This window comes from Pollachius pollachius, assembly GCF_949987615.1.
Source record: "Pollachius pollachius genome assembly, chromosome: 13".
In the NCBI taxonomy this organism is placed as follows: domain Eukaryota; kingdom Metazoa; phylum Chordata; class Actinopteri; order Gadiformes; family Gadidae; genus Pollachius; species Pollachius pollachius.
Genome location: NC_136946.1, coordinates 17,340,562 through 17,412,149, shown reverse-complemented (window position 1 = coordinate 17,412,149; position 71,588 = coordinate 17,340,562). Strand labels below are relative to the sequence as shown.

General features: G+C 48.1%; 3 protein-coding genes across 3 annotated transcripts; all 3 read left to right on the top strand.

Moving 5' to 3' along the window:
• Nucleotides 1-5,583: 5,583 nt before the first annotated feature.
• lrrc3b (leucine rich repeat containing 3B) lies at nucleotides 5,584-6,384 on the top strand (the record flags this gene model as incomplete). The annotated part of the gene is made up of 1 exon (XM_079748950.1): nucleotides 5,584-6,384. The coding sequence occupies one exon, from the start codon at nucleotides 5,584-5,586 to the stop codon at nucleotides 6,382-6,384; it is 801 nt and encodes a 266-aa protein (XP_079605076.1).
• Nucleotides 6,385-23,900: 17,516 nt separating this feature from the next.
• On the top strand, nucleotides 23,901-47,653 carry septin7a (septin 7a). Its single transcript, XM_079749617.1, has 13 exons — nucleotides 23,901-23,997; nucleotides 28,829-28,935; nucleotides 35,271-35,371; nucleotides 35,735-35,869; nucleotides 36,790-36,907; nucleotides 38,201-38,293; nucleotides 38,679-38,775; nucleotides 41,251-41,302; nucleotides 41,553-41,678; nucleotides 43,378-43,398; nucleotides 44,024-44,159; nucleotides 44,910-45,055; nucleotides 46,935-47,653. Exons 1-13 carry the CDS (start codon nucleotides 23,988-23,990, stop codon nucleotides 46,969-46,971), a joined length of 1,179 nt encoding a protein of 392 aa, XP_079605743.1. The 5' UTR covers nucleotides 23,901-23,987; the 3' UTR covers nucleotides 46,972-47,653.
• Nucleotides 47,654-53,468: 5,815 nt separating this feature from the next.
• eepd1 (endonuclease/exonuclease/phosphatase family domain containing 1) lies at nucleotides 53,469-69,572 on the top strand. The gene is made up of 7 exons (XM_079750115.1): nucleotides 53,469-54,709; nucleotides 60,720-60,771; nucleotides 65,215-65,325; nucleotides 67,697-67,825; nucleotides 68,271-68,406; nucleotides 68,741-68,935; nucleotides 69,092-69,572. The coding sequence occupies exons 1-7, from the start codon at nucleotides 53,856-53,858 to the stop codon at nucleotides 69,286-69,288; spliced, it is 1,674 nt and encodes a 557-aa protein (XP_079606241.1). The 5' UTR covers nucleotides 53,469-53,855; the 3' UTR covers nucleotides 69,289-69,572.
• The last annotated feature ends 2,016 nt before the right edge of the window (nucleotides 69,573-71,588 follow it).

Genomic DNA, 71,588 nt, shown 5'->3' with positions numbered 1-71,588 from the left:
GAGTAGATGCGCCCTCAGATGTGACAGTCCACAAGTGACTGTCCAACATCTGAACCGGTGCCAACCTGCTCGCTGGCCCCCACATTGGATGGGGGCCCAATGTTTATGTTACGGAAACATTTTCATACTGAACGAGAAGGTAATCGCCGGTGTTGCAAAACGACATTATGGTACCAGGTTGGACCATGAGGAGAGGCATTAAGGTACCAGGTTGGACCATGAGGAGAGGCATTATGGTACCAGGTTGGACCATGAGGAGAGGCATTATGGTACCAGGTTGGACCATGAGGAGAGGCATTATGGTACCAGGTTGGACCATGAGGAGAGGCATTATGGTACCAGGTTGGACCATGAGGAGAGGCATTATGGTCCCAGGTTGGACCATGAGGAGAGGCATTATGGTACCAGGTTGGACCATGAGGAGAGGCATTATGGTCCCAGGTTGGACCATGAGGAGAGGCATTATGGTACCAGGTTGGACCATGAGAAGAGGCATTATGGTACCAGGTTGGACCATGAGGAGAGGCATTATTGTACCAGGTTGGACCATGGGGAGAGGCATTAAGGTACCAGGTTGGACCATGAGGAGAGGCATTATGGTACCAGGTTGGACCATGAGGAGAGGCATTATGGTACCAGGTTGGACCATGAGGAGAGGCATTATGGTACCAGGTTGGACCATGAGGAGAGGCATTATGGTACCAGGTTGGACCATGAGGAGAGGCATTATGGTACCAGGTTGGACCATGAGGAGAGGCATTAAGGTACCAGGTTGGACCATGAGGAGAGGCATTATGGTACCAGGTTGGACTAGGGGGAGGGGAGGCATTATGGAACCAGGTTGGACCATGAGAGGGGAGCCATTATGGTACCGGTCCGTTCAGGCTGCGACCTGATTGGTCCTGGATGTCACATCGTGAGGTCAGAGAACGCAGCTCACACTTCAGCGCTTCTGGCGTCAACGGTGAAGCTTTGAAGTATGAACTCTGGCACTAAAGTTGTAGATGCCACATGCCATATATCTTCATTAAAGAGCCATGTGAGCAGGTCTCTTGTTACCCCCTCTTGAAGAAAAGTGTATTTTGAACGGTGCCATGACCACGCTATTTATAGCTCGACCTTCCCTTGGTGACATAGTTCACCACAACACGGGACCATATTCTAAATAATAACGCTTGGTTTATTTTCTGAAAGGGAAAAATAACAGTAGGTCCATATGTAGAACTGTTGCTCTATTAACGGCGGTGGGTGTGTTCCGGTGAGACAGCGGCCATGCCTTTTAACGGTTCATTCATTTTCGCGGGTATCAGCTGCGCGCGCTGCCGTCGTCGGTGAGCAGAGCACGCGCCCGTCTGAACCCCTCCCCGGTCCTCAGAGCCGCTCTGACTGTGGTCCAGGAGGGACGTGGTCCGCCGTGTCTGGAGGGACGTGGTCCACGGTGTCTTGGGGACCTGGTCCGCCGTGTCTTGGTGGTCCACCGTGAGCCCGGCTCCCTGTCTGAGAGGCTGCCCGTCGGAGATGTAACTGCACTGTATCTGTCCGTGTCGTCGCAGGTAAGATCGCCTGTTGCTCGTCCGCCGCCGCCGCCGCCGCCGCCGCTCGGTGCCCGTGTTCACATCGCCAAGCAGAGTTCCATTACGTTATGTTATGTTATGTTCTGCTCGATGGTTTAATAACCCCAGGTTGGTTTCTCGTTGAGCCGGGTTCTCCGGTGTGTTGTGTCTTATTGTTTGTAGGTTAATGTTGGCTGCTCCCCACCTTCCTCCTCCTCAGCGTTACATGTGTCGACGGTTCGCTGAAACCTTTCCATGGAAAACCCTAATCCCCGTTGTTCTATGTTTCTACATTTATACATCTAATCAGGACCAACACTAAGGCCAGGTCCACCTGATGGATATAATTCTACATTTATACACCTAGATCAGGATCAGCATTAAGGCCAGGTCCACCTGATGGAGGAAATACCTTCTTAATTACACACTTGTGGAATTTAGGAGCATATTTTTCCAATACATGATTGTAATTTGAAATGTTTTTTCATACATCATATGTATGTATATGTATAATAATATATACAATATATATATTAATAGTATTATATAGATATAGATATAGATATAGATATAGATATAGATATTGTATCCGACGGTTGAGCCCTAGCTGAAGGACTGCTCTGGACCAAGTCCCTGTAGCCGTCGTTGTAGGTTAGGGCCCCTGAGAGGAGTCCCTCACTACATTTCTGGCCCCAACTAATTATATTTTTTTGTAAAGATGTATTTTTGCATTAATTAATCTGGCAGTGGACATGCATGATAGAGTGAGATTGATAAGAAGTTATGGGTGATAGGGCAGAGGAAATGCTCCCCAGGCAGGAACCAAACCCGGGTCGCAGAGATCAGGATTGTACCTTACTGGTACGTGCTCTACCCATTGAGCCACCAGTGCACCCATACAACTAATTATATTAAAGGGATCTAGGTGTAGAACAATCAATACAGGTATAAAATCAATTCATTTTTAGGGAAATTAATGTTCTCACAAATTAGAATAGACCCAATATTTGTTCCAAAATGATTATGCTGAACTTAAATCAGTAATAAAAAAGTCCAAACACCTCTTATATTCTGATCTCGACCCTCACATAATGATATTAAGAGACTTTCACAAAATATTTCTAGCAATTAGCTTTTGATTATATTATGGTTGTGTGTTTATTACTGACCAATCAGTAATTGAACAAGTTTTAATTAAACAACATTTTCTAAAGAGCATCTAGCCCTGATATGATGATCTTTAAACGGTCGAATCTCAAACAGTGGTCCATTATAACCTAACTGCTCTCCTTCTTGGATAAGTATCAGCCACAAGTGATTTGCTTTAAATGTTTTGTAGCTCATGACAACAGAGTGGTGTATATCCCAAGGTAAAAGACGCTATCCTCTCCTGATAAAGAAACAAGCGTTAAATGACTGGCTACGTTGCCTCTTCTCTCTATTGGCTCCGCACAATGGTCAGTAATAAACACACAACCATAATATAATCAAAAGCTAATTGCTAGAAATATTTTGTGAAAGTCTCTTAATTTCCTTTAGGCCTAAAATCCTTTCCAGAAAATTCACGTTATGATACCATACAAGCCCAAGTATTACAATAGCAGCAAAGGGGTACAGTTCATTATTGTTTTGTTATGGTAGCTATGAAGATGCCAAGGATGCTTTGTCTTTGAGCTACAGGTATTGGATTGCAGGCCTACTTTGAACAGTTTAGTCACACACTGGCATATATTTTAATAATCTTACAGTATTGGTTGTGTCTTCAGGAGAGGCTAGCCTTGGCCACTACTTTCCAGGTAAAAATAAAAGAAGCAAGCTAATGCAGCATCGCTGACTATAGGATAAATACTGAATTGTGAAAATCCGCTCAACAAACTCCAACATAGTAACGTTGCTGTTTGTGTCATCAAGGTTGATTTGATTTCTAAAGCAGTAATACAATGACAGTTTAAATGTAGGCCTTCCAAAAACCCTTTAGGAGTCAGCATACCACACACAGGGATTTACTAACCCCCAATAGCACATGCAAACTTCAGGAAGATGAACCCTGAAATCAAATATAATGAAAGATGTTAAAATGTTAAAGAATGGCTGCTATTATAGTGCAAATTGATAAGTGCATTAAGTATCAAACTAATGTTCCCAAACCTCTAAGAACAACAGCTCACCTGTTGTAAACTGTGAACAATCTGCAGGTACCTTCTTCACCCATGCTACGATACGAGCTACGCTACCTAGGGTACCCTGGCCCTCCAGCATACAAGCTAGGCTACCTAGGGTACCCTGGCCCTCTATCATACTAGCTAGGCTACCTAGGGTACCCTGGCCCTCTATCATACTAGCTAGCCTACCTAGGGTACCCTGGCCCTCTACAATCTGGTGCATGATTCATCCCAGTGAATAAACAGCTCATGAGGCCTTGAAGGAGCTTTCCACAGGCAGCCCTCTCTGATTGGGAGGTTTCCTCCAGCGATTGCCAAAGATTTTAATTGCGCAGGCGTTTCTGATTGCAGGTCATGTTTCTTCACTTACAAATCAAATGGACGCACTTCAAGGGTTGTAGCTTAGGTCAGGATTTTGGAATGGCTCAAAATAGCATCACTGTTTCTGGTATTTTAAATAGCCAGTATGTTGTTAGTATACAAATAATGCTGATAACTTAAGTATAAGACGATTATACAGATACTCCTCACATTTAATGTAGAATGAGTGAACCTACTCAAGAGGCACAACGGACAGGGAATGGATGGGAATTATCTGTAATTTCATCTGTGTAACACAAGTGTTTCTAAAGCCTTCATCTGTTGTCTGTTCAACTGGACACTTTGACTCCATTATTAAAGTGGAACTGTTATCTGTTTGCTGTCTACTTGTGGTGGTAAAGCATTTCACTTAATTTCACACTGAGGGTTCAGCACAATTATCCTTTCCACGTGAATCTACTCCACTACGCTTTCCCCCGCGTGCCTACTCATGTTCTAACATGCGTCTAAAAACAAAACAAGCAGGTAGACAATTTTAAATCGATTGTTTAGTCTATGACTCGAATCCATGATGAAGCGATTTTTGACTCAGTCTGTTGACCTAGCACAATATCATTGGCAGCACAATGATAATTAGTAATGTTAATATGGTAGCGCAGCAGCTAAATGCTTTTGGTTTGCATCAGAAAGATGGTTGACGTACCTGAAAAAATAGCCTCAAGGGAAGCACACCAATTAAAACGTGTCCTTCTCCCATTATCAATATCCCACACAAAGCCTAGGAATCAAATCAATATTGACTCAACAAGGTCATCAAAAGGAATAAATGCTCCCTTCTAAATGAAAGATGAGTCCTTGTATAAACCCCTCTCAGCACACGGTAGAGAACACCATGCATAGATCCGCCCCCGCCCCTCTTCAGACCTGTTGTGTGCTGTGGGGCCGGTCAACAGAGCCTCTTTCCAGGGACATCAGAGCAGATGAACCATCTCTCTGGGAGACGTGCTCCTTCCTTTGCAGGATAGGGAGCATCTTGTTCATCTGTAGTTGACGGCCTCATTCCTGTTACCAAGTTACGTTTTCTCTGTAAGTTAAGAATTCTACCTTTTGTCTCTGCGGTCCGTTTCTTTTTTTGTTCTGTGCTAAAGGACATTTCAGTGTTTCATATGTTTTCAGTTTGTGTTGTGCAAATGACATGGTGGTGTTCCTTTCTATTTGACCAAGGTATTTGTTTTTTTTGCTTTTGCGATGCTCACAGCCATATTATCTTCTATTTAAAAATGGAAGCAGTCATGCACTGTAAGGGTACTTAAGAGCTGGTAAGAGCTGGAAGTGACTCCCGTGCGGCCCCTTCTCTTCTCTTTGTTTGTTCTCAGAGAACTGGCTGTATCATGGCCCAACCCAGACGTGACTCCGCCGTCGTCGGGCACAGAGCGTGAGGCGGCCCTCTCCGTCCGGCACCATGGGGTGCGCGTGTGTGCGTGCGAGGGACTGAGTGGCGGCGGCGGGGGAACCCCCGGGCGGCATGCTGCAAGTGGCCGCTCGGCATGACTCTGCTGGACGTGTGGCTGTCTCGCTCGCTCCCCATGTGGCTGCTGCTCCAGAGCCTGGTGCTCATGGCTCTCTGCTTCCCCTCGGCCAGCATGTGCCCCAAGGGCTGCGTGTGCCAGCGCTTCGACCTCCACCACCTCCACCTGCACCACCAGGGCCTCAACGTCAACTGCAGCCAGTCCCGTCTGAAGGAGATCCCCGGCGACCTGCCCGTGGACACCGTGGTCCTCCGGCTGGACCGCAACCACATCGCCGCCGTGCCCGACCGCGTGTTCCGGGGCCTGGCGCTGCTGCGGGAGCTCAACCTGTCCTACAACGCCGTGGAGACGCTGGGCGAGGGCGCCTTTAGCGGCGTGGAGGCCACGCTGCAGGTGCTGGACCTGTCGCACAACCGCATCGCCAGCGTGCACAAGGACGCCTTCGCGCGGCTGAAGGCGCGCGTGGTGGTGGACGACAACCCCTGGCACTGCGACTGCGCCCTGCAGCAGGCCATCGGCGGCATGGCGCACAACCACGAGGCGGCGGCGCGCGTGCTCTGCCGCAGCTCGGAGCTGCGGGACCAGGAGGGGAGGCCCTTCCTGGCGGTGGACACGGACCTGTGCAACCTGGCCAAGCGCACCACGGACTACGCCATGCTGGTCACCATGTTTGGCTGGTTCGCCATGGTCATCTCCTACGTGGTCTACTACGTGAGGCAGAACCAGGAGGACGCCCGCCGGCACCTGGAGTACCTCAAGTCCCTGCCCAGCAAGCCCAAGAAGCCCGACGAGGCGGACGACATCAGCACAGTGGTCTGACCCCCTGGTGGTACGTGCGTGCGTACAGACGTACAGACGATGACGTCAGTACGGTGGTCTGACCCGTGGTGGTGCGTACGTACAGAGGGTGACGTCAGCGTCGTGCTCTGAGCCCCCTGGGCGTACCAACGGACTGACCAGGAAGGATGTTGATGTGATAGGACTGGTTTTTAGTGTCTGTCTTCAAGGTGATGTGGGTGAGTCTCAACCTGTCTTAGAGCCTGTTTTGTAGAGCTGTGGTCTCACGTGGTTTACAGTGTGTCTCAGTGGGGGGTTACTAGAGAACAACTCATTACTCCAACTCGGTTTTTTCGTACTTCGCCACAAACTGCCTCCACCGCTTGGAAAAATTTGAATCTCAGGTTTAAATTTTTGATAGGAAGTAATGTATTTTTTAAGAAACTAATTTGGAAAATCTGTATGGCAAAATTGTTTTGTCTGATATGAACAGACATAAGAATGACCCTATAGCTGAACGTTTCAACATTGGGAGATTGAAACTAATTCTTTCAAAAGACACAAAAAATTGTATGATAGAATGACTTTCTTGCCATTTCAAATATATTTTTATTTTTATTAAAAAATGGTCCATGACTCAACGATACATTTCTTGACAAATAGATGTCAGTTTTTACAAACAATGTTACTCGAAATGCATCGTATATTTCCATGCATGCAATTCAAAATTCATCACTCTGATGACAATGAGTCAACATATCATTAAATTCCTATTTAGCGAACTGAATAATGCAACAAAGCGCATGTCAAAAAAATGAATACTTTGGAATTTGGGTCAAACTATTTTGAACTTTATTCATCCATGGATCAACAAAGCCGACCTTGATGATTTGAGATACAATAATAATTAGTTATATTGTATTTTTGGTATCCTTAGTTCTTCTATTCAATACAAATGAAATAAATGTATGAACAAAACTGCCAGTAACTTAGGTATTAAAAGAGTAGGTAGTTATTTTATGGGTCATTAACAAATACTTGCATATTATATATAAATATTGACAAATTCATTATTGTGATCTAACTTAGTGGCAACTCATAGATGGTTAAAAAAAATGCATACATTGACTTCAAATGTAACACGCCCAAAAGGAATTATGCTGAACCTGAAGGATTCACAAGAAAACGCCATCTTTACTGTTTACAGGATGTGGACCTCCACAGAGACTTCTTCCATTAATTTATAGTGTCTCCGTGTGTATTCACCTTGTCAACTCCTAGCAAATAAGCACAATGACGTTTTCTACCTGCTGAAATGGTAGATGTTTTGTTAATATTGCCCAAGTCGCCGGAAGGGTCGATGGTTTTATCAAATATGTTCACCAAATAGACATATATATACGATATACTGCTACGTTGTTTAACTCGACTTCCTAGTAGAAAACCAACGCGGCATTAATGCTACAGAGCAGATGACAGATGATGAATAGAAACAGGGAGAAAACAGGCGATCCGGTAGTGTTTGGTGTTGCTGGTGGACAGAGGTGAAGCTCATTAAGTTAATTATAGCTCTGGATGCATGCCAGCGGTGGCCATCAGTGATGTCATGAGGAGAAGCCCCTAGTTCACTCTGCACCCCTTGAGTCAAAGACCTATGGTCTTCACGTGGTGGCAAAAGGGACTGTTTTGTCTTCTTTACCCCACGTACTACCACTTCGACTTTGCTCGATTACAATGCTTACCCATTACTAAGGGTGCAATGATTGAATGATCGATGGACTCCAATACAGTATACTATAATTAAAGCTATAAATATAATGAAACTATTTGGGTTTCAGAACCCAAAAGAATCACTGCCGGGCGTGGAGATTACTTTGATTTGCTTGTTTTAGCCCAAAATTTTAATGTGTCTGTGGATTTACGTGTGCTTGGATGTGTCTGTGTGTGTGGTTGGATGCACATGTATGTGTGTGTTTGTGCGTGCATGTCAACGAAAGCAGGACAAAGGGAGAAAGCGCTGGAGTGACAGAGTTTCCATTCTGTGGCCAGCCTCTTGTGCGTTGTAATGAAGCATTGTAATCGGCCCGGCCCCATCACAGAACCAGTGGCAGGGTGTAATCATTTCAGCTAAACCAACACGCCGCCGCCCGCGTCTGGTGCGGTGCACGCCTCCTCATCATGGCTTTAATAACACGCGGCGCTGTCATGTGTACCACACACAGGGTGGAAGCGGTCACTTGGTTCTTACCACATGGATCCCCTCTCTCCCGGGCTGCCCGAGAGCGGCGGGGCATGGATGCGCTGATAAGAAAGAGGCATGTTTATACAGGAGGCCGGGCGGGGGGGCATGGGTCGGAAAGGAAATGAGTGTTTTGATATTCCAAACAACGACATGTGTCAATACGAGCCTCTCTTCTCCTGTGCCCTGTATGAGACACAAGTGCTCTCCTCCCATGTACTGGTATTTGTGTGTTAGTGAGCACATGCTCAGAGAAACAACTTGTAACTCCAGCCCCCTACGTTTAAAATCAGCTCGAGACACAAGGCCATTTTAAGAAGAAAAATATCATTGAATGATGCTTCACATTTCATTTCAAACCCTAGCTTGTTTTCTTCTTGTGAGCAGAACGTCGTACATTTTGGTTCATAACGTTTAAAGAGGGGCGAGGACAACACAGATTGAACAGAGTAGGATTGTACTGTAAATAGGAATGTCAGTGTAGTTTGAAAATACTTGAAGTCCCTTTAAACACTTTGTGATTGAATGTGCTACTGCCCCTGAAGTCGTCCTCCTACCTGTCCTTTTAGGAATGTTTAGAGACTAGTGTTTCACTGCATGTCCGGTGTAATGAAGAACCGTGTAGCCAAGGACCCGAGAGAACTTCTAAGTGCCTGAATAATTCTCTCACTTGCTTTTCTCCATTTCTTTCCTCCAAGTCTTCACGATGTGCTGTTTCTTGCCACACAAAAACAATGTTCTCAGTTATTTTATTTTTATTTTGTTCTTTTAGATGTGTTTTTCTTTAAAGTTACTGTGTAAAAAAACTAATAAAAGTGTGTAGAGAGCTGAGAGTTGTATGTTAAAGTTGTACAATGTCAATATTTTCATGCACATAATCGGGGTGATTGTTGGAATAAATCAAACTTCCTTTTGTAGACCAGTCACCGCTGTGTGTCTGTGGGTGTGCGATTTTTTTGTGTGAGTGTGTTTGTGTGTGTGTGTGTGTGTGTGTGTGTGTGTGTGTGTCTGTGTGTGTGCTTGTCCCTGCGTGTGTGTGTGTTGCAGTGGAAACACAAAGTTCAAAAGCTGCAGCTGACTTTCATGCTTAGGCTGTAAAAGGCATGACATAAATAAAGAAAATATGCATTTTTATGTATCGTTTCTTTTCGCCTAAAATCAATGATGCAATTGTAATACATTGTATAGCAACACAAGTCATTCGGCTTATGTGTTTAAGTCTTTTACTGCTTAGACATTTGGCGCAGGGGCAACAATTGATTAACCACACAAAATAATGATTTGTATATAAGATCTAATTAAAACATGAGAACCTTGGACCTTTGCTCTGTATATGAGGGTGTATAATGGCACCGGTGATTGAGTTAATCTATTTCTCCCTTATTTCTCATGCCGGCCTTGTGGTTCCTGCAAGTATTAACTGTGTTTCAAAAATGATGCATGGCCTTCTCCATAGGATTATATCAAGTCCAGGAAACTACTGTATTTGCAAGGCACTAATCGTATTCATACCAGGGAATGATATACACCCTCATTACTTGTGGTTTGGATCCAAATACATTTGAGGGATTAAACCATCAAAGACGAGCCAAATCATCTTTTTTTTAACAGATCAAACTCAAATGATCTTCTCATCCCTCATTATTAACAGCATTAATCAGATCTGCAACGCTATCTATAACTCCTAAATGGTTTTACATATTCTGCTGAGCAAAGTCGGTGGGTAAAAAGAGATGAGAAAAAGCCCACATTATAAATAAAGAATGTGGCCGTGGGTAAGGACTCAGCCAATCAGTCTGCATTTCCATGAACAGGACTGGTCCTGAGATCAGTCTCCTCAGACCTTCCTCTGTCCCTCCTGAAGGACATCTCTCAGGGACATCATCCTGAGTCTCCTTCCTCTACCGTCCCTCCTGGAAGACATCTCTCAGGGACATCATCCTGAGTCTCCTTCCTCTACCGTCCCTCCTGTAAGACATCTCTCAGGGACATCATCCTGAGTCTCCTTCCTCTACCGTCCCTCCTGGAAGACATCTCTCAGGGACATCATCCTGAGTCTCCTTCCTCTACCGTCCCTCCTGGAAGACATCTCTCAGGGACATCATCCTGAGTCTCCTTCCTCTGTCCGTCCCTCCTGGAAGACATCTCTCAGGGACACGGTCCTGAGTCTCCTTCCTCTACCGTCCCTCCTGTAAGATATTTCTCAGGGACATCATCCTGAGTCTCCTTCCTCTGTCCGTCCCTCCTGTAAGACATCTCTCAGGGACATCATCCTGAGTCTCCTTCCTCTGTCCGTCCCTCCTGGAAGACATCTCTCAGGGACATCATCCTGAGTCTCCTTCCTCTACCGTCCCTCCTGGAAGACATCTCTCAGGGACATAGTCCTGAGTCTCCTTCCTCTGTCCGTCCCTCCTGTAAGACATCTCTCAGGGACATCATCCTGAGTCTCCTTCCTCTACCGTCCCTCCTGAAGGACATCTCTCAGGGACATCATCCTGAGTCTCCTTCCTCTGTCCGTCCCTCCTGCAAGACATCTCTCAGGGACATGGTCCTGAGTCTCCTTCCTCTGTCCGTCCCTCCTGGAAGACATCTCTCAGGGACATCATCCTGAGTCTCCTTCCTTTGTCCGTCCCTCCTGAAGGACATCTCTCAGGGACACGGTTGTAGCTCGTCCCTTGCTTTAATTAATCATGAGGGTGAGTCGGGGATTTATGATGTGTTATAGATAGTGTGCAGACTGTATTTCACCATTCGATACAGTATATAACAATTTTATTAATTTTTAATTAGGGGAGAGATTGATCATTATAGCCCACATGAAAGTCCCAATATGAAACATGTTCCTCATCTGAATGCTTATGACAGCAAAATGTCTTTGTTCAGGAAGTGATTATCAGTCAAAAAAGATCACGATGGTAGGGTTATAATAAACTAACCTTGGGTTTTTTTATTTGATTTCGCAATTTGAATGTGCTTCATGGTAAAACGCCAAAGGTAAACAAGTTATTCAAACACGGACGCGCTTCAACAAAAGACCTGCAGCTGTTTTAGTCATCACAAAGACGCTTAATATCTAAAGATTTCAGCTTTATAATATCTATATAGAAATTATAGATAAATGGCTTGTCCATTGCTATACAACCACCTCCATTTATTTTATGTCAACAGTATTTATATTTACAAAAAGTACAACGCCATCATCTGTTATTTTGCCTACTGATCACTGCAGTTATTCCCTGTGATATGCTTTGCTACGGCCCTCCTGTATCATCGAGATGGTCACAGCAGGTCTCAAAGATGTCTCAGTCGACCACTCTGCGGTACTCGCTTCAACAGATGTAGCCGGTGTGTAATGTCCCACTGTCTTTATGCTGGGGACTTGATGAAAGAGAGGGCATTATTGAATTCAGCCACAGGAACCCCAGAATTCACTAGGCTTTTGTAAATCCCAATGGCAATTTAAGACCATTTCCAATCCTAACTCTAAATACCAGCTGTAGCTTCTTAAGAACCGGGCCGTGTAGTGTGGACACTCCTAATGGTCCTCCAGTGATGTGTGTTGCGCTCCAGTGGTGCTGGTGCTTACAATAAAGTCACTCTCAACACACATTGTGCTCAACCCCAGCTTCAGAAGTCTCTCTCACGGCAAGGCAACTACTGAAAACAAAAGGTTGCTCTGCATCCATTTCATTTAAGAGGCCTGAAGAAGACGGGTAACAAACCCTAGGTCTGCCCCTGTAGGGTCCAGCCCAGGGTGACATTGGTCCCTGGAGGCCTCCTCTAACGACAGAAAAGCCCTGCCCTACGAGCTGGCGGGACTTCCGCACATGCTTGGGAAAGAAGTATATGGGTTTCTCTGTCATGGGTTTAGTGCTGGGAGGCCAGAGAGAGGGCGGGCCTTATCTATTGCCATTTCTGTTAAATGTTTCCAATATTGCTTTGTCTAATTACTTGTTAAAACTCTTTATTTAGCTCCTAACTCCTGGTCTTGCTCGTGGTTATTCTTGTCATGCTCTGATTCTTCTTGCTCTTGAGACAGTAGAGTGAACGCAGCTCATCTTATAGTATTGATGTATGGTTCTGGACCTCCCAGCAATGAGATAAGAACCATTGTCACAAGACTTTAGATTATTATCTAAAGTCTGGTTTGCTGACCAGCTCTGGGTGAAAGGGGTCATTACTTCATATTCTTTTAACCAATCCTCCAACCTATCATTTAGCTGGAGGCGGGGATCTGTTAGCACTCAATCCACAAAAAGAAACACACAAATCCTTTTCTGAAGCTTCATCCACCTGGCAAATGAGTTACCTAAGTAGAATCGATCATAGATTAGAACAAGCTTGTACCGTCATCCAGCCTTTATGATTGATTGGTGCTGGCCTGCAAGGTGGTCAATGCAACTGCCCCTGCCTACCTCCAAGGTTTAGTCAGACTGCAGTCAGTGTGCAATGTAAATGTAAAGATTGCTCTGTACATTAGTTTTAACCAGGCTGCTTCTTGTTAAAGGTTAAAGATACAAAGATTTTGTTTACTTGTATGGGAGGTTCATGGGTTTAATTTTCATTTCATACTTCCCTCAGTGTGTGAAAGAGTCTGTGTCCATTGCACATGATTCCAGCTGACATGCTTCGACCCTGTGAATCAATGGAGGAATGCCTTGACAATGGCTACAGATAGGTCATATATACTTGAAAACCCAATATATTAATCTTCTTCAAATTGCTTTATTTTTATTTATTTATTTTTATCTGTAAAGCAATGTATCTGAAATTACATAATGACTCGATTTTTTATTTTTCAATAATAATCCCTACAAATGATTGACACCTTTCCAAAAACCTAACGTCAAAGTAGACGAAGAGCCACCTGACCACGTCGGAGCCAAATGTTCATTCCCTTTCGTTTGGTGAGGATGATAGACAATGATAGCAATGAAGAAGCGATGCTGGGAGGCGGGACATCTGTTCAGAACGCTTAATTTATTTAAAAAATAAATATATTGATATTTGGCGCCATCATATCGATTCTCGTCTCGCACGAAGAAGGGCGACGATATATGTGACTGTGAACATGTGTCATGGGTTTATGTTGACTACGTTTACACCTCAACATCTTGAGCAGGACTATTTCTGTCCTATTCCACACACACTTTTTCACCTTGCTCAGCACATCCATCCAGAGGCCGTGCCCCCAGGCAGGGGGGGGGTCTCCAGGGCTTCCATCGCTGGCTGCTGTTGGAGGAGGGGCCTGCTGGGTCAGGGGGCCATATCCACTGGTAGCTGGTTTTATGTAGCAGGGCAGGGGTAGCAGACATATCGTCTCTAGTTTAGTACCCGAGCCCTGGTACGTATAAAAGCAGACCTATTACTACTGCTATGAGTGAGACTGTGTTTGTTCTACGATGACACCTCTTTGAAGGTCAGTCTGACAGGGTGAAGGGGTTTGAGCTGGACTGGGGTGCCTCCGATGGGCCTGCGTGCTTGCTAGCACCCTTGGTTTAGTGGCTGTGGTCAGAGACTGCCAATGCTTGGCCAACAGGTGATTCAATAGACAATCCTCAGGACCCCTAAAAACAAAATGAATTATTTTCAGTTTATTCCATTTCTCCATTTCTCCACCTCTTCTACCGAGCAATCTAGCATTGAGATTGCATTTCGATCAAGTTTTCAAGGATTTCCATACGATTTCTAGATAGAAGGCTTCCCCTCTCCAATATGACAATATGGACTCCAGGTTAATAAGGTGTCCAGCTCTTTCAGCACTCCTCCTTGTCCTCTGCCCTGCCTGCCCATCTGGATGTGGCTTAGAGAACGGAGCTATGATTATTACCAACATGTTGTCTCCGACAGCGCTCTACATTTCTGCCGTGATCATGAGTAGAGTGAGCATTTAAAAGCATAATTCCTTGTTTATATGGTCTGTGGTAACAACTCAGATAGCAACAAAGAGATAAAGTGTTTGACATGATTCGTCACACACTAATAATTAGCATACACTGTAGTTGCCTGACATAGCAATGTCCTCATTAAGGATTGAGACTTCCAAAGGCACCTGTTATTTAGAAAAGAATCTCGGTTGACAGGCATTATATATTATATATGTACTGAGAAAACACTGTATATCAATCAATGCGCAAAGCTGTAACTTGCACATTATGATATGAATTATACGTCTACATTTCTTTGTGAAAATACGCTGTTATTTCAGGGTTTATTGCTAATGCTGCTTCAAAGTGTCCTACATTACTAAACACAATAAAGACATTGAGCATTAAACATGAAAAGGCTGTGTTATAGTCAAGTCTGTGGTTGCACAGAGTCGTGTAGATTGCAATTACAATTACGGCATTTGGCAGACGCTTTTATCCAAAGCGACTTACATCGGTTAATACACACATTGACACACCGACTGCAGAGTCAACCATGCAAGGCGACAGCCAGCTCGTCAGGAGCAGTCAGGATTAAGTGTCTTGCTCAGGGACACATCAACACTCAGCTAGGAGGAGCTGGGGATCGAACTAGCAACCTTTCGGTTACAAGACAACTGCTCTACCTCCTGAGCTAAGCCGACCCGATTGCCCATTTGCTATGAAATTGGATATGAATGAGAAAAGTATTTTATTATATTTAAATTTTTTATCTCACATATATTTTGTAGCATTTTGGTTTGTAGGTGCAGTCCATCAATTCGTATTGTAAATGTGAATGTAAGATGAATTATCTTAAAAAAAAAGAACAAGCAACGAACATTGGTTCTAATGTCGTTGAAATATGAATCACAGAAAGTGATTGCTGTACTGAGTTCCCTTATTCCCTTGTTAAGCAGAACTTTGGGATTAGACCACCTTGACCCTGTCTTCACATAGTGTTGTCTAAGTGACCTCTGATTGGTCCAGTGTCGACAAGGACCGTTATGGGGCCTGGGGTCCCTGTGGGGCCCCAGGCCGTCCACGGAGGTCCTCTGCAGTGGTCGTCTTTGTCCACAGGCTCAGATTGTTATAACCTGTCTGTCAACACTATGGAAAGGATCCCTACAGAGAACCTTTTGTTACCATTCTCTTGATCCGGCCTCTTTGGTGTTGTGTCTGATGATGTCTTGCTAAATGGGAAGTCTCCATCTGAAATCTCATAGTTGCCTCGTTGCAGGAAATGTCCCTATTGTGATTACAATCCCAACCATTTCTCACTCAAATATTTGAGGTCATACTAAGCTGTGTTTTCATTATTTGGTTCATTAGTTCCCAATAGGAGAGGTAAAATTGAAATGAGAACAGACATCGGGTCACACACATCCTGAACATAGGGAACCCTTCTGAGGGGTTTTCACCATCCGTCCTCCTTCCTATGAAAGATGACCTTTGGCTACATTTCCTCCTTGAGAAAGCTTTGAATTGGCATCTGTATCCAATATCAGCTTATGTAAGATATTGCTTCTCTGACCTGGAGCAACTTAAAGTAATGGTGTGGTGATGGATGTACACCCACCAGCCCTGCTGTTTTTACCTCTGCTGCTCGCCGGGGTTTTTTTCTCGACAAGTTATTTTAGCACGTAAGGTTATCTGATGAGTGGTTGTTGTTGTGGTTTGGTTTCTTGGAGGGGAGCCTACTGTATGTGGGATGGCCAGCCAGGAAGGAGAGCAGACTGGGAATAGCAGGACTGAAAGCGGAGGAACGCTTTTAGTTATTTTCACACTTTTTTTCAGCGCGACTGCCGAAACACACCGCTCATTTATCTCGCTATCTTCGTTTTCTAGCACGCTCAGAATTGACTGCGAGGTGTGAAACCTCATTAAAAGAATCAAATCAGCGCTTCCATCGACTCCGCTCTGCAACAGGGTAAACATTTGGATCACAATGTGCGAGGCCTGGCCAAACGCCCCCCCCACGGAGCGCTGGCTGATTTACACATTGCATCTACAGCCATGTTTCCTGTGTCTGAGGGATATGTACATCCATGTTTACAGAAATGACCATACGCCGTTGTAATAAACAGATAAATGGCACAATTACAGAGAGACGTTTGCTCCATGAAGCTCATATTCTATTGAAGTGCATTTTAAATGAGGTCTCACAGCAGAACAAAATATTCTCAGCAAATGCAACACCTTTGTGTCAGTGTGAAAAGGTCATTTCATTTCAGTTTTCTAAAGATTTGACATTGCTTCCTTTTACCCCTTCATTTTGATCTTGAGTTTTGACAGCATGAAACCTTGACACCTGTAGGCCTCTCCACTCTGCTCACAACAAAAGCACACATTCGCCATTGGTCTCTGACAGGCAGTCGACATCGGCCCAGGGTCTGACGTGCATCACTTCACCAGCACTCTTTGCTTTCCGCTAGTTAAGCATTTGTCCCGGCACATCATCTGCTCCTCTTGAGATGTGTAGGGGACAGGGTGTCGGCCTACACAGTATAAATACACAACATCTCCACAATGTCATGGCCATCTCTCTGGCTGAGAGCTTGTGTTGTTTCTGGCCAAATGTTTTTATTCCAGTGTGCAAGACATTTGTACCATAGCCTTCAGTAGATAAAGTGAAAATCAATGTGCGTTATGCCTTGGCATGTATCCATTAAGCTTTCCATTTGTCTCGTGCTTATGCAGGTCTCCCATCAGGACCCAGAGCGTCATTAAGGAAATAACATAAGATGTGCAACTCAATTTAATTTGCAAAGCAACAATCGAACCAAATCCCATTTGCAGTTTTTCAGCCGCAGAATGAATATTTATCCTGCATGCTTGTATGATTATTATCGTAATTTATGCCTGGCATTCCCTGCTCTTTTATAGCCATGACTTGTGAACGTGTGGTGCTGTGTTTTATGGTGATCACCTTCTCCTAAGTTGTCATGGGAGATATCTGGAGAACATACCGTGCTGCAGAATGCTGCTGGTGTCCAAGTCCCCACACATTGGCTTACTCCATGACTGCCATGAAGCCAGAATCAGGCAGAGATGTTCTTTATTCCTGTGTCAGCGCTCCTCGCTTCTATGATTCTGGTCACACGTTCCGAGAGAAAATTGCATTATGTCTACACCGTGAGCAACCTCCCGGAGCTCCTTTCAGTGAAGACATGTAAATAAACAGGAGTTTGATGTGTATATGACACACACACATACACAAACACACACACACACATCTTCACGTGTGTGTGTGTGTGTGTGTGTGTTTTTGTGTGTGTGTCTGAACAGTGTCTTCCTGCGTATAATTTATCCTCACTGATCCTTTTCAGAAGAGATCCTGCGATCCTTTCTGGAGTAATCCTGACAACACACGAAAGGTTACAGGGATGTGGGCCCTCTCGCTTTCTCAGTAATTGGACATCTGTCACTGGGCTACAGCAGCTAAAGGGTTAGGACGGGGGAGATACCGTCTCTCACTGGGCTACAGCAGCCAAAGGGTTTTGACAGGGGGAGATACCGTCTCTCACTGGGCTACAGCAGCCAAAGGGTTTTGACAGGGGGAGATACCGTCTCTCACTGGGCTACAGCAGCCAAAGGGTTTTGACAGGGGAGATACCGTCTCTCACTGGGCTACAGCAGCCAAAGGGTTAGGACAGGGGGAGATACCGTCTCTCACTGGACTACAGCAGCCAAATGGTTAGGACAGGGGGAGATACCGTCTCTCACTGGGCTACAGAAGCCAAAGGATTAGGACAGGGGGAGATACAGTCTCTCACTGGGCTACAGCAGCCAAAGGGTTTTGACAGGGGGAGATACCGTCTCTCACTGGGCTACAGCAGCCAAAGGGTTAGGACGGGGGAGATACCGTCTCTCACTGGGCTACAGCAGCCAAAGGGTTAGGACAGGGGGAGATAGCGTCTCTCACTGGGCTACAGCAGCCAAAGGGTTAGGACGGGGGAGATACGGTCTCTCACTGAGCTACAGCAGCCAAAGGGTTAGGACGGGGGAGATACCGTCTCTCACTTGGCTACAGCAGCCAAAGGGTTAGGACAGTGGGAGATACAGTCTCTCACTGAGCTACAGCAGCCAAAGGGTTAGGACAGTGGGAGATACCGTCTCTCACTGGCCTACAGCAGCCAAAGGGTTAAGACAGTGGGAGATACCGTCTCTCACTGGGCTACAGCAACCAAAGGGTTAGGACGGGGGAGATACCATCTCTCACTGAGCTACAGCAGCCAATGGGTTAGGACAGTGGGAGATACAGTCTCTCACTGGGCTACAGCAGCCAAAGGGTTAGGACAGTGGGAGATACAGTCTCTCACTGGGCTACAGCAGCCAAAGGGTTAGGACGGGGGAGATACCGTCCCTCACTGAGCTACAGCAGCCAAAGGGTTAGGACAGTGGGAGATACTGTCTCTCACTGGGCTACAGCAGCCAAGGGGTTAGGACGGGGGAGATACCATCTCTCACTGAGCTACAGCAGCCAAAGCGTTTTGACAGGGGGAGATACCGTCCCTCACTGAGTTACAGCAGCCAAAGGGTTAGGACAGGGGGAGATACCATCTCTCACTGGGCTACAGCAGCCAAAGGGTTCGGACAGTGGGAGATACTGTCTCTCACTGGGCTACGAAGGGTAAAGACAGGGAGAGATACCATCCCAACACTGCATTGAGGGATATGTTCGAATCTTCTTTGACGAAGAACGAAATTGCTATTTTTTCTTATATGGCAGAGATCTCATAGCAGTGGGAAACGTATGTGTATTCCCAATAAATATATCCTGTGCTAAAGAAACACCACAGTATTATATCAATAACATGATTTTTTCTGTGTATATAGATAAAGACTTTGTTCAAAATTATAAATATTCTACTGAATCAATGAGTCACTGAATGAAGAAGGGGTTTTAGTAATCAGTGTGTGGCCAGTGATGGTGAAAGCACAGTTGCTTAGGTAAAAAGGGGTCCAAATTAGGAGGTCCTTTTACTTTTAGTCCTTGGATAATTCAATGGTTGGGGGAAAAAAAGAATTCTTGATGTATTCCTGCTGAATCTACAAATCCTTACTGCCCTCTGCTCATGAAGGGTAACACTGGGTTTCAACTTCAGGATTCATCTTACACACACAAGCATTGTCAGCAGTACATGGAGCAGTGACTGGAGGCCAGACCTGCTCCTCCGTAGACCCTCACCCTCTCATCAGCCAGCAGATCTAGTGCCATACGATTTGCATTTCGGCTATACCGAGATGTTTAACACTGTTTCATCATGAACCGGGTTTATGTGTTCAAACATGTGTTCAAACATCCTCTAGATGGCGCTATTGGTCCTATCTTCCCATGAGACCGACTGATGCATTCATGAATGCTGCTATAAGGTGGAAGATACGATGCCTGTACTCTACGTGTGTGTGTGTGTGTGTGTGTGTGTGTGTGTGTGTGTGTGTGTGTGTGTGTGTGTGCGTCCATGCGCGCGCGCGTGTGTGTGCGTGAGAAAGAGAGAGAGAGAGAGAGAGAGAGAGAGAGAGAGAGAGAGAGAGAGAGAGAGAGAGAGAGAGAGTGATGGCGTACTACACGTTTGTTCAAATAGTTAATTTTAGCTCGAATGAATATTGAGATTGAGAATGAGCTAAACTCTTCGCAGCTCTTTGTCAACTCGAGATGCTTTGTAAATGACAAACCAGACCAATAATAATCGACTTGAGCTGAACCAAGAAACAGAAAAAGAGGATCAAGTCTATCTATAAAAAGCATAAATCTCTTTATCCGTATCCCAACCTCTTTAAGCTTTCGTACATTTCTGTCATTAACCTTAAACAATAATATGAACACATACATATATTATGTATTTATGTTCGTATTAAATTATTTATTTATTTATTTAGTTTGCTAGTTGCATTTTGCTGGTATTCACCAACGACATCCTACGCAGTTTACTGTTGGAACTATCAGTACGAACGGAACGGTGTACTTCAGTCACTACGCTAAAATATCTGCGTGTGTTCCTCTCCCTCTCCTAACCGACGTTAGTAGTACCGCCGAGCGCGAGAGAGAGGATGTCGCACGCGGAGAGGCTCGAGGGCAGCAGCAAGGCGGACCGGAACAGCAGCATGATGGGTAAACGCACTAAAAAAAACCATTAGAACAGTTAACTCACTAATCTGATCACTAAATAAATTAATCTACTAGTTGACGGCGTATTTGAAGGGTGTAGAGCCCCACCGCCTCGGGTCGGTCTGCCGTTTCCTGGGACTCACAGATCAGCTTATAATGTGTTCCTGGCGTACGGGGGTTACTTCATGTCCGTACTAATATGTTTGAGTAGTACTACTACATGTAGTACAACTACAGTACTACTTGTAGTAGGGGTTGTTTGAGTTGTTCGGTTTGTTTGTGCAGCTTGGTCGATACACGCTCATCAAGTGTTTCTTTATAACTTTGTCCCATAGCAGTGAGTGACTACAGTGTACGCTATCTACGTAGCTAGGTTTAAATTACGCTATATACGTATCTAGGTTAAAGTTAGGCTAGCCTGTCAACAGGTTGTCTGTCTACGTAGCTAGGTTAACGTTTGGCTGGCCTGCTAGCCTGTCAACAGGCAGTCCGTCTACGTATCTAGGTTAAAGTTAGGCTAGCCTGCTAGCATGTCAACAGTTAGTCTGTTATGGTTATTAATGTTTGCCACACTTTGACAGATTACATCCAGGTTTGATCCCAGTTCGTTGTGTAGGATGTCCCGTGTGCGTTTATGTATGGATCATCATTACATTGTCATTGACTCCACTAGCTCCAGCTTTGTTTCTTGTAATTGTAATAAATGTCACTTGACAATCAACACAACTTATTATCATTACGCACCGGGCACCTATAGAGTAGATGAAGCAGACACTTTTAATACTAGAGTTTAGGAAATATAGAAGCTTATGGAATTACAGACCTACATATTTGCCTGTTAAGCTCTTTAAGACTGTATCTGTGATTAAGGGCCATACTAATCCATGTTACTTGAGTTAAAATTGACGGGAGGGGGTAGTAGTCTATTGAACAGCAGAGCCAGAGTGCATGTTGAACATAGTGCTGCGTGGTGTGTGTGACATTCAAATACCACAGTGAGCGGATGAAACAGCTGACAATACCCTGTTTAGTCCCAGTATGTTCATATGTTCATGCGCCTTTTTATTGATATATTTGACTAGTCAAGCTCCCAAACTTATCCAAAATGTCCATTGACTAGCAGCACTAGCTAATATATATTCTCAAAGGTATTAGGCATACTAACATTCTTTCATGAGGAAGAATGTTTGTCTGATTTATCTGGGAGCGGTCAACTTGTCATTAGTTAAAAGTGACGGCGTCTTCTCTATCCCTTTTTGTCTAGTTGTAAAAGGAAGTCTGGTAGAAGTATGCAGATAGACGTCCTTGCAGCCTCTGAATAGGGAGAAACTATCAATTGTTGTGATTCATTTGAGTTTGCAATGCCATTTCTAGAGCTCAATTCTTATATTTTGAAGTATCACTTTGATAACGTACAGCTGGATAACCCCCCCCCCCTCTCATCATGTCCCCGAGATGAAGAACAGTTCTGATATTATACTGTCAAAATGTATATATTTACATTAGATTAGTTTCGTTGTGCAGCTTCATTTCCAGATAAACAAGTGAATAAAATCTCTGCAATGCTGTGCGACCGATGGAACGGTACCATCAGTATATTTCTTAGTCAGAAAATACCATACCGATTACTGTTCTTATTAGTACTCTGGCAGTGTAAGATTTGCTCTCTCTTGGTTTAACGTGAGGTCAGAATCACTTTGCGGTGGATAAGCCAAAAAGGGGTGCTATAGTTGTTCTCAACATGGATCAATGAGTTGATCAATGAGTAACTCTGCTGTAAGCTATTATTCAAAGTAGTCTGGTGCTTGGAGAAATCATTTCATTTCCTACTGCAGGTTCACGTGGAATTGAATGAAAGAACCGATTTCATTCATTTTATGAAAGTTTAATGGTAAACCTGGTACAGCATTCAAAGTTATACAACTCTTTGGCTATTCCACCTCCTGTAGCATTTGATCAACTGTATTTAGTCTATTGGTATGCAGGCAGGCTGAATTTGGTGTTTTAGGTTTTCATTTGTTATTCTTTAGCAGCTAGTCGTTCACGGATACAATTAGAAAAATCCCACGACAAGTAGAGGGTGATTAAGTTAAGATGTTCTGAAAATAAGAATGGTTTTGTGAAACTGCGTTTCTCACAGCCTTGATAAACATCTTGTTCAGCTCTCTGCTGGTTTCACAGCCAATTCACTCACTGGCTTTGCTGAACATTCAAGTGATCTGCGATTCGTCACTTGTCTCCAACACAGGAAGTGGTGGTGAGACGGTGTGAGCTTGCTTTAACAGCAACATGGCCAAGAGGCTGTCACATTTCTTGAATTTAGCCTTGTCAAGCAGAGGATGCATACGCTCAGAGGATAATGGTTTCTCTTTCTCTTGCATCACTGTGTAGAGTGGTCTCTTCACTGAGGTTATTCTGATCGCTTGTCAAAATAGACTTGTGTTAAACAAAACTACTTGCACCAACGCAAATGAAAATTTCAGAGGATATTTTTAAACCAACTTGACTATTACCGATTCATAATTGCTTGGAATATAAAGCTAGTAAAAGCATACACTCACAAAATCTGGGAAATTGTTGCTTTAGTAAAAACAATAAACCTAAGCTGTTACTCAGTGCACAGAGGTGGAGACGATTGGTCCATGTTTGCATCTCATTCACGGTATAATCCATCCGACCAAGGTACGGGGAATTGAATGAATGACATATTTCTGCTGCTACTTGAAGCATGACCGGGGAGAACCCGGGCCGGATGGCCTCTGCCTGGTCGCACCAGGACATCCGCACCTAACGAAGTTAGGGCCTGCCTGACTGTTATTATTACAGTCTCTCTTCTGTCTCATATTTGTACTCCAGGGATTTGTTTGGTGGTTAGAATCAGGCTAGACAGCTAGACGGACACCGGATCATTCAATGTATTTTTGACTGTGATTGTAATATTTCCTATAACTTGATGTGCCTTTTGCTTTTTCCTGCTTCATTCATTCACTCGGATCCCCTTCTCTCTGCGTGACCCTTGCTCTGACAACCTTTCCCTTTGAACAGCTGTAAGTATGAATAAACTACGTTCATTACATCGGCAGTAACTCATTTATTGAGTATCAACTATACAGCAATTAACCAAAATATTGTTTCTGTCAATAGGCCTTGTTACATGCGACTAATGACTATTTTGCTGTGCTTACAATTGACAATGTAATCCAATATCCTGCTGCTGTCTGGCGCTGGGTGATGCTTATCTACTGTTCTGTCTTGTGAGTCTGTGCTGAAGCTGTTTGTCTTGGTCTTGGTACAGCAACAGAAGAACCTGGAGGGCTATGTGGGCTTCGCCAATCTGCCCAACCAAGTTTACCGGAAGTCGGTGAAGAGAGGCTTTGAGTTCACACTCATGGTTGTGGGTGAGTCACTCCCTCAAACCTCATCTTTACTCCTCCCATTCCCCCAGCCAAAGCCTTGATGTAGTATGCAGCTGTGAATAAGACTCCTCTGTTGAGTTTTGACCAAATTGCTAACAACTTGTTTGTTCACTAGTGTGTAGCGATGGGATTTTGGCCAACATATCGCTGCATCCCCTCTGACCAGTGTTCCTATCTGTCCTGGCACAAAAAAAATCATAGCCATTCCTTCTTTACGCTTCATTCATGTTCCTGGGCGTTGAGTTTCACCGATACGGTGGGCCTGAGAGCCCAGGCAGCTGGCTGCTCCACCACATTAGGGATGGCTTCAGCTAAGAAGCATCCAGTTGCATGTGCACTGAAGAACCAGGGTTATAACACACATTTACACATTCCACAGCAAATTGAAACATCAGAGGCTTCCTTAGCCTTTCAACTTCCTCCGTGTCACGCTTGAGAACGGGTCTCAATTTTTTAATGTCTGTGGTTCTGTGAATATCACGCCAAGCTTGAGTCTAGAAATCTAATCATCATGCAAACGGTTTGGCAATGTTGGAAAATGGTGCATGAGATTGTCATGGCAAATCCATCTGCAGCTTTGATCACAGAATGCAGTCTTGGATAAATTGTCCATCTGTGATCTCTTTCTACAGAATGCTGTGATGCTCAGGCTGACAGTAACATTGGCCCTTCTGATGTGGGCCGTGAGCCAGTGTGGCTTCTATCTTTAGGACATGTAGAGAGACACATTAAAGATAAAGAAATTTAGAATGCAAGACACTTTAATCAGCCAGCTGGGAATACTACGCCCTGTTAACTTTAATGTATACAATGTATATTAATTTATCTCAAATATTCTCTGCTTGAAGGGATATTGTAAGCTAATATTAATGAGAACTAATGTTGACATTATCATTCAAGCACCAAATGGCCAATGCCATGCTACAATCATGCGGTCAGTCAGTGATTGGTTAATGAAATCATTTGACTAATTGAATAAACGGGTAATATATACTGTATATATGAGATGAATATATGTATAATCCAACTATAAAATAATGTTGCATCATTTAATTGTAACATCACGTGGATGTTTTGGAAAGCTATAGTCCATGACGCACCAATGAAATGTCATCTCAAAGTGGATATGGCTTCCCTCCAAAAATAACTGAGGGTAAAGGTCATCGTAGAGGAAATGTAACACAATCTGTTATGCTTGGATCGGTTAAAGGAATGCCTAAATTCACAACTATGCTTTGGATATACATCTCTAGGAGACATATTCCTCCATTAAATCCAATAGAGGGGTAATAATAGTGGCTAAGATGGAGGTATGGAGATGAGTTTCTCAAACGAATAAGTAGCGCATACGATTGTTTTCTACTTCCCTTCGTGACTGCACTAGAAATGGATGACTACGGTAAACATGAACTGCTGTCTCTACAGGCGCTCAGGCTTAACACAGCGTCTGAGGACTGCGTGTTTACTCACAAACAGCCTCACATTCCATTCACCCAGCTGCCCTCGGCCGCCTGTCAGGCAGATAAACCCCCATCCCAGTGCGGCACAGAGGTATAGGAAGGCGTAATAACAAGCCAGGCGTGATGTCACTTCCTGTGCCCCGTCATGACTCCTGGTGCCCATGTTTCCTCCACTGCATTCCAGTCCATCCTCTCTGTCTGGGATTGCCGTCATGCATGTCCGTCTGCCTCCTCTCACTCGAGCAGTCAGGAAAGGCCGTCGCACAGGGGTTTTGTGCAAAGCATGTAATTAGAATAGCTGTGTAATTGGCAAACGTCGAGTGCATGGAGGAGGTGAGGCGTTGGGATTGTGCTACTTGCACTCACGGAGTTCAGTGGGAAAGCCTTGGTTCATATGAAAGATAGTGCCCCAGTACATGTAGTGCCATGCTACCGTCCCATGCTACCGTCCCATGTAGCATCAACCTTGTGGTGGGAGCAGCAGAAGCTCGTCTAGGGTCTCTTTTGAACTAAATGATCTGAAATGTCTGCTGCGTAATTCCCCCTTATTTCTTTAAAGAATGTCGCTGCAAAATCACTCCAGACTTCCGGGACAACTAGAATTTCTACGATGTTAACTGCTCTAAAAATATACACACGATAAGAGTTGGCATGTATTTTATAAATAAGAGTTCTGTATTCCCTTATCCTTATATTTGATTATTGTCAAATGACGCAGAGCTCCGTGGAAGTATAATCAATCCCCCGCTGCCGACCCTTTTGGATGTTTACAGTTTCCACGACAGCAGCCACACAACACTTTTACTTTGGCAGTGTTCTGTGAGGGTATGAATCAAACGACATCCAAGTACCCCGTCAGATGTCTCTCCCCCAGCCCACCCCCTCTCTCCCCCAACCCACTCCCCTCTCTCCCCGCCTCTCTCAGAGCCAAGCGTTTCCTCCTTCCCCTCCGCCAGCGCCCCTGCCTGCACTGGGGAAGTTCCTCTGGAAAAAGCCCACATGGTTTATACAGCTGCTGGAAATCTCCTTTAAAGGAAGTATGTGGACCGCCCCACCTAGCCGCAGTGGGCACGCTGGCGCCCCCCCCTCCCCCCCTTCTGGTGGGCTTTGGGCCCCAGCAAGAGCCCCGGGCCTCCAGGGCCTTCGGGAGGCTCAGCCCCGGGCCTCCAGGGCCTTCAGGGGGCTCAGCCCCGGGCCTCCAGGGCTTTCAGGAGGCTCAGCCCAGGCCTCCAGGGCCTTCAGGGGGCTCAGCCCCGGGCCTCCAGGGCCTTCAGGGGGCTCAGCCCCGGGCCTCCAGGGCCTTCAGGGGGCTCAGCCCCGGGCCTCCAGGGCCTTCAGGAGGCTCATCCCTCAGGAGGCTCAGCCCAGGCCTGCAGGGCCTTCAGGAGGCTCAGCCCCGGGCCTCCAGGGCCTTCAGGGGGCTCAGCCCCGGGCCTCCAGGGCCTTCAGGAGGCTCAGCCCGCAGGAGGATGAGCCTCGCTGAGAGGGAAGGATCCCTGTATCTTCACCAAGCCAGGCTTTGATTCTAGTTGACCTGTTCATTGTGGAGGTATGAAAACAACATGACAAACTGTTTGCAGACTCTTTCCAAAACGACAAGTTCAACACAACCCATGGTTAGAGTAGCTGTTTTCTGGCTCATAAACCTGCAGAACATTGCATCCTCCCTTTCTGCACTATTTGGCTAAATGTATACCACACAGCCAGCTCCCTGTCTCCTCTCAAACGGGCAGCTGTCTGCTCTTGGCCTTCTTAATTCAAGCTGACATCATTTTTAGCCAATGTTTGCACAAGACCAGCCTTTACCACCCCCCCCAGGTCCATCCTGTCAAATAAAGGGAAAACCTTTTGAGTTATGTAGTGTAGATTGTGGTTCCTCCTTGACAGACCGTCAACATGGTTTGATGTCAGGCCCATTTGAGTTCAATGTGTCTGTACCCTCTTGGGGAAATATTTATGATTGTGGTAGAACATTGAGATGACAGCGTGTTGAGAGAACGGTCCCTTTGTGCAGCTCTCGTCTCCTCGTTCCATTCCCTTCCCACGTACCGCGGAGCCCAGTGGCTCAGGGACGGGCGTGGAACGTAGCTGGAGAACCTCCGCCCGGGAACGGTACCCTGTGCCCTTCAGAGCCCAAACCCTTTTCATTACTTTGACACTGGCTTTATTTCACAGCAACACACAAGCAAACATTTAGTCTTGCAACATGCGGAACTTCAGCATGTGGATGTCCACCAGGAGATATTTATGATGGGATCATGAAATTAATCGAATAGTTCCCAGCTGCTGTGAAATGAGCATCTGGTACCAGGAACCTCTGCTGCAGTGCAGGGATCCAACGGAGTATAGGAAGGCTCCCCCGCTTGGGCAGCTGTGGTGTGATGTCACCGGGCAGGGCCGCTTCTCCCTCTCAAAGGTCGGGAGCAGCCCAGTGCACCGTGCCAGGCAGTCGGCCGCCTCGCCCAGCCACACACTGCTGCCTTTGTTTGGTCCCCGGGGTCCGCGCTACTGGCCCCCGGGGTCCGCGCCATTGGCCCCGCTCTCTCCACACACCGTGCCGGGCACACTGTTGCGGAGGTGTTCGATTTCAGCCCTAGGCACAGGCCACCACCTGGGAGCCATCACCCCGTCCCAGTGCATTTCCTTGAGCAGAGAGGGTGGTTTATAGGGGAGGAGGGAATGTCTGGTGACAACATGTCTTGAGGTCAACTCTACAGTTTTTTCTCGTGCATCAGCGTTCTGAATCAGTTATTCTGATTGTCTGGTCTCATTCGGTTCATTGTGTTTCATTGAGGAAGTGTCTGATTCCACCTTAAGCATATGAATGTAGCTCGATAACTGGGGGCTCATGGGGAAGCATGTTCCCCTCCCAGTGGTTGGCTTGAGTGTTCAGCACGGTGGACTCCCAACAGAAGTACTGCGCACACACAGGGCTGTATCCTTCCAGTGTCTGCTCCCACACTCCCAAAACCCCCAAAACCACAGTGCTTGAGTCACGTCTAAAGCCTTCCCAATCTAAAGCCTTCCCAATCTCCCCACTACTCCCTGATTGGATTCCTGAAAATGCAGACATGGAAAAGAATTTGGGGGAGTATAAACCTGTCTTCATCTCATGTTAAAGCTTGTCTGCCTTAAAAAGACAAGGGAAAAAACAAGCTTAAAGAGAAGGAAATGAAATCCCCTTAGTAAAATGTTTGCGTGTCAAACATGCAAAGAATGTGACATGGCGAGCCGTGTCTTTGGAATCTGCCCCAGATACACATCTGGACGTTGTGTTGTATCGTTACACCTAGGCCCGGAGCCTCCCACTCACGCCTCTCTCTCTCTCTCTCTCTCTGTCTTTGTTCCACCAGGAGAATCCGGCTTGGGGAAATCAACGCTGATCAACTCCCTTTTTCTGACAGACCTGTACTCGCCTGAGTACCCTGGCCCCTCCCACAGAATCAAGAAGACTGTCAAGGTAACGCTCCTCCTCCTTCCGCCTCTTCTATCGTTACGTATCCAGCTGCTTCTTTGACAGAAAACATCCATTCCTCTGAAAGGATAAATTCTTCATCCCATGGACATTGTGACCTGAGTTTCTCCTCTTGGTTCGTTAGGGAAATGTGGGGAGGAGGGTGTAAGTCCTTGTCATGCTAAAACACAAGCTGTTGACCTGGCATTGGGTTGAGCTCGAGGCCCTTCCCTCTGCTGGCTCCGTGCTGTGTAACTCCTCCTCAGTCCAGACCTAGTGTCAGGGCCTGGGGCTGTCGTAATACAGGTGTGCCCTCTTTCTCTAAGGCAGGTGAGCCTTCAGAATGTTGTAGATGCGTCACGACCCACTCTGACATCTTGTCTCTTGGCTAGGCTACCCCTCCTAGTTGTCAACACCCCTGTTGCAAGACAATGCAAACCAGTTGGTCCACATTTACTGAGCACGCCTCACAATTCAAGAAAGGTTCTTATTGCTGACATCCGTAATGACTGGATAGGAAACGGCAGAACGGATGTTTCAATTCAATTTCAATTCACTGTACACCAAACCCTTGTTGATGACAGTCAGGCGGGCTTCAGGGGGGTACTGTAGGTGTTCAGTATCAAGTGCAGCCTCTTACCTGCTCGGCTCCCATACTGCATAGGGAAGTAAGTGTCTTTTAGAGGAACTATGATGGTTGTATGAATAATGATCTTAATTAGAATGTGGAAAGATTCTGCTGACCACAGCATAAGGGAAGTCATACCTAAGAGGAGCATTATATTGGAGACTTTGTTGAGGAGAAAATCATAGAACTGCTGTTTGTGTGGTGGAACAATTGTTCAATTTGAAGTAAAATGTTAATAATATAATAATAATAAATGCTAATTGGCTTTCACCAATTAGCCTCAATGAGCATTATGCTGTGTAAGCTCATTTCCATATTTCATATTAGGCAGATATTTGTTTTTATTTATTAGTTTTTATGTAACAAATGGATCATTTTCTCTTTAAAGTTGCATGTGTTACCGTGCCATACCGCTTGTGTGGTCCTGTTGCTCAACGCATTAGAGATGGGTTTGATTCTAAGGTCACCAAACCAGGCCAGGGGCGGGGGTTGAGGGGGGCATCTGACATGACCTGCTGCTGTAGAGGGACCAGGAGCGGTCCTGGTCCGAGGCTTCCCTTCTGGAGAGGGCCCCGTAGGGGTCCTGGTCCGAGGCTTCCCTTCTGGAGAGGGCCCGGTTGGAGTCTTGGTCTGAGCTCCCTACAGCAGGGTGACCGGGGCTTCCCTAGGTTTTGCTGCCTGTGATCTGCAGCCTGGCACTCCCTTTGAACTTAATCCCTCTAATCCACCCTACGCCACCACCAATTAGTCCACCTGCCCATTACAGCCCCTCTGTGTGCGTTCAGAGGTGAAGTAAGCCTTGGCGTGTGCGAGCCCGCAGCACAGTAGTAGGGGTGTTGAGCCTCCAGTAGGTGGCCTGCCTCCTTCAGCTCTACCACAGTGTGCTCTCATACTGGAGAGCCTCTGTTCAGAGCACTGATGATAAACTGCTTGTTAGTTTAAGATCCCGGGCGGTTTGGGCCGAAGGAAAGCTGCTGAACAATGTTTGTTTATCCTAAAGAAGAACAAATCGCTGTGAGACAGAGCACAGAGCTTCTCCCTCCCTCCTTCCCTCCCCCCCCTCCCTCTCACCCCCACATACTGATTGCATTTTAAATAGTTGTGGTCCCCATTGGTTTTCCGAGTCATGCCATTGCAATACAATGGAGCACATTGGGATGTCCTCTGTTACACTTGCCCTTGTTTTGATTCAAAGCCTGCAATAGAAGAGGACCTTTTTGTTAATCTGGTGTAACATCACTGACAGGTAATGAATCAGATACCGGCTAGTGGTTCATCTGGGGTAACATCACTGAAGGTGATGGCTTAGATCTCTGCCCGTTGTTAATCTGGAGTAAGATCATTGAAGGTGATGGCTCAGATCTCTGCTACTGATTGTTCAGTTGGAAAAGACAGCCATGGCCCTTGCCAGAAAAGCTTTGTGTATAATCAGCAGTTTGTATATAAATTGTTCCGATGCAATTCCCTTTTCAGGAATCTATGGTTGCAGGAATAAAAAGTGGAACGGGATTCTGTTAATTTCCAGTTTATACGGCACATGCTGTGCAGGCCAGACAGCAATGCTGAAGTGGTCCGCCGATACTAATTGAATCAGTAAACTGATGGTACGCTCATTCTATAGAGCTGAAGCGGGCCATATTGTTCATCCTATTCCCATGAGCTCACTGACTTTGGCCAGCCTGTTGCTGAAACAGACGAGTCTGTGGCTTGGCTCATTCTGTGGTGGAATGCCAAGAGACACTCAAAGGATCCTCACAAAGCGTGGATAGTTGTGGAGCGTTCCATGTTAACTTGTGCCAAACAAGCATTGTTCCAAGCCAAGGCAGTGGGAGTCAGAAAGAAAAGCCTTCTGTATTTGTCTTCAAAGTGGATACCAAACTCTGTCGAAGCCAACATAACAATGCTATAAAATGTATGGAAAAATTACTTCACAGTGAAGCAAAACAGATCTTTCTTCCCACTTATTCCCACAAATACTGGCTACATCTTCCATGTCCTAAGTGGACATGTTTTCTATTAATATTTTTAAGCAGAAGTGCCGGCTGCGTTAAATAGCTTCCCAGCACTGCCTTTTAGCATCTGCCCTTATTCCTTAACTCCCGTCCGGCCTTTCGCACAGTCCTGCCCAAAGGTCCTGGATTTAACCCCTGTGTGTTTCTCATGGTGGAGGTCACTGGGGTCGGATTTGTGTCTGGAGCTCCAGACAGTGTGTGATGAATGCTAGTCTGGCTGCTCAAGGTAGATGGTGGGTAGGCTGTACCTTCTGACCCAGACCACTGTGGGTTTGGGTAGGCTGTACCTTCTGACCCAGACCACTGTGGGTTTGGGTAGGCTGTACCTTCTGACCCAGACCACTGTGGGTTTGGGTAGGCTGTACCTTCTGACCCAGACCACTGTGGGTTTGGGTAGGCTGTACCTTCTGACCCAGACCACTGTGGGTTTGGGTAGGCTGTACCTTCTGACCCAGACCACTGTGGGTTTGGGTAGGCTGTACCTTCTGACCCAGACCACTGTGGGTTTGGGTAGGCTGTACCTTCTGACCCAGACCACTGTGGGTTTGGGTAGGCTGTACCTTCTGACCCAGACCACTGTGGGTTTGGGTAGGCTGTACCTTCTGACCCAGACCACTGTGGGTTTGGGTAGGCTGTACCTTCTGACCCAGACCACTGTGGGTTTGGGTAGGCTGTACCTTCTGACCCAGACCACTGTGGGTTTGGGTAGGCTGTACCTTCTGACCCAGACCACTGTGGGTTTGGGTAGGCTGTACCTTCTGACCCAGACCACTGTGGGTTTGGGTAGGCTGTACCTTCTGACCCAGACCACTGTGGGTTTGGGTAGGCTGTACCTTCTGACCCAGACCACTGTGGGTTTGGGTAGGCTGTACCTTCTGACCCAGACCACTGTGGGTTTGGGTAGGCTGTACCTTCTGACCCAGACCACTGTGGGTTTGGGTAGGCTGTACCTTCTGACCCAGACTAGTATGTGCAGGTTTGTTTCTGAAGTAGGGGGCAGGGCTAAAGTTGGGGCAATACCATCCTTGCCAATTCAAATCTAGCAATCATTCGAGCACACTAATTGGTTCTCTGTGATCACTGTTGAAGGGTTTCTGTTTAGTCCTTTTATTATAATGATTTAAAGAGATACAGAGTGATATGTTTTAATGGGTGTGTAATGGCCAGATTCAACTGGTTTGTTTGATTCCAGATTCGTCTTTCGGCTTCCAGAAGGAGAGTTGGTTGGTTAACATTTGCTTTCCATTAGCCGGGGCTACAGTAGCCTAGCTCCTCCTCATGCGAGGGAGAACTTTGATTTACTTTTCAAACATTGCCCAGCATCCCCGGTGAGCCTCGGCGACCCCCTATCTCCTAAATCCCCCATATCATGTGTGAGTTCCCTCCAGGAAGGTAGATGACCTGCTAATGAAGTGGCCTTTTAAACGTGGAGTCCTCCATTGTGATAACCTGACGCCCACGCCTACTTAAACAGGAGTAGTGCTGCGAAAACACACTGGCAGCTGTGCTTCTAAATGCGTCATGTGTTTTCAGCTGCTGCACCAAAGCATCCATAATGTCAACCCAACACCGGAACCAAATTCCAAGCTTATTTCAATGTAGGAATGCCCTCAGCGATTATGGGCTTTTCCTGTCCTGCGACCAGTAGTGCCTTATAGCTGGCTCTCTACTCTCTCTCAAAAGCCTTCCTTTGTGGGAGCAGGCACTGCAGGTTGCTTTAACAGGAGAGACGGGTCCGGCTGTCCTGATATGAAGGATGGGTTGAAGGTAGATAAGGGCTTTAATAAGATGCTGTCTCCCTCCTGTTATTGTACCACCTCTCTCACTACAGTGGCGGTTAGCTTAGATGCATTGATATTTCTACGTCAGAAGAAATGTATAAACAATGATAGTAATTGCATCTTTCCCGTCAAAGTAAAAGCATTTGTTTAACAAACAAATGCTTTTACTTTGACTTATGTAAATATTGCCAGGTCTGATCGAGAACGCTCAAGTCACTGGTTTCCATGACAACCGAAGGGCGCTGTTTCAATTATGGTTAACGGCTCAATGTGATGAAATTCACAGTGTGTGTGTGTGTGTGTGTGTGTGTGTGTGTGTGTGTGTGTGTGTGTGTGTGTGTGTGTGCGTGTGCACAACACACTATGATAATGTGGTCATCTGGGTCTTCCTCAGTCTCCCATTATGGCTTTTGAAATGGCCTCTTAAAGTGTCTCCCGTCGGAGACACTCCAAATGTCTCACGGTGGTCCTGACCCTAAAATGTGCTGGTTAAGCTGCTGTGGGCCTGGCACTCACACAGTCCCTCTCTGTCTCTGGGAAACACACACACTGGGGCTTGGCGGTCCATGCCACACACGGGGACACCTCGGCTCAATGCTGTGGTTGTTCACACCTAACATATGCATCCCATTGCTTGTTCTTCTGAGTGAACAGCATGAATGAGTGTGCACTGCTATTGGCAAAAGAGCAGTTTTACATGGGCCGACGGCATGTTGTGATTGGCTGGGAATAATCTGTTGGATTGAGCTGTTGCATGTTTCCACGTAATGAGATCCCTGTGTGTCACAGGGTTTCGCTCTCCTCAAGGTAGAGATGGAAAACTCTCCAGCGCGGGCGGGGGTTCTGCTGCTGAAGTCAAGATGTGGATGCTTGTTCGGTCTGAGTGGGATCTACTCGGCCTGTAGGCCATCTTGTTTTTGACCCACCCAAAATGAATATCCCAGTCACAGGTTAACTCTCCAGGGGCAGAACAGCATCGAGTTGGCTCATCCTCCTCCGCATTCTGGTTCACTAGACTAGAGGAAAGACAGGGTGGGGTGGGGTTAGCTCTCACTGTGAAGAGTGACGAGGCTCTAAGTGCTGAGGTCACCTAGTCGTTACGTACGTGTGTGTGTTTGTCTAACGTGTCACTGTATATGAATGGAGGACTTCCATGTGGTGGCGGGGGGAATTCCATTACAGGAATTCTACTCAGAATTCTTGTAATTCTCCTCAGAGATCTATGTTGTCGTTTGTCTATAGACAGACTCCCTGGGAAATTTCTAAACCATGTCGATTTCTTAGCTATATCTGCTATATCTATAGGTACTTAATTGTGTAGCATCTACAGTAGCTGCTATCATTGCTTTACACAGGGAATGGGTTAGCCTAGCGATTGTAATACTTGCACTTGGTTCTATGAACATCTTTACTGTACCGACAGCGATATATTGTTTCACTTCTTATGACAAATGTACTTATTGTAACAAATGCACTTATTGTAAGTCGCTTTGGATAAAAGCGTCTGCTAAATGCCCTAAAAAAAAATATATATATATCTATAGAGCTGTCATTGGGTCTTCAACACAATAACTGAATTGAATGAAAACTTGGAGAAGTAGGTGTACCCGATAGCAGGAGTTGTAGGGACAGAGATGTCTCAAAAACATGGGCTACATCAGGCTAGAAACACAGTCCAGCATTAATACAACACGCTGAGCAAGGGAGACCCACTATGTCCTAAACGGTTCTACCCAATGGAAACCCTCGTTCTTGCCAACATTACCGGGGGATGATCCCGATACCGTAACGAGTTGGTGTCCGGGCCAAACGGACTGTGTGGAACTGATGGAACAAGGGGAAAATAAAATAAGGAGGATGATGCTGTTCCTCCACTGCTAACAGGGTCCCCCCCCCCCCCCCCTCCTCGCGTGGCTCTAGGTGGAGCAGTCCAAGGTGCTGGTGAAGGAGGGCGGGGTCCAGCTGTTGCTCACCATCGTGGACACGCCCGGCTTCGGGGACGCCGTGGACAACAGTGACTGGTAAGGCTGGCCGCCGCCGCCGCCGCTGATTGCTGTGAGACACCCTTTGGGTGCAGTGAGACAGGCAGTAGTTATTATTTGATTTGTAGTAAAGTAGAAACATGAAGAGTGCCTGCAGTGCCGCTTTGTTTTGGCCTTGCCCTGATGTGAAGAGGGCAGTGTCATGTTGGGTTCATGTTGTGGACAGTGTGATTTCATGCTGCTGATGAAGTTTGTCCCTCTTTGGATGTGGATAAATGAAGTTCTCAATCCTTCTATTAAATGGTTGAGGGCTCTACAGTTGATCACAGTGGGGTACAGCTTCCATGAAGGGACATCATTCCTGGCGGCGTCTGATCTACTCATGTCTTGTCCCCCTCTCAGCTGGCAGCCGGTCATCGACCACATTGACAACAAGTTTGAGGACTACCTGAACTCCGAGTCGCGGGTGAACAGACGCCTGATGCCCGACAACAGAGTGCACTGCTGTCTCTACTTCATCGCCCCCTCCGGACACGGGTAGGTGGCCTTCTCCGATGGATGAAAGCTTTGGTTGTCCACCATTATATGAGCTTCTAACATTAGCAGAGCCAATGCAAGGGGTGACAAAACGTTGAACCCAAACCATTACAAACTTCTTCATCACAGTAGAAGCAATGACATCCGACAAACCATTGGTTCTCATACTTACTAATGTGTAATGTGACCTTCCTTGTGTATAAAGTACAATAGGGTCTGGATATATGAAGTGTCTCCACAGAAGCCTGATCTGTAGAGGTAGACAGGCTGCTGATGGAGAGGAGAGAGCAACTCTCTCTGCTAGCTTGGCCACCTGCTGGCAGTAATAACATTGGTCTGAGCCCGCTGACCTGGAGACCCCCATTCTGACCACAAACTCACTCACACCTGGCCTCTGTGACTGTGTGGTCTCCCCTGCTCAACACGCACACAAACTGTGTAGCAGCTGCGTTGTGAGGTTTCTCACGTTGGCCCTGGTCAGCCACACACCTCAGGGTTGTGGAGCCTGCAGTGGTTCTGTGTTTGGGCCTACTCTCTGTTCGCTGTGCGCTAATGCATGGCCTGATTGGTTAACGGAAGGCATTTACGACGCAAAGCAAATTTTATAATTATTCCTAATTGAATAACAAAAATTCCTTGCTTATTTTTCTTTCCTCTGAGGGGTGGGGTGGGGGAAGGCTGCAATGAGGGTTAGTTCAGGTAAATCACAAAGTCTAAGTGGCAACACTGATCTGAATGAATGCCCTGAATGTAAACCACCATCAGCATAAATCCAGGAGAGAGAGTGACCTTGGTTTAGTCACCCAGCGGGTTATTATCCTTTTTAACCTGACATTGTTCTAATGTTACGCTTGGGTTCAAATGTTAATCAAATAAAACCGCCCTCCCCGCCCCCCCCCACACGCACTGCTTGTCCCCAGGCTGAAGCCCCTGGACATCGAGTTCATGAAGCGGTTACACGAGAAAGTCAACATCATCCCCCTCATCGCCAAGGCAGACACCATGACGCCCGAGGAAGGCCAGCAGTTCAAGAAGCAGGTGTGTTTCTATGTCTTCCAGCAACGTTGTTTCTGGATCCTCTTTTTCTTGTGTGTGTGTGTGTGTGTGTGTGTGGGCCTCCCCTTCCTGAGTGTATCGACTGGCCTCAGTTGGACTATTGACACGCGGTATTGATCGACAGCCAGTCCTCCAGTGCTCGGCTATATGTATTGGCACCTTCGGCCCTGCCCGGTCAAACCACGGCGCGTTGAGTTGCGTTTCCGTTACCGTTTTAAACCCGTTGAGTTGTGATGGTTTGGTCCTGCGAGGCGAGTCCAGTCTGCTGGACAGATTGGTAGACCGTTTCCCCTGCGAAGAGCAAGAAGAATGGCAAGACCTCGGTCTGCTGACGAAACACAAGCCTCTGTGAGGAGCGAGCAGACAGGCGCTGAGAGATGATCGTAGAAATCTGACAGTACAAGAAGACTTATGATAGTAGTAATGGTAATCATAGTAACAATATAATAATACTAACCAGTGTTTAACCATCATCAGTTAAAGACACCTTCATCAATCTGTGTTAATAGAGAATATAACCCCAGCCGCGCCAATCCAAGAGGGCATGACCCTACTCAGAGGGCCCTATCATGAGCCTACTCAGAGGGCCCCATCACAAGCCTACTCAGAGGGCCCTATCATGAGCCTACTCAGAGGGCCCTATCATGAGCCTACTCAGAGGGCCCTATCATGAGCCTACTCAGAGGGCCCAATCACAAGCCTACTCAGAGGGCCCTATCATGAGCCTACTCAGAGGGCCCTATCATGAGCCTACTCAGAGGGCCCTATCATGAGCCTACTCAGAGGGCCCCATCACAAGCCTACTCAGAGGGCCCTATCATGAGCCTACTCAGAGGGCCCTATCATGAGCCTACTCAGAGGGCCCTATCATGAGCCTACTCAGAGGGCCCCATCACAAGCCTACTCAGAGGGCCCAATCACAAGCCTACTCAGAGGGCCCTATCATGAGCCTACTCAGAGGGCCCTATCATGAGCCTACTCAGAGGGCCCAATCACAAGCCTACTCAGAGGGCATTCAACACAAATCTCACATTTTAAATTAAACTGAAATGCATGGAAAATCATCTTCTGACGGTTTTGTTGGGTTGTATGCTTTCAATATGAATCATTTTGTTGTTGGAGTAGTTATGTGATTAACAGACCCCTTAATCTATTGAGTTTACATGATGCAGTTAGGATGTGTTTACTACAGCCAGCCCAGAGTGAATAGAGGCCTGCTTCATTCAGACGTCACTGCCTGCATCTGTAGGTAAAGCCCACGCTTGTCATCTGCAGATCATGCGGGAGATCCAGGAGCACAAAATCAGGATCTACGAGTTCCCCGAGACGGACGACGAGGAGGAGATCAAGCTGGTTAAGAAGATCAAGGTTTGTTGTGCTGGCAGTCCTCCCCCCGGGGCCTCTGTGGGAACGTGTGGGTGGGCTGGCTCTGACATGGGACGGCCTCACCCACACATATCGACCCATTTGTAGCTGGGATGTAGGGCAGTGCATTCCACTGCTGCTGTGGGCCCACTGTGCCCCCACACACTCTTGCATAAGGCCATTCCACACCTGGGCCGGTCCATTTAGTCAAACTCTCATTTAGTTCACACAACCAAAAGCTTCTAATTGTGTCAACACATACACACACACATTTGCGTCATGTTTGTTTTCATGCTGGCCAGTGCTGGTCCACTCTTGTGTTGCGGTGAGTCCGTTGTGGTTCAGCTGTTTGACACCCTCCCCCCCCCTCCCTCCCTCGGCCCCGCAGGAGCGCCTGCCCCTGGCGGTGGTCGGCAGTAACAAGATAATCGAGGTCAACGGGAAGCGCGTGCGGGGACGGCAGTACCCCTGGGGCGTGGCCGAAGGTGAGAGGCCATCGATCGATTCCTAAAGTGGACCAAAGGCCCCTCTTTTTGGCCCAGTCTATATCGCTCGTTGATTTTGCTCCATTTAGCTAAATCCATAGTGCTGTCTGTTTAGCCAACTCTACACTGTTCTGTTATAGCAACTGTTCTACTTAGCTGTATTGCACCCTGTTTGCCAATCCTATGTCTCTGTTTTTCCATCTCTACAATTCTCTCTATTTTGCCCAACGTTTGTTGATCTGTCAGCCGATCTGTGTGACTGTTTAAACGCTGTTGAAGCGTCAGGTTCTGCTGGGCTGTTCCCTAGGCTTCAGGTTCCCCCCTAGTGCTGGGCTGTTCTCTAGGCTTCAGGGGGGGCAGGCTGTAGAGGGCTGACATGCCTGTCGCAAAGACGCTAACCGTTCCAGATGTGAAGGGCTATTACCATTTTTGCTGTGCTCCAGTGAGCTGAATCGGACATGTGAACGCTATTTGTTATCTGATCTGAACTCAATGCTATGCTTGGCGTAGCATGCATTCTTGTCTGAGAAGAACCGTCTGCTAAGCACTCGCTACCTCCCTTCTCTCTGCATCATGGCCATAGAACTTCTGAACTGCAAATTACCATATCTACCATATCACTCAACACAGTACGACGCAAACAACAAACCACTGCGTGAAAAATGCAAACATCACGACGCTGTGTTATGTTAAGACACTGCCTCTCAGCACACAGGATGTGAGAGTAGATGGTTGGTTTGGCCCAGGAAGCCGCATGAAGGCCCGATACACGGGTGGAGATTTAAACGACTGATATGTATTGAATTAAGGGCACCGCATCAAGGCGTGACTCAGAAGAAACGCTCTGTAGCTTATCTAGACCCACCCACCAGAGCAGAGGACGGCCTGTTTGGGATTACAGAGGGAGTGGGAGGTGGAGCTACACTACGATGAGGACATGATTGATCCATAGGGGGATTCCTAACCACAAGACGGAGTAACTAAGGGGGATGACTTTGTGGGGGCGACTGTCACCGTGTATCTTTACCTCTGGAAGGTGACGCTCATTTCCAAGTAGAACTGGATATTTGTGTGCTACAAAACCCGAGGACGAATGCGATTCAACCCTTTTGAGGATTTAAGGATTGGATCACAAGAAAGTGACTCAACACATGTACTGGTACTAGCCAGCTGTGTGGACAGGAAGTGTAGAGGATTCAGGAGATGTAGAGGAAGGAGGGTGACCTTTTGATTCTCAACCGTTTCTGCAGATACTGTGAGCTGTGAGTGGTGTGTACTAGGGACACCAGGCAGCTTGTTCCTCCTCTACTGCACGTAGCCTCCAGCCCTGCCAGGAGTGAGCGAGTAAAGCCAATGCAGGGTAGTTGAGGGGAAACGCTGGAACCCATTGAGCGCATCCTTGTCTAGCTGTCATACCTAGTGGTTTGTGACATTACTGGCTAAGCAGGACACTTTGCCCCCCAGTGGAAGATCGGTGGTATTGCAGCTGGCTGTGGAACTCTCACCACCAGCATTTTTTCCCGCCCTTGTGGGGAGTGACTATTTCAACACCAAAAACATTGTTTGGCCCCATGACAACACAAGAGTGGCGCAGGCGTGGGAGAGAGGCCAAGGCGCTCTGAAAGCTATGCAAGCCACAACAGTCTGTGTTTGTGGGGCTTTCTGTGAGGGAGTTCTGTGAATGTGTTGTGTGAAAGGATGTGACGGAGGCCCTCTACTGACGGTCTTCTGCACTGCAGCCTTCCGACTGACTCCTGTTGCCTTAATGAGCAACAATTGCCTCGTGTTGGCAGTTTGACTGAACCGAGGTCTACTTGTTGTAACGCACGACAACAGACCGGTTGTTAGACGAAGAAATTGGTTTGGCAGAAATGAACAGTGTGAGAATGATATGGGGTCTCTTTGTAACCCTATCCTAGTAGTACCCCCAAATGCAATTGTTAACCCTAAAAAAATGCATAAAATGGGATATTTAAAACGGTGAGGGCATAAGGTAGGGTGGAATCCAACTGAGGGTCTTCCCGGACCGGGGAAGGGTTTCCTGTGAAGGCTTCAGGGGTGAACGGGAAAGAGGGTGGAGACAGGGCAGGCAGCACACACCAGGTCGCTCTCCTATAGGGTCCCTCTTCTTTGTCATGGTTAACGCTGGGGCTCCTCGTCTGTGCCACTGGTTCTTCAGCGTACTCTTAGGCTGACAGTCCTTCCTCCAGGGGAGAGCGTCTGTGGCTGGGGGGCGTGGCCTCAGGGCCAGCATGCACCTGCTGCCAGTCATGCAGCCGGTGCACTGGGTAGTAGTGATGGTCATTAAGCTCTCCCCGTGTGTCTTTGAGGTCAGGGCTGTTGGTTCTGGTCCCCTTCTCCTCTCGCGGAGGGCCTCGGGCGTCCAGGCCCTCCCGATGCCTGCTCCCCCGGGGCCCCTCACTGCTCCCTGTGTGAGACCTCCTCTAACCCTCCACCTCTCTGCCCCGGCCTCAGTGGAGAACGGGGAGCACTGTGACTTCACCATCCTCCGGAACATGCTCATCAGGTACGCCCGCACCTAACAGGCACAGCATACACTGGCTTCTGCCAAGGCCTTCCCTCGCTGACTGGGGACTATGGTGTTCACATTGGTTCCCGTTAAAGGGGATCCACCGACGAGCACTTAACACAATTCATCAAATGATCTTGATAGGCCGAAATCGGCGGCAAGCCCAATGACGAATGAACCAATTGCATAATCAGGGATTCAGCACTGCGTTGAAGTTGTCAGATTCTCACCAGCCGCCTGTTTCCAGAACCCACATGCAGGACCTGAAGGACGTGACCAACAACGTCCACTACGAGAACTACCGCAGCCGCAAGCTGGCGGCCGTCACCTACAACGGCGTGGACAACAACAAGAACAAGGGCCAGCTCACCAAGTAGGTCCTGATCGCACCAGAGGTCGTCACCGCACACCTCTCCAGAGGAGCGCTGCTCTGGGTCTGGGCCACACAGGGTCAGGGGGTCAGGGCCACACAGGGTCTGGGGGTCAGGGCCACACAGGGTCAGGGCCACACAGGGTCTGGGGGTCAGGGTCTGAGGGTCAGGGCCACACGGGGTCAGGGCCACACAGGGTCTGGGGGTCAGGGTCTGAGGGTCAGGGCCACACGGGGTCAGGGCCACACAGGGTCTGGGGGTCAGGGTCTGAGGGTCAGGGCCACACGGGGTCAGGGCCACACAGGGTCTGGGGGTCAGGGTCTGAGGGTCAGGGCCACACGGGGTCAGGGCCACACAGGGTCTGGGGGTCAGGGTCTGGGGGTCAGGGCCACACGGGGTCAGGGCCACACAGGGTCTGGGGGTCAGGGTCTGGGGGTCAGGGCCACACGGGGTCTGGGGGTCATTCTGGGGGTCAGGGCCACACAGGGTCTGAGGGTCAGGGCCACACAGGGTCAGGGGGTCAGGGCCACACAGGGTCTGAGGGTCAGGGCCACACAGGGTCAGGGCCACACAGGGTCTGAGGGTCAGGGCCACACAGGGTCAGAGGGTCAGGGTCTGGGGGTCAGGGCCACACAGGGTCAGAGGGTCAGGGTCTGGGGGTCAGGGCCACACAGGGTCAGAGGGTCAGGGTCTGGGGGTCAGGGCCACACGGGGTCTGAAGATCAGGGCCACACGGGGTCTGGGGGTCAGGGTCTGGGGGTCAGGGCCACACAGAGACCTCAATCCATACCAAAGCTTTTTGCTCATCACCCAGATCTCACATCCCTTAAGTGATCCTAAAAACATAACAAACATTAATAAATGAACAACCAATGTTTGTCGCTCAGGTTAAAAAAAAACAAAGTAGGGTCTGAAAGTGTTTCACATCCGTGTTGTTGATTTGCACCTTGGCACAGCTCTATTTATTAACATATGTGAGCCAGAGGGTCTCAGTCCAGAGGGTCTCAGTCCAGAGGGTCCAGAGGGTCTCAGTCCAGAGGGTCCAGAGGGTCTCAGTCCAGGGGGTCCAGAGGGTCTCAGTCCAGGGGGTCCAGAGGGTCTCAGTCCAGAGGGTCTCAGTCCAGAGGGTCTGAGACCTCATCCTCTCTGCGTTTCTCCACCACTGATGATTGCATGTTGCATTCAGGCACCTGTGATTGCCACGCAAGATGGAATTCCCAAACCAATTTGGGAGGAGATGATTGGTCAGGGAGTAGCCAGGGGCCGGTTTCCTACAGAGGCAGGCACAGGAAACTCAAATAAATACATTTTACAGATGTCCAATTCTCATAGCTGAGAGATGGCTGAGACCTTTCTGTCAATCTACACTGAAATGAGTTATTTGGAGACGGATTGCCCATAAGACAATGTTTCTATCATTTGAAAGAAAATAGCTGTTTGTTTTCAACCATTTGATGCTTAAATCAAAGCCCACCATAGCCTCAGTGACCAAGGCTCTCCACTGTCATGAGAGGTACTTAGTGTTCAATTGTCCACCGCACCTTAACACACCTTAACAGCCCCTTAACAATACCAAAGGCTGGAGAACCCGTGTAACTCTATGACCAGCTCTTGCCACATGCTGAGCTGTCTTCACGCATGGGGCCGTTTGCAGCATGACGAGAGCCTGTGTGTGTTTCTGTTTCTGTTCTCGATCTCTAGAAACCAGACAGATGACGGCATGTAAGTTTGTTTTGGGTTCATGTTTTTATCTTGCTTTCTCTTGGCCGGTTTCCCAGAGCTATGCCCCCTCCACCTTCTCCCTGCTCCCCCTTCCTCTCACGTCCCAACCCGTCTACTCCAAGCCTCTGAAAGATCTTCTGACCTTCTGGATGAAACATTTGTTAAAAATTTAGAAGATGGGAATGTTTTTAAATGTGTCGATTTTAAAGGAACTGCATTTCTCTTATTTCTCTGTGCATCCTAGCAGCTATTCTCACTGCCCCGTTGGTGGTCTATCCTCTCCTCCTGAGCCCGCTGGGGTCTTCCACACCTTGTGTCTTTCCTAGACCTGCTCCTGCTGCCTTAGACCCGCCCTAGTGCACGAGGGGGCGAGTGGAGCTCGCCTCAGAAGCCTAATGCACCGGGTGTTCTGCCACATCTTGAACAGTGGCTCTCCTGGTTCACAAAGTGAAAGTCCTCCCATGTTCCTTTGCTGTCTCTGTATGTGGTGCGTTATTGTACCACTGGGTCGTTGCTAACCGTCCATTCTGACAAGCAGCTCAGAAACCCAGGGAGGACTTTTAGCTTGTGGAACGGGCTCTTCCCGACGTCGATATGAATGCTCCTCTCTCCTGCGTGTCCCCAGGAGTCCTCTGGCCCAGATGGAGGAGGAGCGGAGGGAGCACGTCTCCAAGATGAAGAAGATGGAGATGGAAATGGAACAGGTGTTCGAGATGAAGGTCAAGGAGAAGATCCAGAAGCTCAAAGACTCCGAGGCTGAGGTGCTCTTGATATAGCATCAGTGGGGGGAGGAGTAGGGATTGAATCGATTTTAAATCACTCTAATGCAAACTGACTGAGCTGCAGTAGGTAATATTCCAGAGTTGGAAAGAGAAAGAGCAGAACTCGAATGTGCCGTCCTCTCTCTCTTCCTCTTCATGTTGAGGGAGGAAGTCAGTGTTGCGCTTCAAGCACCTGTGATTGAAAGGCAGGATGGATTCCCTGAACAAATCGAGTCCAATCAGATGTCCTTATTAGTCTGGAATGAACCAGGATTAGTCTCACACAGACGCAGGCGTACGGTCAACCAGAACAGATCTTTTCAGAACATTCCACTCACTTATAGCAGAACAAGTATCACTCAAATGATGGCGATTAACTCCTGCCTACTGCCCCTTTTTAAAACATGAAGCCCTTTGAGCTGAGCCTGCAGAGCCCCCTGATCACCTGACCTTCTGTTTCGCCACACTGATCAGTTTCCTGAAATGACCATGTACTCAGGGCCAATCAGGGACTGCTTCGTAATTGAAGGAAATACAGTCCGACGCTGGCTAAACAGTGATGACGTTAGTGTGAGTTATCTCAGTCACGCTAACGTTAGCATGACTAGAGTCAACTCAGCCAAACAGGATGTGAGGTCTTGTGATAAGGACGCTCTCCAGGATGCTTTTTCATGCATGAAGTCGCTGTGTCAATAAAGTTATAGATGGTCACTAGAAGGTGCTAACGGTTAGCATGCGGTCCCGGTGCAGCTCCAGCGGCGCCACGAGCAGATGAAGAGGAACCTGGAGGCGCAGCACAGGGAGCTGGAGGAGAAGAGGCGCCAGCACGAGGACGAGAAGGCCCAGTGGGAGGCCCAGCAGAGGCAGCTGGAGCAGCAGAAGCTGGAGGCGTCCAGGTAACCCGGTCACAGAGCCACCCTGCACACTGCACACTGCACTCATTCTGGGGGCTGCTGCCCTCTTAAGGGGAGGAGACGAATCACCAGGGGCCGTGAGGAGGAATCTTACACTGGACTCGACTCATACTGGGCTTTGTTATTGTTTGCTCGGCTTCCTAAGCCTAAACCAAATCAATAGGCTGAATCTTATTTTGATACAACATGAAATTTTCTTCTTTAGTAGATGTGTTCAGACCGGATGTGTTGACACTGGATGTGTTCACACCGGACGTGTTGGCACCAGATCTGTTCAGACCGGATGTGTTGACACCAGATCTGTTCAGACCGGATGTGTTGACACCAGATCTGTTCAGACCGGATGTGTTGACACAAGATGTGTTCAGACCGGATGTGTTGACACCAGATCTGTTCAGACCGGATGTGTTGACACCAGATCTGTTCAGACCGGATGTGTTGACACCAGATCTGTTCAGACCGGATGTGTTGACACAAGATGTGTTCAGACCGGATGTGTTGGCACCAGATCTGTTCAGACCGGATGTGTTGGCACCAGATCTGTTCAGACCGGATGTGTTGGCACCAGATCTGTTCAGACCTGATGTGTTGGCACCAGATCTGTTCAGACTAGATTGTTTTGAGGTAGATTCGACTAGGGATGGGTCAGAATATTAGATTATTCGGTTATTTGTCCCGAGGGTCAAAGCCGATTTTTAACATTTGAACCGCTAACATTTTTTCCCATTCAAATAAACAAGAATTGATGTACAGAATTAATGTTGGTTCTGTAGCACTATTAGTTTTTTTTATTATTATTAATCATGTACAGAAAAACAATATACACAATACACAGGCATAGGTAAGGGATAATGCCCAATGAGGTGTCCATTATCAGGAATTAATGGACGACGCGGAGGCCTGCCTCCGTGTCCACGGTCCATTAATTCTTGATAATGATCAACTCGGAGGGCATTATCCCGCTTATACCATGGTCACTTGCCAAAGAAAATAAATGAAGACCATTCATTCATATTTTCATGCGTTTTACAATTCAAATATAAAGTTTTTCACATGCCATAACTTTGTTTCCCTGGTAACGCCTGAGGGTTTGACTAATACCTGGAACAACCATTACCTTCCTATAAGGTTCTTATGCAACAAAAACGTTGTTCACTCCTCCAGCAAATAGGAAGGACCTTAGCTACAACTTGGCAACGGGAGGTATTCTAGTCCGCTGAGCTATGAGCCAGAGAGCTAACGTTATGGATTGTACATATGTATAATTCGAAATTCGTCCCAGCCTTTATACCACATACTCTTGGGTCTATAGCATTTAACCGCGTTGTCTGATTACAGTTTAATTCATTTCACAATTTACCAGCCCTCGTTTTGAAGAATAATCACCGCGCCATTCGTTTCAATGGGAATCGCGACGGTCTATACTTTCAACATAAAGTGTACATATTTATAATTTGAAATTCGTCCCACATATACCACAGATACTATAGGGTCTATAGCATATAACCGCATTTTCTGATAACAGTTTAATGCATTTTTCACAATTTACCAGCTCTCATTTTGGAGGCTGAACAGACAATTTGACTGGAACTACTTAGCAGGTAGTTGTTTTTTTCAGTTTAAGATATTGAGTGATTTCTTGCCGATGATCCATGGCTGCCTTTGTGAATGTCGGCACACATCGAATAATCGTTTATTCGTTCATACCACCCACTGATTATTCAACCATGAAAAATTTGAGTTATTCACATCCCTAGATTCAACATGGCGATGCCATTGAGTGGTCGGGGTGATGGGTGATGGGGGGGTTTTCCATGGTCGGGGGATTTTCCTGATCCCTGGTCTTTCTGATACTTTGCAGGACCTTGGAGAAGAACAAAAAGAAGAAGATATTTTAATGCCCGCGGGACGGCCTCCAGGGTTCCATCGCCCTGTCCCTGTCCCGGGGCCGGTCTGTGTCCCGCCCCCGACCCCAGCGTCTGACCTGCAGCAGCACGCCACAGAGCGACGAGCCAAAGACAGCGGGCTGGGGGCGGAGCCCAGACCTGCAGACCTCAAACCCTGCTCCCCTCCTCTCCCTTCAGGATCCAAAGAAACTCTTCACCATATTCAGAGACTGCTGCAAGAGAGTTGTACAATCGTTCTACCGCCTCGGTTCAGTAGAGCTGTGTCGTATGTTTGTTAAATGCCAAATGTCAAAAGACAAAGAGAAAGTAATAGAGCTTTCTTCACTATATAGCCCACCGGTGACCCCAGTGGACTTCCTACCCTCAGGCATTGTTTTTTAATGTTTTTTTACCTTTTTACCTTTGACTCAGTTACATCGCTATCCTTCTTCCCCAGCCAAGATATTATTCTCTTCCTTGACTTCCATTTAAATTATCTAACCTTGGACATCAGTGTTTAACTCCAGGTCCTCTGATGTCTTCATACTTCTGTGCAATCCTCTTTTCTTTCTTTATATACTGTAGCTCTCCAAATGTTAACCCCCTTCTCCGTTTCACAATACCCATCATTGTCCTTCCTGTATCCTTCCTGACGTGCTGAGTGTAAATAAAGAAGAGGGGTCAGAAACAAGAACGAAGACCAGCGATATCAATCAGCTCTCATGTTTAAACTCTTCTGGGGTAGGTCTTGGAACCCCTGCCTTGAGGTCTGGGTAACCCTTGCCTTGGGGCCTGGGTAACCCTGCCTTGAGGTCTGGGTAACTCTGCCTTGAGGCCTGGGTAACCCTGCCTTGAAGCCTGGGTAACCCCTGCGCTGAGGCCTGGGTAACCCCTGCACCAGGGCCTGGGTAAGCCTGCGTTGAGGCAGGATTACCATGCCACAATGAAGGCGTGGGAAGCCCTGCCTCATCTTCATCAAAATAGTATTCTCGCTGCTACCAGCGATACCTGTCAGTTAACTCCTTTTATTGAACCGTCTTTTTTGCTAAGTTTTTACTCAACAGTCACAGAAATAAAACTGATGGGGGAGATAAAAAGTTTGACCTATATTTTTTAGTCAAACTTCTAACGTCCAGCAGAGGGCGACATCACACAGCCTTTATCAACAAGGTGACGCTACATTGGATGCGCTTCATTAGTTACCCTAGTTACTTATGAGCACCCTTCAAAACCATCTCGCAATAATGGGTTTGTTGATTCAGGTTATTAATGATAAAAATGGAAGGAAGGAAGTGCGGGGTGAAACTCGAGATGTGGGTCATGGTGTCCCAGAAGAAATGCTCGACGGGCTGCCTTCTCGGTAAACGAACGCACCTGCCCAGTAGGCACAGGCACCCTCTGAACTTTAAACCGCGGATCTTCCGCAGATGATAGCACAGCCAGCCACTGCCATCTCGTGCATTTCACTGAAGCGTAATCAACCCCAACCTTTCGCCCACTTCTGGGCTCTTGCAACAGCAGACACAAAAAACTAAATAAATGCATGGAAGGTCACTGGGACTCAAATGAAAGCTTTGTCTCTAGTGCTGCTGACACTGAAGGCGGGTTGTGCAAAATATAACATACCGTGTGTGGGTGTAGATATAGATTGGCCTATTTATTTATATGTAAGTGTGTGTGTGTGTGTGTGTGTGTATAGTCCAAAATGAACAATTAACAGCCAATGATCGATAGATGGAGGTACAATTTTTGCCTGGCTGGTATATTTGTCTAAAATCTAATTGTATTGATATTTAGTGAGCATGGGAGGCCCTGGGTTGAGTTAGTGGTTCTCCTCCCTCTGAGGGGCCCTCTGCGAGGCCCCTCTCCCTCCAGTGTGCTCTTGCCAAACAGAGCCTTTGGACCGGTGCTGCTGGCCTCCTGCCACGGCGCTCAGGACCTCTCCGACTCTCCTCGTCTGATTGGCTTGGCGTGGTGTCTGGTCACCTGAGTCAAGAAGCACCTCAACCAATCGCTTGGAGATGGAATGGGCCGCCACCGCCACGGACCACATGGGGAGAGATCTCACGTTGTCCGAGGTAGCTCAGGGGAAACCAATCGAATTAGTGCCCTGTTTCTCAAACTGTTTACAAAGATGTGCATTGTTGAGTTACTGGCTACTATTGGCCAGTCGGGTATCCAGGAGCTGGGAGAAACACAAACACAGGGACTTTAGGACAGGGAGGCCGGTGTGTTTGTCCTTTTGTGGTTGAAATACATTGCAGGTCTTAATGAAGGAGACGGACAGTGATGTGAGATCAGAGGAACAATGTGGTCACTGCCCTATTGTATTTCGACAATGGCAGTCCATGAAGTGCTCAGTCAATTATGGGCTGTGTTGTAAAGACCCTTTGGACTCCTTGCTGAGACACAGGCCTGACCTTAGATCCTTTCTCCAGTGCGTCGGCTGAATGCTAATGAGCAGAGTGCAGAGTGAGTTGGCTGTCCGCGTTTCAGCCATCCAAGGTTCACCCAGCCACAGTCTGTTCCCTAACCAACCACTGGACTGTGTTCAACTCAACCAGCAGCAGCCTGTTCAGAGCTTAATGTAATATCAGGGAATGCAAATCTAAAGCTCCTCTGAAGTGTACTTTTGTATGTGAGTGGGGAGTTTGGATGTAGACTTTATACCTTCCCTCTCCCTCTCCCTCTGCGTCTCTCTCCCTCTCTGTCTCCCTCCCACTCTGTCTCTCTCTGTCTTTCTCTGTCTCTCTCCCTCTCCCTCCCACTCTCTGTCTCTCCCTCTCCCTCCCCCTCTCTGTCTCCCTCCCACTCTGTCTCTTCCTCTGTCTCCCTCCCTCCCTCCCCCTCTCTGTCTCCCTCCCTCCCTCCCCCTCTCTGTCTCCCTCCCTCTCCCTCTCCAAGTGAGCCTCATCGTATTGAGCTGGTGACAGTGTGGATGTGCCCTCTCTGTTGGCACATCCACACTCTACATTCATAGAGTAATTGCTCATCTGACAATGACCCCCCCCCCCCCCCCCCCGGTGTTGGAAGCCCTCCAGCACTGGCCGGCTGACAGGGGGCCGGCCGTAGCGGTGGGCTGCTGTCAGGGCCTGCTGGGGCTCTCAGTAAAGGAGGTGTTGTAGACAGAGAACTTCATTGATCCCCAAAGGGAAAATCAAAGTGTTGCAGCAGCCGTTCACACAAACACAAAGAACACACATGACTTAGAAAAACACACACAGCAAGATAGGTTCAAAGACACAGCACGGAATGACCATATATATAAACACAAAAACAACTGATGTTTATGTGTGGATTAACTTTACAATGTTTATACCGCTCAGAGGAGGAATCTGAGGGCCTATAGGAGGACCTCACTGCTGCAGTGAGGACCTAATGGAGGACTTAATTGATGCAGTGAGGACCTACAGGAGGACCTCACTGCAGTGCAGCTGAAGGTTGTTTCCCAAGCGGGTTGTCGGGGGGTCTGTGGTGTTGTGCATTACGTTGAGCAGCTTGCGCAGCGTCCTTCTCCTCTGAAACGACAGCGGGGGCTCCAGGCTAGCACAGAGCCTGCTGCGTCACTCTGCTCAGCGGCTCTGACGCCGCTGCCTCAACAGATGGCTGCATAAAATAACTCCTCCTGCCACAACAGGGTGAAGAAGATCGGCAACATCTTCCCACACACACTAAAGAACCTAAGCTTCCTCAAGAAGTAGAGTCTGAATACTCAAATGGAGGGCTGGGAACGTGATTGGGCTAAAGTAGAACTCGCCAATCACCTTGAGTAAACCGTGTCCCAGGGGGGTGTGGCGTCTCCCTGTGAGATGCTCAGTGTTGGGGTTCAGATTGGGAGCTGTGGAGAGACAGCATGGAGTGGCTGGGACCAGGACCAGGACCTGCTCCCAGCCCTCCTGAGACCCCCATCTCCCCGGTCCAATCCTGCAATCAAGATTCAAATGAAGTAAACAATGTGATGCTCCCTGGGGCCGGAGAGGGTCAACATGCTGGTTCAGGATACTTTAATGCCACATGGCAGAGCGGATTAGAGTCTGCTGCTGAAGGGATTTAACAGCACATTAAACCCGGGATGTTAAAGTGCAGACAAGACAAACAGTCACACGCTGCACATGTTCCCAGTGCACCTCCTCCTACCATTCCTAATGCTCTGGGGAGGTTTCAGCAAGGCCTGACGGACGGACGGGCTGACTGACTGACTGACTGCAAAAGGGGGAGAAAATGAATGAACAGGATCATGCTGCAGCGATGTGGCTGGTAAAGGACCTATCAAGTATGCTCCTCACAAGATACTGAGCGCCCATCTCCTGGAATAAATAATCCAACAACATGTTCTTCATCAGTGATCCTACAACATGTTCTTCATCAGTAATCCTACAACATGTTCTTCATCAGTAATAACATGTTCTTCATCAGTAATCCTACAACATGTTCTTAATCCTACGACATGTTCTTCATCAGTAATCCTACAACATGTTCTTCATCAGTAATAACATGTTCTTCATCAGTGATCCTACAACATGTTCTTCATCAGTAATCCTACAACATTTTCTTAATCCTACAACATGTTCTTCATCAGTAATCCTACAACATGTTCTTCATCAGTAATCCTACAACATGTTCTTCATCAGTAATAACATGTTCTTCATCAGTGATCCTACAACATGTTCTTCATCAGTGATCCTACAACATGTTCTTCATCAGTAATCCTACAACATGTTCTTCATCAGTAATCCTACAACATGTTCTTCATCAGTAATCCTACAACATGTTCTTAATCCTACAACATGTTCTTCATCAGTAATCCTACAACATGTTCTTAATCCTACAACATGTTCTTCATCAGTAATCCTACAACATGTTCTTCATCAGTAATCCTACAACATGTTCTTCATCAGTAATTACATGTTCTTCTTCAGTGATCCTACACCATGTTCTCCATTAGTAATCCTACAACATGTTCTTTATCAGTAATAACATGTTCTTCATCAGTAATCCTACAACATGTTCTTCTTCAGTGATCCTACAACATGTTCTTCATTACTAATCCTACAACATGTTCTTCATCAGTAATAGCATGTTCTTCTTCAGTGATCCTACAACATGTTCTCCATTAGTAATCCTACAACATGTTCTTCATCAGTAATAACATGTTCTTCTTCAGTGATCCTACAACATGTTTTCCATTAGTAATCCTACAACATGTTCTTCATCAGTAATAACATGTTCTTCTTCAGTGATCCTACACCATGTTCTTCTTCAGTGATCCTACAACATGTTCTTCATCAGTAATCCTACAACATGTTCTTAATCCTACAACATGTTCTTCATCAGTGATCCTACAACATGTTCTTCTTCAGTGATCCTACAACATGTTCTCCATTAGTAATCCTGCAACATGTTCTTCATCAGTAATAACATGTTCTTCTTCAGTGATCCTACAACATGTTCTTCTTCAGTGATCCTACAACATGTTCTTCTTCAGTGATCCTACAACATGTTCTTCATCAGTGATCCTACAACATGTTCTTCATCAGTAATAACATGTTCTTCATCAGTGATCCTACAACATGTTCTTCATCAGTGATCCTACAACATGTTCTTCATCAGTAATAACATGTTCTTCTTCAATGATCCTACAACATGTTCTTCATTACTAATCCTACAACATGTCCTTCATCAGTAATAACATGTTCTTCTTCAGTGATCCTACAACATGTTCTCCATTACTAATCCTACAACATGTTCTTCATCAGTAATAACATGTTCTTCTTGTGGATCTACTGTGTTGTCCTGTTTTGCTCTCAGGTTCCCGTCACCATCTCAGTCTGCTATGTGCTCTGGTTCATGAAGGAGCAGAGCCATCATTAGTGGAATGGGCCACACTGTGTTTGTCCTACATGACACCTCTGTGGAAGGGTTCATAAACATGTATACTAGAAGATAGCTATAGATAGTGGTCGAACAGTTGTAGTTGTGGTTTGATGAAAAGGACGAGATTTGAAGAAAAGTCAATGACAAAATGTGATAACCTGACAGGAACCTTTCACACTTCAGGGGTAATAGATACTGTAGGAACTGTATAGGCTATGTATAAAAGTATCCCACCAATTTAAAGGATATCATTGAGTCCGGCTCTTTGGGTCAGCGGCAGCTTATGGACGTGCTGAGTAGAAGGCTTTCAGACAGACGGTTGTGTCAGTATGAGGTTTATAGCGCTCACTTCAATTCAGGGGGGAGATTCGTTCCAATGAACAGCGGTTCCTTTTTGATGTGAGCGGAAATGAACGAAGAAGAACCATGAGGCTGCCGGTAATTCGGCAGGCAGTGGTTCCAGCGGTCCTCTGTGTACGCAGCATGACAGCCAGGCAAGCAAGGAGGACATGGGATGACGTTGCAGGATAATCGTTTCTAAACGTTGCCACACACCGCAGGACACGCCCCCTCTGCCTCCAACTACTAGTCCGTCCGCGAGGAGCGGTGGTGCAGCAGCAGTCATTCGCGTGGTGGTGGACACGGTGGACGTTGGAGAACAGCGCACACGCTTTCCCTCGCGTCGTTTCGTATCTGATCGCCAACAGCTCGGTCCTTGTCCTGGTCCTATAAGGTGAGGAGGTCCCGGGACAGGGAAGGCTGTGTGGATTATGCGCCACGCGGGGCAGCAGGACTGGTTGCTGGGTGTCTGCTCATCTTCGGACTACGACGCTGCGGTCTAAAAAGAGGGAGCCCTCAACCTCCACCTCCACCTGCGTGTGGAGTCGTGCCTGACGGAGGAATGCAAACTACATAGCAGGAGAGGAGACGACCTGCTACCACCGAGTACCTCTCCACCCCACATGCGACCCCAGCGGTCTGGAGCGTCGAGACCCGGTCTGGGGACCTGATCGTCCCGGACAATGGGGGGGAACCTAGGCTGCCACAGGTCCATCCCGAGGGACCCCACGGACTTCAGCTACGGCAGCAAGCGCAAATTCAGCGCCGCGTGTAACTTTGGCAACATTATGGTGAACCAGGAGCGGCTGAACATCAACACGGCCACGGAGGAAGAGCTCATGACCCTGCCCGGGGTCAACCGCCCCGTGGCGCGGAGCATCGTGGAGTACCGGGACTGCATCGGGGGCTTCAAGAAGGTGGAGGACCTAGCGCTGGTGAGTGGGATCGGCGCCACCAAACTGGAGATTATTAAAGTGGAGATCTGCGTGTCGAGTAGGACCAGTTCGTCGCAGCACTCGCCGTCCTCCCTGCGGAGAGACCCGGAGCACATGTCCTCCTGCAGCGGCATGAACATCAACACCGCCACCCCGCCGCAGCTCATGAGCATCCGCGGCATCACGGAGAAGATCGCCCGGAACATTGTGGCCTACCGGACCCAACACGGCCCGTTCAAGAGCATCGAGGACCTGGTTCGGGTCGAGCACATAAACTGCTCCCTACTGGACAAGATTCGCTTCCAGGTGTTTGTGGAGCGCTCAAGAACTCCGTCCACCAATACCAACGGCGGGCTGACCTACACGGGTCGGTCCCACCCGAGCCCGACCTCGTTCAGCCTCCGGAGCGACGACCTCGACCTCCCGCCGGGAGGACCCGCGCAGATGGTGTCCCTGCGGCCCCGCGTGGAGCCGGAGCCGGGCCCGCGGGACGGCAGGGCCGCGGTGCGCCTGGCCACCTGGGACCTCCAGCGCTGCTCCAGTGAAAAGGCCAACAACCCTGGCGTCAAAGAGGTCGTGTGCATGACCCTACTGGAGAACGAGTGAGTACAACTTAACGTGAGGCTTTGCGCTGGACATGTTGTGTCTTCTTGGGACACGTTGTTACCTCTGTGTGTGAACACGTTGGTGGCAGGTGATGCCATGCACGATAACCAAACCGGCTAGGCGACGCAAACTAACATTCTGAGCCAAACTGAACACAACGAGAGAGTGGTCACAGGAACTCCTTGTTCCTCTTAGTCTTACTGGGTCTAGAACCCCCAGACCTGCATGTCTCCACGGGGTCTAGAGACCCCTCAGGCCTTCAGGTCTCCACGGGGTCTGGAGACCCCTCAGGCCTTCAGGTCTCCACGGGGTCTAGAGACCCCCCCTCCCCCCAGGCCTGCATGTCTCCCCTGGATCTAGACCCCCGCCCCCCCCCCCCCCCCCCCCCCCCAGACCATATGTCTCCAGCCCATCTCCAGTGAGTGCAGCCGTCTGACTTCCAGGCGTCCAGCCCAGCAGCCTGTAAAGGTTGCGTGGAGGCGTGTGTGTGTTTGCACAGCGCTAGCTTGTGATCAATCACAAGATCCCATGATGGTTGTGTTGAGAGAGGGAGACGTTCTACGCGTCCCGATCCCACGGACACGCCCACTCGTCTGCAGGCTGTCAGAGGAAGCCCAGCTCCGTGCTGGCGGTGTCGCGGCGGCGGGGTTATTACCGGTTATCAGCTCAGACTGGGTCCACTCATGACAATGCAAAACAAACAACACGGCCTGCGGACTGCAATGGGTTCACATGCTGAGGGCTCTAGAGCCCTGGTGGCGCAGGGGTTGGCCCTTCTGATCTGGTGACTGAACTCTGTGTTTGGTTTCAACGGGGCGGAACTCTTCTCTCGTTCTGTAATTGTTTCTTTCAAGATTTGTTTTGCATGAACCATCTGAGCAATGCCCGGTCAAATGTCAACAGTTCTTTTTGTTTCAAAGATTGCACCAATGTATAGAATATAATATAATATAAATATAATATTGTTGTGACTTTACTTGATAGAACTATTTATTTCCCAGCTGACTGTAAGCAAAGTGATTTCTTTTGGAACATGACAAGGATTTCGTTTTTAACGTCAACATCTGTCTGTTATTAACCCTTGACCCCTGAGGACCTCCTCTGGAAGACAGACGTGTGTCTGTCCGCTCCTAGAGCTAAAGGTCCTGTAAAGGTTCTGACCTAGGGTAGATCACCACCAACACAAAGAACGGATGTCCCCTTCCTCGGCCAGAGCGAGAACACTCATAAAACAAACATGGAGAGATGGAAGGTCTGGTCACGCTTCAGCGCCCTCAGAGGGCAGGGTTTGAGGTAACGTAATCACAGAGGGAGAGAGGAGGCCTCTGCTCCCCCAATCACTCAGTCGTTGATGGCTGCTCACAAAGCTCTCTATCACCCTCTTAATGTGATCATCACCTGCAGCATCAACACGCCTGTCTCTGAATACAGTGGGCACGCACACGCACATAATGGTTTGAAGTGTTGATGTTGTTCATTTAAAAAAAAATCAAAAAAAGTAGAAGCCCCTGTTCAATTACTCCATTTGAGTATTGCAGTATAATATTTAAAATGTTTATATTATCAGCAAATTTGTCAAGCTTTACATGAAACATAGATTTAATAATAAAAGGCTGCTTTACAGACAGACAGACAGACAGACAGACAGACAGACAGACAGACAGACAGACAGACAGACAGACAGACAGACAGACAGACAGACAGACAGACAGACAGACAGACAGACAGACAGACAGACAGACAGACAGACAGACAGACGGACGGACGGACAGACAGGAACTATTGCTGTCCTTGGTTAGATCAAACTTCCCAGGAGCACAGAGGTCAAAGCCTTTGTTTGGAAACATATTCATGAGCTGCAGCATTGGCTGAGATGGACAATGAGAACTGTACACCTTCAGTGGGAACATTGTTCAAACCCCTTGGTGTCAGGGGTCACTTGTCACAGCACGCACATTACCTGGCACCAATCAATACCCTGTCCCTGCTGGTGTCTGGACCAGGACCTCCTGGTCTGGGTCAAGGCCTTCTGTCAACAGGAGATTTTAGCAATGCTTCGGGCCACAACAACATCTCCTAAAAACCATGAGCTAAAGGAACCAATGACCTGCAGGGGGAGGAGCTACTGACATGTAGGGGGAAGAGCTACGGACCTTCACACAGAACAGGATGTAGAACTGTTAGTGTCGGCGCGTTTACATGGATGTGCTTGGTTAAAGCGTTTAGAAGTTCAGTAGAGGGTTTATAAATGAGTCATTACATTTATTAACCAACGTCATTACTAATGTTTTCATATCGGCGCATACCTGCAAACCTATACGCTGATAAGATATATCTGTGATGGACCAGTAGTGGGCCACCAATTTATCGCTATGACTCTTATCTCATTCACATTGTTGCAGTAGAAAAAAAGCTTTTAACCAGATTCCTTTCTGATCTTTGATAATCGGACAGATCCTCTTAAATCTTAACCCAAAACTAAACTGTGAGGAGACTGGTTTAATTGGTGCCCTCGTCTCTTGCCAAACGATAAGTAATCAGTAATTAGGATTTGGCTGGTTTGCTAAGACCAGGTTAATGGTTGACGTTGCCTCTGATACAGATGTGACGGGTGTAAATCTGCCGTGATAGGTGTTCAACAGTCTGGTGTCGGCGTTCTGATTAGGCAGTGGGCTAGCCAGCGACACCCCTTATACTAGCCATAGACACACAGTGTATTTATAAACGGATCCTCCATACGTTTAGATATATCTGTCCCTAGTCCACTGCAGGGCCCGTTGGAAACCGGGTCCTCTGACATTGGAGCCGCTGAAGGACATGTACTTGTGAGCCCTGGAAGACGAGCCTGCTTCATAACTCCAGCTCACAGCTCGGGGGGGCAGTTGCTAAAATAAGTGACTTGACATTAATTCATAAATGTTGGATGTGTGCAGGTGTTACCGCTCCTGTCACCTTGAAGCCTCAGACTTCACTCGTTAGTTTCTGGGAGCTTGACGCTGTCATTAACTCATGAATGTTGGATGTGTTTTGGGGTCACCGTAGGGTTAGTTAGTTAGTTAACTAGGACTTGTAAGTAAAACGCTGTAACAGTTCTCCAGTATTCAGGGCCATCATGCTAACCCTAGCATGGCAGGTTAGTTTGCTGTGGGGGTGGTTTTGTTCAGTGAAAGGCTGGGGTAGCGAGGACTGCTTTAAGACCAGGTCTGGTCAGGGCGGTTGGGATGTGAGGAAATGTAGTGGCTCAGTGTTTTGTAACCATGCAGTCTAATGAAAACAAATGGACACATTTCACCCTGCGATACCGTTGTAATCCCCTCGTTATGCTAGCGACAACTATCAACACCAGTCCTGATGCCATCAATGCAGATTAATCTGCACATGAGACCCAACAATCTCACCCAACTCTCACCTCACTAAATCCCCTGTCTGCCCCCGCCCGGTCCCTGGCCTCGCCCGGTCACCCAGTCCCTGGCCACGCCCTGTCCGGTTCCCCCCAGTCCGCTCAGCTCCTCTCTGAAGCCGCTGAGCCGCATTATGCAACACCTTCCAGAGATCCGGATCACGTAAGGCAGTCTGATCCCGGAGTTGTAAATAGCCCGGTGTGGGAGATCCTGTTTTCAGAACACACAGGCTCTGGAGCCCCAGGTCTGGGACCGCCCTTCCTACTGCCCAGGGTCAACCCCAGAAAGGGGCTCTCCCATCGGGTGATTAGCCGTCTCTGAGGGCGTCGAGGCCTCTCGTCCTGCTAAACATGTCCAGCGTCTCCCAGAGGGGACGTTTGGAGCCCGGAGAAGGAAACGGACAAAGGAGTTAATCAGGGCCCTCCCTACGGGGTTCAGCCTTTTGGGGCCTGCTGGACAGGAGCTACAAACAAGTACAAACACCTCCGACAACGTGTGTGTGTGTGTGTGTGTGTGTGTGTGTGTGTGTGTGTGTGTGTGTGTGTGTGTGTGTGTGTGTGTGTGTGTGTGTGTGTGTGTGTGTGTGTGTGTGTGTGTGTGTGTGTGTGTGTGTGTGTGTGTGTGTGTTTTGTGTGTGTGTGTGTGTGTGTTGGAGCCTTGTTTCCCCTGATCCAGACTGTGTGAAGTGAGCGCTGGGGGCAGGCAGGTTGTTGTGAGCTGGGGAGCACAGCGTGACCTTGGCGGGGCGATGACCTTCTCCTCCTCCTCCTCCTCCTCATCCTCCTCCTCATCCTCCTCCCCCTCTCGGCTTGTCTCTGCTGCTGTCTCGCCATCCCTGCATATCTCCCTCTCCCCTGTTGTCTCTGTGGCTGTACTTCTCTCTCCCACTTCATCAAAGGCCGGTCTGGCTACAAAAGCGTGGGGTGTTGCTGGGTGGCTATGGGGTGTTGCTGGGTGGCTATGGGGTGTTGCTGGGTGGCTATGGGGTGTTGCTGGGTGGCTGTGGGGTGTTGCTGGGTGGCTATGGGGTGTTGCTGGGTGGCTGTGGGGTGTTGCTGGGTGGCTATGGGGTGTTGCTGGGTGGCTATGGGGTGTTGGAGGGCATGCTTTGTGCATATCAACTACCTGGTGGTTATGGACCTAGAGATATTCTACAGAGGCAGCAGGACTGGCAGCAGCTAGTGCCTGGATGGCACTCTGAGTGCCAGGGACACACACACTCACACACACACTCTAACACAGACACTCTAACTCAGTGTCCACGCACAATAAACTGCTGCTCAACTGGAATTTTCCACATGACCGCCTTCTTTACCCACCTCCCTCCGCTCTTCTCCTAACTCCTGTGTCAGCACCGGGCCCCCAGGCTCCTGCCCTAGGGCCCCCAGGCTCCTGCCCTAGGGCCCCCAGGCTCCTGCCCTCAGGAGGCCCCCAGGCTTCTGCCCCCAGGCTCCTGCCCTCAGGGGGCCCCCAGGCTCCTGCCCTCAGGAGGCCCCCAGGCTTCTGCCCCCAGGAGGCCCCCAGGCTTCTGCCCCCAGGCTCCTGCCCTCAGGGGGGCCCCAGGCTTCTGCCCCCAGGCTCCTGCCCTCAGGGGGGCCCCCAGGCTCCTGCCCCCAGACCCCCGTCCATCCATAGGTCTGACTCTCGTGAGAAAAGAAACCGTTGTATCTGAGAAAAACTATTTTGAAGCCCAAGTGATTGGAGACAGCAGGACAAGCCGATTGGGATGTGACCCCATGGCCACCACTACTGGACTACCCGTCCTTTCTCCATTGAATGATGAGCATTACTCATGGATGTTGAGTTACTATCCCCCCCCGGTCCTCCCTACGAGTCATGTGACTGTGCTCCGTCGGCCTGACTGAAGGGCGGAGCGGATTTGTCGATTGATGCCCAGCCTGGGGTTGGTAGCGTAGGGAGGAGAGAGAGGAGGATGGAGGAGGAGGAGGAGGAGGAGGAGGAGGAGGAGGAGAGCGTTCCCCTTAGCTGGCTCTTCTTCTGACCTGGCTCAGGGTTTTTCTGGCACATTTCCCCAGAAGTCCAGGTCACAACAGGATTGTGTGTTGTTTTCAAAAGGTTTTTAAGCTACACCAATTCTACATAATCGCCGATGACAAACCTCCTCTATCCTCCAGCCCTCTGCTGATCAGGCAGCTGGCCCCGACCAGGGCTGCTGCATTTGTGGGCCCGCCTGCCGGCCTGGTGCTAATAAGACCGTAACCACGGTGATCCTTCAGTGACCGCCTGTGTTACACTCTTCTTTCTCTCCTCAGCATCAAGGTGCTGGATGATCGTAACCATGGTGATCCGTCAGTGACTGCCTGTGTAACACTCTTCTCTCTCTCTCTCTCCTCAGCATCAAGGTGCTGGATGACCGTAACCATGGTGATCCGTCAGTGACGGCCTGTATAACACTCTTCTCTCTCTCTCTCTCTCCTCAGCATCAAGGTGCTGGATGACCGTAACCATGGTGATCCGTCAGTGGCAGCCTGTGTATCACTCTTCTCTCTCTCTCTCTCCTCAGCATCAAGGTGCTGGGTGACCGTAACCATGGAGATCTGTCAGTAACTGCCTGTGTAACACTCTTCTCTCTCTCTCTCCTCAGCATCAAGGTGCTGGCGGTGCAGGACCTGCTGGACCGCGAGGCGCTGGACAAGGTAACTCAAACACTTCAGGACCCAGAAGGAGTCCTGGGCTACACACTGGGAAGAGATCAGTCCCACCGAACCATGCTGGGATACAAATATGGAGTTATGGTCATGTCATTTATTGATGGGATATCGTTAGTAACATTAACTGCCCGCTATCATGACCTACTGCGTTAAAAGTAAGCATTTGAAGCGTTTAAATAACACTAACCACTTTAATATCGCCCACATTTCTGCGTCTCTGAACCAATTTCCGGGGGGAGGGCGTTTGTGGTTGTGTGCTGGGAGCTTGGAGAGCTGTAGCTGGGGCTGGATCTAGAGCAACACTGGCCTGGAACTGGGTCATCTGGAGGGTGTCCCACATACAGGGACCTCCATGGTGAAGGGGGGGGGGGGGATGTCCCAAATACAGGGACCTCAACGGTCCGGTGAAGGGGAGGTGTCCCACATACAGGGACCTCCATGAGGCTGGGGTTGTCCCACATACAGGGACCTCCATGAGGCTGGGGTTGTCCCACATACAGGGACCTCCATGAGGCTGGGGTTGTCCCACATACAGGGACCTCCATGAGGCTGGGGTTGTCCCACATACAGGGACCTCCATGAGGCTGGGGTTGTCCCACATACAGGGACCTCCATGAGGCTGGGGTTGTCCCACATACAGGGACCTCCATGAGGCTGGGGTTGTCCCACATACAGGGACCTCCATGCAGTCGGTTCCCTTCAGGTTGTGCCCCTGCTCCCCTTCTGTCTTTGCATCAAACCCTTTCTTCTTTGGGTCTTTATAAGTAGGGCAAAACAATATCTGCGCTCAAATCTGCCATGCATGTGTTAATGTGTTTTGCACATATAAACTTAATATTTCGTTGCAATACAAATTCCTATAAATATGAATCAAATGAAATATAGACTTTGTTAAAAGGTTGTTTTCTTTTGTATTACCCACAGTGCTTTGCTCTTTAAACTATTACATTTAAATGAACACATTTTCAATGCAAAACTCTGAGGGGTAAAGATCAGCAGCAAACAGAACGACAGAACACATGTGAGTCATGTAAGCATAATCAAGTGATGACAGCCTATCATTTGCCTTCTTTATGACTGTAGATTGGAGTGTGACTGCTCCACAGTGGGGCCATGTTCTCTGTGTATCAGACACTTCACTATAGGCAAGGCCTGCTTCTGCCATCATGATGAACCTTTCTCTTGTGGACGTTTGTGTTATCACTAAATCACGAGTGACAGGGGCCCATTTGCGGTAGCAGTCTCTTTTTACAGTGTTTGTCTATGTATCAGCTGAATCCTCGGCGGCTAATCTATGCTAAAAATATTCCTTCAAGATGTCTGCCCGCGGTAGGCTGCCTCAACACACTGTGTGTGTGTGTGTCTGTGTGTGTGTGTATGTGTGTGTGTTGGGTGGATACACAAGGGCAAACTTCCTCACCCACACACACACTCCCACACATGCACTCTCTTTTTTCCTCACGCTTCTGCTAAGACACACACACACACACACATCCATTCTTCTAGAGTGCTGGTACGTGCTTCATCTGCATAGTTCTGTGGCGGTGGCCGCCTGCATCAGCAGCCAACCCTGCCAGAGCACCTGCCATTGGTGCTATAGCATGTTAGCTCCAAGAGGACCTGCCATTGGTGCTATAGCATGTTAGCTCCTAGAGGACCTGTCATTGGTGCTATAGCATGTTAGCTCCAAGAGGACCTGTCATTGGTGCTATAGCATGTTAGCTCCAAGAGGACCTGTCATTGGTGCTATAGCATGTTAGCTCCTAGAGGACCTGTCATTGGTGCTATAGCATGTTAGCTCCTAGAGGACCTGTCATTGGTGCTATGCATGTTAGCTCCTAAAAGGACCTGTCATTGGTGCTATAGCATGTTAGCTCCTGGAGGATCTGTCATTGGTGCTATAGCATGTTAGCTCCTAGAGGACCTGTCATTGGTGCTATAGCATGTTAGCTCCAAGAGGACCTGTCATTGGTGCTATAGCATGTTAGCTCCAAGAGGACCTGCCATTGGTGCTATAGCATGTTAGCTCCAAGAGGACCTGTCATTGGTGCTATAGCATGTTAGCTCCTAGAGGACCTGTCATTGGTGCTATAGCATGTTAGCTCCAAGAGGACCTGTCATTGGTGCTATAGCATGTTAGCTCCTGGAGGATCTGTCATTGGTGCTATAGCATGTTAGCTCCAAGAGGACCTGCCATTGGTGCTATAGCATGTTAGCTCCAAGAGGACCTGTCATTGGTGCTATAGCATGTTAGCTCCTAGAGGACCTGTCGTTGGTGCTATAGCATGTTAGCTCCTAGAGGACCTGTCGTTGGTGCTATAGCATGTTAGCTCCTAGAGGACCTGTCGTTGGTGCTATAGCATGTTAGCTCCAAGAGGACCTGTCATTGGTGCTATAGCATGTTAGCTCCAAGAGGACCTGTCATTGGTGCTATAGCATGTTAGCTCCAAGAGGACCTGTCATTGGTGCTATAGCATGTTAGCTCCTAGAGGACCTGTCATTGGTGCTATAGCATGTTAGCTACTTAAGGACCTGTCATTACTGCTAAACATGTTAGCTCCTCTATGCACCTGTCATTGGTGCTATGCATGTTAGCTCCTAAAAGGACCTGTCGTTGGTGCTATAGCATGTTAGCTCCTAAAAGGACCTGTCGTTGGTGCTATAGCATGTTAGCTCCTAAAAGGACCTGTCGTTGGTGCTATAGCATGTTAGCTCCTAAAAGGACCTGTCGTTGGTGCTATAGCATGTTAGCTCCTAAAAGGACCTGTCGTTGGTGCTATGGCATGTTAGCTACTCACATTACAGACGTGGCTGAGCTGTACGACCTGACCTTGCTAAAGGGCTCAGATAGCAGTCGTGCCATTGCCTCTGAAGGGGAGGGGGTCCGACACCGGGTCCTCTTTACCCCCTCCCTCCTGAGGAGCTGCTTCAGGGTTCCCCGTCGGGATCCTCTCTGGTGTTGTGGACCCTGCCAGGAGCCGGCCATGGGCACGCCTGGTTCGCCTCGTTGGCAGCTTACTAACGGTATCATTAGTGTTATCGGATTGTGTGGCGGGGGGACGGGAGGGAGGGGAGCCTTGGACAGGGGTCAATCAGGGTGGGGGAGCCGGATCAGTTGTCCATTAGGTCCTTCAGGTCCATGCTTGGCTCCTTTCTGGACCTGTAACCTCCTGGACACTAACAGAGGTTAGCGAGGTGGGGAGTGGTTTGAGACGACTGCTGAGCGTCTGAAGATGAGTCGTTGCAGGGGCGTTAGTGTGTGACTCCTACCTGGCCCAGTGTACCCAGCAGCAGTGGGGGTCTCCCAGTGTGTGACTCCTCCCTGGCCCAGTGTACGCAGCAGCAGTGGGGGTCACCAGAGGACACTCACTTCACCGTTTGATCACCCTGCCCCGCCCCGGCCTGCCTCTGGTCACTGGTTTGACTCGTGTTGAACCGAGACGCTGCCGTCAGCCCATTCTGAGTCATAACTTTTATTATTTTGCCCTTACAGCAAATGTGGTCAAATGCTGATGAGCTGCGTGTTTCTGGGTTCCTCTTTGCTACACAGGGTTCACTGAACTCTGAGTACTGACGCCACCTTTCTTCAAACATATCGGACCTCTGATCTATGAGGGGGCTTTGGTGCCTCACGAGACTGCCCTCCTTCAACGCCTTACTGATCTGGAACCTTCGGCTTCTGAACTCTCCTCACCTCTGACACTCTTCCTTCCTCTTAAAGGGGACATATCATACCACCAGGTGTGAGTGTGATTAGCCATTACAAGCAGGTTTGAAAATGTGCAGCATTGTGACATCACAGGTTGGCGCGTCCATCTATCCGTCACACATCTAGATGGACACGCCCACCTGTGATGTCACAATGCTGCACATTTTGAAAACGGCTTGCAATGGCTAATCACACTCACACCTGGTGGTATGATATGTCCCCTTTAATATGTATGCTTTTAATGGGACTTGATTGTTATCTGCTTATTGGTTTGATTTTACTTGTGTTTTTGAGTTTTAAGAAAACGAAAGTGTTGAGTCTTTAGAAAGCAGATGTGGTGACGGTCAGTGGCTTTGTGGCTAAAAGTGGCATAAAGTTAAAAGCATCAGCACCACTAACCAAACATGTAGCCGCATGGGTATTTTCTGAAGAAGACATGTTTGGTCGTGTGCACAATATTCCATGAGCGTGCTGACATGCTCATGGAATATGGAAAAGCAAGACGAGTTTCAAGTCCCTGGGCCGCTTTGAAGCGGACTGGTGACTGATCCAACAATGGGGAAGAACGTTTATGTTTGATTGCGAGATATGACGCCCCCTGTCGCCTAAGAGGTGCTTTACTTTTTTAATTTGCAAATCAGATTTTTGCATAAATCCGAGAAACTGCTAGAAACTACTTCAAGGGTTAGCTAACGCTGCTCCCTCTGTCTCTCCTCTAGTTCTGCATGGAGCTGAACCAGGGCACGCTCGCCAGCGTGCGCCAGTGGAAGGGCCCGCGGGGGCTGTGGAAGTGTGCCGTGTCTGAGAAGCCCACCGCTCAATCCAGCAAGGTATTCTGAAACCCCCCCACTCAGTCCAGAAAGGTATTCTAGAACCCTCTCGGTCCATCCAGAAAGGTATTCCAGAAAACAGACCGATCATTCCAGCAAGGTATTCTAGAAAACAGACCGGTCGATCCAGCAAGGTATTCTAGAAAACAGACCGGTCCATCCAGCAAGGTATTCTAGAAAACAGACCGGTCGATCCAGCAAGGTATTCTAGAAAACAGACCGGTCCATCCAGCAAGGTATTCTAGAAAACAGACCGGTCCATCCAGCAAGGTATTCTAGAAAACAGACCGGTCCATCCAGCAAGGTATTCTAGAAAACAGACCGGTCCATCCAGCAAGGTATTCTAGAAAACAGACCGGTCCATCCATCAAGGTATTCTAGAAAACAGACCGGTCGATCCAGCAAGGTATTCTAGAAAACAGACCGGTCCATCCAGCAAGGTATTCTAGAAAACAGACCGGTCGATCCAGCAAGGTATTTTAGAAAACAGACCGGTCGATCCAGCAAGGTATTCTAGAAAACAGACTGGTCCATCCAGCTAGGTGTTCTGGAGCAGTGATGATGAATTGAGCCTGCAGACAGATGTTCCTCACAGCCCTTTGCCCTGTGGATGCTTTCCGTTCTGAGAACAGGAAGTCAAAGCAGTACTTGTTTACTCTTGTTGCTAAGCTGCTGAGATTGAGTCATCTCCCTTGGTGAGACGGAAGCGATTACCGTTTTAGAAACGCACCATAACTCTTCATTCGTGCGAGGTGGTCTGCTGACGTATAGATGCACTGACGCCGATCGATGTTATGAGGCACCGGGCTGAGAACAGATCAAAAGATCTGCTTGTGTTATTAAAAATATCCATCACCAGTTCTCCATCTGCATGTTCTTCAACTTAGGGAATTGGTATTGGGAGCTAAAAAGTAGAATTGGTGAAATCCGTTTGAAGTGGATTTTGCCATCTGTATCAAACTCTTTAACGTTTAATCCCCCCAGCAGAAAAGAAAGATGTTAAACAACAAGCCATCTTTATCTATAGCGACGTGCCCTCGTAGGAGTCCCTCCTCCTCCGATATAGAACATCATTACGGTGAACTAGGCCATCTGGCGCCTCTGCAGCGCTGCCACGCCAGCTGTCCTCACCCAACGGTCACCCCTAAGACCCTGTGGCTCAGCTCAGCTCCTACTGCCCACTGATACCCCAGCCCCTACTGCCCACAGATACCCCAGCTCCTACTGCCCACAGATACCCCAGCTCTTACTGCCCACTGATACCCCAGCCCCTACTGCCCACTGATACCCCAGCCCCTACTGCCCACAGATACCCCAGCTCTTACTGCCCACTGATACCCCAGGTTCTACTGCCCACTGATACCCCAGCCCCTACTGCCCACTGATACCCCAGCCCCTACTGCCCACTGATACCCCAGCTCCTACTGCACTGATACCCCAGCTCCTACTGCACAGATACCCCAGCTCATACTACACAGATACCCCAGCTCCTACTGCACTGATACCCCAGCTCCTACTGCACAGATACCCCAGCTCCTACTGCACTGATACCCCAGCTCCTACTGCCCACAGATACCCCAGCTCCTACTACAGATACCCCAGCTCCTACTGCCCACAGATACCCCAGCTCCTACTACAGATACCCCAGCTCTCTTAGACTTGGAGGATCAACCGCTACAAAGGGCGACGATACAATGGATGAAGTATAAATAAAGTGGTGGTCAAGTGGATCAGGAAACGTTAAAGAACCATAAGATAGCACAGAGGGATATGTCCACTGCACACCAAATACCTCATCTCAAGGAGTGCCCAACAGTGAAATAATATACATCTCAGGCAGCTAATTAACGTAGTCTTGGGTTGTAGGTCTGAATCCCCCCCCCCCCGTCACTGAGGAAGTACAATGTACAGAAAACATAGTCTGAAAGCGTCATTCAGCTGCTCTGTGAGCCATAATGTGAGTCACTGCGTTGCCCACGAGAGGATGCATTCATTTTTGACAGCCGGCAGTGAAAATAGACTTCACCCACTCCTTCCCCAGCGTGAGGCAGGAACAGGAAAGTGAAATTAAAGTCGATTATATTGGATTCCATGGGTCATTATTTTCATTCGTACCTTGATAACTCTTAATAAATTAATAATTAATTGTAAGTAAATTGTACCGCTCCTAGTTGAGCTGAACCTCCGGATGGTATGTGTGGTGTGTAGTTGATGTAAATCTATAATTTACAACATATATCTTAATAAAAGGTTAAGTTAATCAGCGTCGCAATAATAACATTTTGTATATCAATAGATTGTGATAAACCCAAAAGACCAGCTGTTATGTTGAAGATGAGACCTTTTATAAACTTTATTTCTCTGTTTTCAGGGAAGCAGCTACTCTGGTTTTCTCTGGGAAAGCTCTTCTGGTATCGACCTGAAAGATGCTGCCCTCCTGGAAACCTCTGTAGGCAATGGCAACGGCACCCACACGCTCCCGTTCCTGGCCCACTTCCTGGTTAGTATTCCGGCCGCTGCTGGTTTCTTGGGTTGTCTGCCATTGTCGTTGTGTGTGAGGATGGTCAGCCCGTCTGAGATGAGATGTGTTTGTAGGCTGTAGTGAGGATTCAGGATCATTTGGGTGTCATATGTTAGAGATCCATGAGTGAAAATCGCTCTGAGGGAATATCAGTTCTGGGTGCCTGCGCTTGCCTCTGTTTATATACCGCCCCCGGCTCATTTCTGTCCAATATGGGCATCTCTTCCATGATTGTTTCAGGGATTCCATCTTGCCTGTCATCACATTTGCACACACAGTGGGAGTGGGTGTTTCATTTTGGTTATTATATAATCTTGCTATCATGTGATCTCATTCTTTAAGTCTCTCAGATCACCTTTTACGGTCCCTTTCCCCCCGTTGCCCAACAACGGACCCAACTGACCCCCACTTCCTGGCCTCCTAGATCGGCTCGTCTGAGCTGGCGCTGGTGAACCTCCAGGCGACCCCTCCCCCGTGCGGGGAGGCCGGCGGCCGGAGCCAGCCCTCTGGTGACGCCAAGGCCTGGTCCCTCTCGGCCAGCCTGCAGGAGACGCTCCGAGGTCAGTCCGCAGCCCTGCGTCATCGGCCTCGAGCCGCGCTGGGACCTGCTTCCTCATCACACTCTCTTCTGTAAAACTAAACCACATCCATCCTTCCTTTTTAACGGGGGGGTTTGGTAACTCACGTGACGTCTTTTTTTAAATGGGTGAAAGAAACGATAGAAAACAAGCTAGATAACCCTGGGTTTATGTGTGTGTGTGAGAGACGGGGAGAAGGACCTGCTGGTGGTAGTGGTAGTGGTTGTGGTTGTGGTGGTGATGATGGGTTTGTTGACCCAGTGACTGTAGTTGTTAAGCTGAATAAGTGGTATTAAAGTGTGTTTTGTGTGTGAAGGGGAGAAGAACCTACTGCTCCTGGGGGGATTCGGCGCCTCGCCGCAGGGTTGCGAGCCGGACGCCCTGCGCCGGGAGAAGCTGTGTGCCCTGGTGCCGTCGGGCCAGTTCACCGACATCAGCACCAGCTGCCCCCAGGGGTCCCGCTGCCTGGACAACATCTGGGTCAGCCGCTCGCTCAAGAAGATCCACTCGGGTAAGGGGGGTGTGTGACTGACTGACTGACTGACTGACTGACTGACTGACTGACTGACACCTTGATACAGGTCTAGCTTTAGACCTATCCTCATGCTGAAGAGAGAGATCCCTTGCAGAGTGTGGAGCGTTGATGTGCTCCCTGCTGCCCCTGCAGGCCGCTGCCTGGTGGTGCGGGAGGGCCTGACCAACCCCTGGATCCCGGACGGCTGGGCGTGGGGCGGCGTGGCGTCCGGGCACTGCCCCGTGCTGGCAGAGTTCTTCGTGGACGTGGCGCCCAAGGAGGCGCTAGGCAGGACCAGGCTGCCGGGGTTGGACCGGGGGGGGGACGCCGCCCCCAAACACGAACGGTGACCCCCCCCCCCCCCCCCCCAAGGTGGAGGGGGGCGGAGTCAGACCGTCGCCCCGGAGCAGAACCACATATCACAGACGGTCCCAGCAGACCCCCCTGGTCCGGGATCACACGGGTTTTCCTGCTCAATGTGACAAGTGCCAAGATTGCCTTTATTTTGAGCTTGCCTTTTATCGATGTACATTATTAGTATTATTAGTATTGTTATTTTTATCCTAGGATAGGACGCCATGACATGGAAATATGCAGATCACATTTTACAGGTTTCAATTCTTCTTCTTAAAATTACTGTGGCAATCATTTTTGTAAATATGAAATAAAAATGATATAAGATATATATATATATATAAATATATATAAAATAGATTTAGCCTCTTTGTGTTTGAGAGCTCGTTTAATAGTATGTGTAGGTGTGTATTTGTTAGAGCAGACAATAGCTGCTCTCACTCAGTGAGCATCAGGGGGTAGAGATGGTTTCATTGCGGAGGGCTGCGTTGTGCACATCGCTGCCGGCTAGTCCTCACTCAAACACACTCCCTCTGCGATGGAGCATCCTCTTCAACACATGTTCTTCGCTAGAGAAGCCCTGTCAACAAGAGGAGGGCAGTCTTGGTTTTGCCTGAGTTGGAGCAGCAAGCAGTCCCCATGTAGCGGTTATTCATTGAAGACAACGAGGCAAACTAGCTGGTGATGCACTCACATTCACGACACTATCTTACATAATACATCTTTTGTCCTGCATCTCAGGCTACAGCAATTATTTATTCTGAATAATTGATTTAGTGTCTTTTTAACGAGGTCTGTGGAGCAATGTGCTTCCTGTGCAGCACTTTGGGGGAGTTGAGGTGAGCGAGGCAGGCGACCTGAACACTCAACCGCTGGGTTTACATAACCGACTGATGGCGTCTCCTCCTCACATGAGGCTGTGTAGGAGGTGAGGCTCATCCGTGTCGAAGGTTGTGAGGTCACGGGTCCTCCATCCTGGGTAGAGACTAGCTCTCTGACATGGATGGATGTTAAAAGGCTGGACGCCATAGCGGAGGCTCATCTACCGCCTGTTACAAAGCAACGCAACTACTTTCCAGTTGCCTTTTACTGCCCCCTGGTGGCCACCAAACGGCACTATGGTTAGTGACGCCAGGAATGCGGATGATTCATATGGAATCCAATCTCTCATTAGAAACTCGAGAAAAGTTAATGAAACTGTGAGGAAACACAACACATAGCTAAGTAATACCTAAACTAACCATATCTAACTAGTACCCCAACTAACCACCTCTAACCCAACATCTAAACTAACCGTCTCTAACCTAGAACCTAAACTTAACCATCTCTAACCTAGAACCTAAACTTAACCATCTCTAACCCGGTACATAACCTAAGCCATCTCTATCCCAACACCTAAACTAACCCTCTCTAACCTAACATCTAGGCAAAACCATCTCCAACCTAAACACCTAAACTTAACTATCTTCTAACCCGCTAAAATGAGCAATGAATAAAGGTTTTCCTTTTCGTAAATTGCAACACCATCCTAGGAAATAGGCAAAAGATGTACGGGCATTGCAGTAACATGCGGCTGCTTGTATGACCATAATACAGGCTCAGAAGTCTTAGGCTCTAGTATATACTGTAGCACGGGGTTGATTGACCCTGGTGATTAACACATCTTTCAGCCTGCAGTTCTGCATCGTGCCCACAAAGGGAGATCGAGTGTGTCGTTCATATTTAGTTACAGAAGCCGTGGTGGGTGTGAGTGTGTGTGGAAAGAAGCTTTTTGTGCAGCATGTCCAAGCTTGTAAGTTGTCCAACAGGGACTTGAAGCTTCCAGTTTCCCTGTGAAACCGGAGCTTGATCGGTTTCCCCGGCCGGTCACACCTCCGGGTCAAGTGTGACTGCTTTCCAACAGGTCAGTAATGGATCGCACTCCTGAAGAGCAGGTCATCAGGCTCCAGACTGGAGCAGACCTCCTGAAGAGCAGGTCCTGAGACTCTAATGTAACCAGACTGGACCAGACCTTCTGAAGAGCAGGTCATGAGGCTCCAGACTGGACCAGACCTCCTGAATAGCAGGTCTTCAGGCTCCAGACTAGACCAGACCTTCTGAAGAGCAGGTCATGAGGCTCCAGACTGGACCAGACCTCCTGAATAGCAGGTCTTCAGGCTCCAGACTAGACCAGACCTTCTGAAGAGCAGGTCATGAGGCTCCAGACTGGACCAGACCTTCTGAAGAGCAGGTCATGAGGCTCCAGACTGGAGCAGACCTTCTGAAGAGCAGGTCATGAGGCTCCAGACTGGACCAG

Bases quoted from the DNA above. Each gene is read 5' to 3' on its own strand.
- eepd1 (XM_079750115.1), top strand. From the start codon at position 53,856: ATGGGGGGGAACCTAGGCTGCCACAGGTCCATCCCGAGGGACCCCACG. The intron at 60,772-65,214 runs GTAACTCAAACA...TCTCTCCTCTAG, and splicing joins ACCGCGAGGCGCTGGACAAG to TTCTGCATGGAGCTGAACCA. The intron at 68,407-68,740 runs GTCAGTCCGCAG...TTGTGTGTGAAG, and splicing joins CCTGCAGGAGACGCTCCGAG to GGGAGAAGAACCTACTGCTC.
- septin7a (XM_079749617.1), top strand. The intron at 36,908-38,200 runs GTGTGTTTCTAT...TGTCATCTGCAG, and splicing joins GCCAGCAGTTCAAGAAGCAG to ATCATGCGGGAGATCCAGGA. The intron at 45,056-46,934 runs GTAACCCGGTCA...GATACTTTGCAG, and splicing joins CAGAAGCTGGAGGCGTCCAG to GACCTTGGAGAAGAACAAAA.